This window comes from Nicotiana tabacum, chromosome 4 (genome assembly GCF_000715075.1).
Source record: "Nicotiana tabacum cultivar K326 chromosome 4, ASM71507v2, whole genome shotgun sequence".
Taxonomy (NCBI): Eukaryota; Viridiplantae; Streptophyta; class Magnoliopsida; order Solanales; family Solanaceae; genus Nicotiana; species Nicotiana tabacum.
In genome coordinates this window covers 88,465,728-88,537,816 of record NC_134083.1, presented here as the reverse complement: position 1 = coordinate 88,537,816, position 72,089 = coordinate 88,465,728, and the positions used below count along the sequence as shown (strand labels likewise).

Here is a 72,089-nt window from a genome sequence, read left to right as displayed (position 1 = left end):
TCCGGTGAAACTCAAAAAATCCGACAACCTATTCCATTACGAGTCCGACCATACCAGTTTCACTCAAATCCGACTTTGAATCGACACCGAAATCTCAAAAATTCATTTCTATGAGACTTCTAAAATTTTCCCAAAGTTCCATCCCAACACACTAATTAAACGGTGAAAACAATGATATATTCGTGTATATTGACCAAATCTGAGTTAGAATTACTTACCCAAATATTTTTCCTTGAAAATCTATCAAAAGTCGCCTCTCCTCAAGCTCCAATTCGTCAAAAATGGCACAGGGGATGAAGTCCCCTGTTTTATAATTCTGTCCAGGCAGCCCTCGGTCCTGCCTCGATCCTGGCCCTCGATCAAGGCTTTGATCATGGCCCTCGATCATGGGCCTCGATCCTGGGCATCGATCATGGCCCTCGATCCTGGCCTTCGATCATGGCCCTCGATCCTGGCCTTCGATCATGGCCCTCGATTCTGGCCTTCGATCATGGCCCTTGATCCTGAGCCTCGACCCTGGCTTCGATCCTGGCCCTTGAACCTGGACCTCGACCCTGGCCTTCGACCCTGGGCTCGATTTCTGGGCTTCGATCCTAGGCTCGATTTTCTGGGCTCGATTTCTGCATTTCCTGCAGAAGAAATTGCAACAGATTTTGCAGCACCTGTTTAAGTCCAACTTTTGATCTGTTAACCATCTGAAACTCTCCCGAGGCCCTCGGGACCTCAACTAAATACACCAACAAGTCCTAAAACATCATACGAACTTATTTGAACCCTCAAATCACATCAAACAATGCTAAAATCACAATTCACACCCCAATTCAAGCTTAATGAAACTTAATAATTTTCAACATCTACATTCGATGTCGAAACCTATCAAATCAAGTCCGATTGACCTCAAATTTTGCACACAAGTCATAAATGAAATAACGGAGTTAAGAAAATTTTCAGAATTGGATTCCGACCCCGATATCAAAAAGTCAACTCCCAGGTCAAACTTCCAAATTTAAATTTCTATTTTAGCCATTTCAAGCCTATTTTAACTACTGACTTCCAAATAAAATTTTGAACACGCCCCTAAGTCCAAAATCATCATACGAAACTGTTGGAATTATTAAAATTCTATTCCGGGGTCGTTTGCACAAAAGTCGACATCCGGTCACTATTTGAACTTAAGCTTTAAACTTTGGAACTAAGTGTTTCAATTCATCCCAAAATCTCACCGGACCCGAATTGACTACCCCGACAAGTTACATAATAGTTATAAAGCACAGAATGAGCAGTAAATAGGGGAGTGGGGCTACAACTTTTAAAAATAATTGGTTGGGTCGTTACAATGCTCATTTCTACTATCTGAAGTCTTGAATACCTTCATACGATGTATTATAACTTGTATGAATTGTCGGTTTTGGTTTTAAGGTATTTCGAAGTTAGTTTGAAAGAATGAAATCCAAGGCTTTAAAGCGTAGGTTAAAATAGTGACATGATGTCGACTTATATGTAAACGACCCCGGAATAGAGTTTTGATGATTCCAATAGCTCTGTATGGTGATTTTAGACTTAGGAGCGTGTCCAGAAAATTATTGGGAATCCCGTAGCTAAATTAGGCTTGAAATGGCTAAATATAAATTTAAGTTTGGAAGTTTGACCGGGGAGTTAACTTTTTGATATCGGGGTCAGAATCCGATTCTGGAAATTGGAGTAGGTCCATTATGTTATTTATGACTTGTGTGCAAAATTTGAGGTCAATCGGACTTGATTCGATAGGTTTCGGCATCGAATGTAGAAGTTGGAATTTCTTAGTTTCATTAAGCTTGAATTAGAGCATGATTCGTGGTTTTAGAGTTGTTTGATGTGATTTGAGGCTTCGACTAAGTTCGTATGATATTTTAGGACTTGTTGGTATATTTGGTTGAGGTTTCGAGGGGCTCGGGTGAGTTTCGGGGTGGTTTCGGACCATTTCTAGGCCATTTTTAATTTCTGGTTTCTGTCTACAGAGGTATGCATTGCGATCGCGAACATTTGGTTGCGTTCGCGAAGAGCAAACAGTAGTTTGGGACCTTGTGAATCGCAATCGCGAAAGCTCTTTCGCGATCGCGTAGAACAAAATCTTTGCTGGACTGACCCGAATTTGGAAGCTTATATCTCGCAATCTATAAGAAATTTGGAGATGATCCAAAAATAAAATTGTAGCCCTTGATCTCTAGTTTTCAGAAAGTCAAACCATTTGTCATTTGGAGTTTAGTACAAAAAGTTATGACCATTATACTAGAGGCTATCTGGAAGAGTTGGAGAGTTTGTTCTTCGCGATCGCGAAGGGAAAATTTTGGGCTGGAATTTTTTATGCTTCGTGATCGCGAAGCATTTTCCACGATCGAGTGAGTAAATGCCTGGACAGAAGCTATATTTTGAGGTTTATGCCATTTTAACACATTTGGAGCAATGGAGCTTGGATTGAAGCGATATTTGAGACAATTTTCACCATATGGATTGGGGTAAATGATTCTAACTCAGTTTTAGTTAAATTATACGAATCTATTGTTATTTTTATCAACATATTAGTGTTTTGGGTTAAAATAGTAGAAAATTTCATAGACTTTAATTTGAAGATTTGAGGGTCGAGTTGACGTCGTAATTTGATAAAATTGGTATGGTTGGACTCGTGGTTGAATGGGCATTTATATTTTGTAACTTTTGTCGCATTCCAAGATGTGGCCCCCACATGTGATTTTTGAGTTAATTTCTGATTTTTATTGGACAATTAGTATTTCCTTATCGAATTGATTACAATAATTGGTATTGACTGAATCAAATTAATTGTGGCTAGATTCGAGCCGTTCAGAAGTTGATACATGCAAAATGGGATTTCTATAGCATTGTTTAGCTTGCTTGACATTGGATTCGTCTTATTCGAGGTAAGTAACTCTTCTAATCTTGGAGTTGAGGGTATAAATCCTAAATATACGTATTATGTGAATTGTTAGGAGGTGACGCACATGCTAGGTGACGGGCGTGTAGGCGTGCACTTTAGAAATTGTGACGTATTTGGTTCCGTGAAATTTTGTAGTCAAATAATCTTGGCATTTTCTATGTAGTTTTATATGTTAAAGAAATTGAGCTGAGAATCATCTTAAAAATCATGATAAGGCTATGTGTAAGTATTATTGAGACCCACAGAGGTCATATTGCTGTTGAATTATTTGTTTAAAATAAAATTTCATACTCAGTCATGTTCATTCATTTCATATCATCTCTCAGTCTCTGTTGCTATTTATTGATTCATCATATCATCATTTTGGGCTAGTTTCATGACATTGTGAGCCCGAGAGACTGGAGAGATTGATGACTGAGTGAGGCCGAGGGCCTGATTATGAGAATAATTATGGGATCGAGTTGCACGCCGCAGCAGGCCATATTGGCTTTATATACTTTATTATTATGTGGATCGGGTCTGTACGCCTGCAGCAATCCTTATAGGCTTTATTATAGCACGTGAGTTGTCAGTGCGGATACAAATATTGATACTATAGCACGTGAGTTGTCCATGCAGCACGTGAGTTATCCGTGCAGATTGTAGCGCTTGGGCTGAAGGAGCCCCTCTGGAGTTTGTACACACCCCCAGTGAGCGCAGGTACCTACTGTGTGCAAGTTCCGAGTGTCGAGCGATTGGGAGGATTGAGTGACTGTGAGGACAGTGTGACTGTGAGGACTGAGTGATGGGGAGGACTAAATGAATTGATACTCTGAGAAGTATGCATATAGTTTTATCATTGAGATGCATTGCATTGACATGCACCCATGATATACAGACATAGAGATATATTTTTCTCACGTTATACGGTATCACATCATTCATAACTTCTCACACATATTGGCCTACAGGTAGAGTGATGCATTTTTCCACTGGCTATCCGGAAAGAAAATAAAATATTTTATCATTGTTGAAAGGATTTTTGGGAAAAATTACTGTTTTCAAACGTATTCGTATTTTTGGTAACTTTGGTAAATGACGTGGGACTTTCACTGATACACTTGAAAGGCATAACTATTTTTTTGAAAATCATGATTTAGCTGAGCATTTATTCCTTGGGTTACTTCTTTCATTACTTGCTTTATATGGTTATGAACTGTTGTTGGTTATTGGAGTTAAACTCTGACCTTGGTAAAAGCTTGTCGCTACTTTCAACCTAAGGTTATGTTTGTTACTTATTGAGTACATGGAGTCGGTTGTACTCGTACTATACTTCTGCACCTTGCGTACACATGTTGGCTGTTGATGTTGCTGCGTTCGTCGGGAGCTGGATCTGAATGTGTACCTGCATTCCGATTGTAGCTTCCTCTTGTTCATGGTAGCCTTAGATTTATAAAAATTTGTTTATGTATATTACGAACAGATGATGTATTTATTTCATACCAGCTTTATAATTTCTAATTTTAGAAGCTTATGATTTGTACTACCAGTCCTTGGGGAGTAAATTAGAGTCAGTTAAATATTAATTGAATCGGATTATTGTTATTGGGCTTACCTAGCGGGTGAGGTTAGGTGCTATCACAGCTAGTCGAATTTTGGATCGTGACAATGTGGTATTAGAGCTCTAGGTTCATAGGTTCTACGAGTCATGAGCAAGTGTCTAGTAGAGTCTTGCGAATCAGTATGATGACGTCCATACTTATCTTCGGGAGGCTACAGGGCATTTAGGATAATTTCCCATCTTTCTTTCCTTATCGTGCAGAATTTATTCAACTTAAAATATAACTCTTTGAATCCCTTCCACCCATTTGTGTGCGCATGTGAGCGCTCGTTATCAGCTGTGTATCGTCGGCTAGTAATTTCAGGGATGATGTGCGGGATGTGTTAAGATGGATTGAATGTGACGGGAAGTGTTTCCTTGGAATGTAAAGAGGGCTATTGGGTGCTTGATTTTTGTTTGATGTGACGTATTGTCTCGAATTGTGAGTGTGTTGAAGGATCTGTCATGTAATTTAATTGTGGAGAGAATTAAATTTTCATGTCTTGTTAATGAGTTTAGACTCAGGAAGATTAAGTGATTGCGTAATAATTGTGGATGCGAAAGGGTATAACAAGATGCCAATTTGAGGCTAAGTAGGCGTGCTTCTTATAATGTTGACTGGAGAGTTTCTTTTCTACCAGCGGATTATATATGTTGAGATTTGAATTTGAATCTAGTTGAGAAAGTTGACTTGACTGACAAGAGAATGAATGCGAGATTAGCGGATGATTGAGGTATTTTATGGTTGGTGTTGCATGGGCCTGAGAAGAATTTTCGTTGAACAGACTGCGGTATTAAGGCAGTAATAGAGTATGGGTATTGTGAGTTATCAAGTGTTTAAATCTATGGATTTGAGCCAAGTAGGGGAGCCTGCTATTGACAATTTAATTTCATGGTTATATGTAAAGGTTTAGTTTTGGGTTGAGGCATACTTGTGGGTTAGTTATGACTTGCAGAGGTTGAGATCGAGGATGACTCGAATAAGGAAATTCCTGGATACGGGTTATATTGCACTTATGAATATATGAAAATCATGGAATGAGTGAGTTGTTATTTTTGAAGGATGTAGTGCGCACGAAGTATGAATTTGATTGGTGGTGTTAAGGCATGGGTACTTCTTTGGGTGTTGTTGTGCTAATGGGGCATGTGTCTTTCGGCCCATTTGGGCGGTGCAATTAATATTTGAGCAGAGTGGATGACTCTCGAGAAAGTTCTAATGGATTCAAGATTAATATGTAACAATTGAGAATTTTTGGAGGATTTATTTATGGCTAAAATCTAAGATTTAAGTTGGATGGTGTCGAGACTTGTGGCATTTTTGTATATCATTATGGATTTTATATTTCGGTATCAGGAAAGTGAATGAAATGGCCTTAGACTCAAATAAGGTATTTTCAGAGTGGGTGTTTCGGTTGTGGTACTTATAGGGATAATTATGATGTGGTGAGACGGTGTTTCGGTTGTGGTATTTATAGGGGTAATTATGATGTGGTGAGACTCTACAGATGTTTTGGTGGCAATATTCTTGGGTTTTGGTGACCTACGTGGTTTGGTCGAGTTAGAGGAATTTATTTCTAATAGCTTGGTTATGTGCAGATGGATTTCAAAGTGTTCTTGATGGTTTCTACCATGGTTTGAACCAGATATTTGCTACTGGTGTGGAAACGTGTTGTGTATTGTGATTTTCTCCTAGAAGGAAGCAAGAGGAAGGTTCCTAACGAACCGGGTATGTAATTTGTTGGTGACTCAGAGTTGATAATGGGATTCTAGTGCTTGTCACATGATGACATAATAGATGTGGTGTGTTGTGCGGGATTAGGATTTACATGTACAAGGTGACAGTTCAGTCTTGAAGAGAAGGTAACGAATGTTGGACAACATGGTCAGTTTCAGATATTTCGATGAATGTTATAACTACTCGGTAATTCCTGAGAAGGGTGCGTATTTCAGAAGGCGCGTTGTGTTTTGACTTACGGATGTTCATCGGTATTGCAGTACTCATCTGGTTGATAGACTGCTTGTCACGACCCAAAATCCAACTAGTCGTGATGGCACATAACACAACCCGTTAGGTAAGCCAATTACCAACTATCCAATTTCAACAATAATTATTAAAGCAATTTAAGTGAATAAAGGTCTAAATCGTGTACAATCCCCAAGAACTGGTAGTACAAATCATGAGCTTTTAAGAATAGAGTATACAAAGCGGAAATGAAATAAATACATAGATTGTTTGAATAATACATAAATAGAGTTTTTATAAATCTAAGGCTACCCTGAACAAGAGGCAGCTACAACAGAAACGCAGGTACATCTTCAAGTCCTGCAACCATCGAGCACAGCAACAACAACAGCCAATATCTGCACGCAATGTGCAGAAGTGTAGTATCAGTACAACTGACCCCATGTACTAAGTAAGTAACAAACCTAGCCGTAGGTTGAAAGTAGTGACGAGCTTCCACCAAGGTCGGGTCCAAAACCAATAGTCCACAACAATCCATAACAACATAAAGTAAATAATACCAGAAGTAACTCAGGGATAAAATACTCGGCCAAATAATGATTTCAAAAAAATATAGTAGTTCTTTCTTTCAAATACATCAGTGAAAACCCAAATCGTTTGCCGAAGTTGCCAATAATATGAATAGTTTGAAAACAATAAATTTATCCAAAAATCTTCTCAATAATAAATAATATGTTTCATTTTTCTTCCGGATAACCCGTGTAAAACAAATGCATCACTATGCCCATCTGTCAAAAATGTGTGAGAAATCATGAATGATGTGATGTTGTACAGCATGAGGAAAAATATATCTCTATGCCTGTATGTCATGTGTGCATGCTAATGCGATGTAACTCAGTGATAAAATCATAAACAGCCCCTCGGGCAGAACATCACTCATATACAGCCCCTCGGGCAAACCTCACAGTCACTCGTGCCACTCGGGCATACCTCACAATCACTCTTGCCACTCGGGAATACCTCACAATCAATCATGCCTCCCAGTCACTCGGCACTCGGCACTCGCACTCAGTAGGTACCTGCACTCACTGGGGGTATGTACAGACTCCGGAGGGGCTCCTTCAGCCTAAGCGCTATAATCTGTACGGACAATTCACGTGTTATAATAATAAAGTATGCTGCAGGCGGGCAGCCCCGATCCACACGCATCCTCAGAATTAGGCCCTCGACCGATATCAACATGTTGCGGCGTGCAACCCGATCCCATAAATATCCTCACAAATCAGGCCCACGGCCTCACCCAGTCATAAACCTCTCAAGTCACTCGGGCATTTCAGTAAAACAGGGCATTCGGCCCAAAACATTTATATGCATCAAAATAGAGTCATAAAACTGAGTTATGATATGCAATGAAATGAATATGACTGAGTATAAATTTTCAATTTAAAATAAATAATTTAAAATAATATGACCTCTGTGGGTCCTAATAATACTGGCACATAGCCTCAACGAGATTTTTAATATGCTTTTCAACTCAATTTCTTTAACACATAAAACCGCATGGAAAAATGCCAAGGTTATTTAACTATAAAATTCCACAGAAACAATTATGTCACAATTTCTATAGTGCACGCCCACACGCCCATCACCTAGCATGTGCGTCACCTCCCAACAATTCATAAAATACATATATTCAGGGTTCATACCCTCAACTCCAAGATTAGAAGAGTTACTTACCTCGAACAAGTCGAGCAAGCTAAGCAATGCTCCAACAATTCCATTCCGCATGTAACAACTTCCAAACGGCTCGAATTTAGTCACAATTAATTTGATTCAACCCACAAAATTTATAGGAATTAATTCCATATCAAAAATACTAATATATCCACAAAATCCGAAATTTACGCCCCAAAAATACTCGTGGGGTCCACATCTCGAAATCCGACGAAAGTTACAAAATATTAATGCCCATTCAACCATGAGTCCAACCATATAAATTTTGCTCAAATCCGACATCAACTCGATCCTTAAATCTCCAAATTAAACCAAGAGGGTTTTTCACAATTTTTCCAACTTAATTCACCAATTAAATGATAAAAACAACCATGGATTCGGGTAATTTAACCAATATTGAGTTAAGAACACTTACCCCATTGTTTTCTCTGAAAATCTCCCAAATATTGCCTCAATCCGAGCTCTAAATAGTTAAAAAGGAAAATGGGACGAAGTCCCATTTTCTAAACTTAAACTTTCTGTCCATACCTCTCTTCTTCGCGAACGCGACAGGTCCCTCGCGTTCGCGAAGCACAAAATGTGCTTTACAACATTTGCTCTTCGTGAACGCGAGACACAGTTCGCGAACGCGAGCTCCTCTTCGCGAACGCGAAGGCAAAAACCCATGCCCACTATGTTTCCCTTCACGAACGCGATACCCCATACACGAGCGCGATGCACAACCCAGCTTCTCTTTGTGAACGCGAGACCCCCTCGCGAATGTGAAGAGTAAATCCTGTCTGCCACAAATTCCTCTTCGCGAATGCAAGGGCCCACTCGTGAACGCGAAAGAGAAAATCCGAAAAATGCAGCAACAGATATCAGCATTCTCACCAAGGCCAAAAATGATCCGTTAACCATCCAAAACTCACCCGAGCCCCTTGCGACCTCAACCAAATATACCAACAAGTCCTAAAACATCATACGGACTTAGTCGAACCCTCAAATTACCTCAAACTACACTAAAACCATGAATTACACCCCGATTCAAGCCTAATGAACTTTGAAATTTCTAGTTTCTACAAACGACTCCGGAACCTATCAATTCATATCCGATTGACCTCAAATTTTGCACATAAGTCATAAACAACATGACGAAGCTATTCCAATTTCTAGAATTAGATTCCAACCTCGATATCAAAAAGTCAACCCTCCGGTCAAACTTCCCAAAAATTCAACTTTCTGCATTTCAAGCCCAATTCCACTACGGACCTCCAAAAACTTTTTCGGGCACACTCCTAAGTCCAAAATCACCATACGGAGCTATTGGAATCATCAGAATTAAATTCCGAGGTCGTTTACACAAAAGTCGACATCCGGTCACTATTTTAACTTAAGCTTTAAACCTTGGAACTAAGTGTTCCAATTCATTCCAAAACCTTACCGGACCCGAACCAATTGCCCCGGCAAGTCACACAACAACTGTAAAGCCCAATTTGAGCAGTAAATGGAGAAACGGGGTTGTAATACTCAAAACGACCGGTCGGGTCGTTACATTCTCCCCCACTTAAACATACGTTCGTTCTCGAACGTGCCAAGATTTGTTTCCAAGCCATCAAATCATTATTCCATCTTACCACACATGTAATCGGGGGTGAACCCACGTCACCCTATCCCACATAGGCTTGACTACACAATGCAACTGAAAATCATTAATTTAACCTTAGCCCATAAACCTTGGAGTTTAATTTCCAACCTTAAAAATTTCTTTCGAGACACAAATTTTACATTTACACCTTGTATGAGTTTGAACCAGCTGTATCAAGCCATAACCATAACTATAATCACTTAGTCTATCTGAGTCCAAACTCACTAACCAGACATGAGAATTTTATTTGTCCCAAAATTTAACAATCGTGAAAGATCCTTCAAAACATTCACACTCGGGACTGTACGCCACATAGAAATGAAAAATCAAGCACCTAATAACCTTTCCTTTACATATGAAGGAAACACTTCTCGTTATGTTCAAATCATCTTAACACATCCTGCGGTCATAGCATACACATCATGCCGTCATTTCACCACTCATCGAGCCATAAATTTCACTGTAGGGTCATCATCGGACATATGAGTCCAATTGTACAAGTTACAACTAAAACTACCGAGCTTAAGCTGCGGTCTAACCATGGCCTCAAATCCTCTAGACTGGTTCATCACCAAAACACAGAATACTCACCTCGAACCTCATCCATGGAATCACAAGCCGGCCATGCACAGTTGATACCGAGCGCTCATGTGCGCATACGAATACGTGGAAGGAATTCAAAAAGTTATATTTCAAGCTGAATCAATTTCGCACGATAAAGAAAGAAAGATAAGAAATTAACCTAAATGCCCTGTAGCCTCTCGAAGATAAGTATGGACGTCATCATACCGATCCGCAAGACTCTACTAGACACTTGTTCATGACTTGTAGAACCTATGAACCTAGAGCTCTAATACCACCTTGTTACGACCCAAAATCCAACTAGTCGTGATGGCACCTAACCCAACCCGTTAGGTAAGCCAATTACCAACTATCTAATTTCAACAATAATTATTAAAGTAATTTAAGTGAATAAAGGTCTTAGTCTTGTACAATCCCCAAGAACTGGTAGTACAAATCATGAGCTTCTAAGAATAGAGTATACAAAGCGGAAATGAAATAAATACATAGTCTGTTTGAATAATACATAAACAGAGTTTTTATAAATCTAAGGCTACCCTGAACAAGAGGCAGCTACAACAGGAACGCAGGTACATCTTCAAGTCCCGCAACCATCGAGCGCAGCAACCAACATCTGCACGCAATGTGCGAAAGTGTAGTATCAATACAACCGACCCCATATACTGAGTAAGTAACAAACCTAGTCGTAGGTTAAAAGTAGTGACGAGCTTCCACCAAGGTCGGGTCCAAAACCAATAGTCCACAATAATTCATAACAACATAAAGCAAATAATACCAGAAGTAACTCACGGATAAAATACTCAGCCAAATAATGATTTCAAAAAAATATAGTAGTTTTTTCTTTCAAATACATCAGTGAAAATCCAAATCGTTTTCCGAAGTTGCCAATAATATGAATAGTTTGAAAACAATAAATTTCTCCAAAAATCTTCTCAATAATAAATAATATGTTTCATTTTCCTTCCGGATAACCCGTGTAAAAAAATGCATCACTATGCCCATCTATCAAAAATGTGTGAGAAATCATGAATGATGTGATGTTGTACAGCATAAGGAAAAATACATCTCTATGCCTGTATTTCATGTGTGCATGCCAATGCGATGCAATTCAGTGATAAAATCATAAACAGCCCCTCAGGCAGAACATCACCCATATACAGCCCCTCGGGCAAACCTCACAGTCACTCGTGCCACTCGGGCATACCTCACAATCACTCTTGCCACTCGGGTATACCTCACAATCACTCTTGCCACTCGGGCATACCTTACAATCACCCATGCCTCCCAGTCACTCGGCACTCGCACTCAATAGGTACATGCGCTCACTGGGGGTGTGTACAGACTCCGGAGGGGCTCCTTCAGCCCAAGCGCTATAATGTGTACGGACAACTCACATGTTGCACGGACAACTCACGTGCTATAATAATAAAGTATGATACAGGCGGGTAGCCCCGATCCACACTCATCCTCACATAACGAAGCTATTCCAATTTCCAGAATCGGATTCCAACCTCGATATCAAAAAGTCAACCCCTCGGTCAAACTTCCCAAAAATTCAACTTTCGGCATTTCAAGCCCAATTCCACTACGGACCTCCAAAAAATTTTCTGGACATGCTCCTAAGTCCAAAATCACCATATGGAGCTATTGGAATCATCAGAATTAAATTTCGATATCATTTACACATAAGTCGACATCCGATCACTATTTTAACTTAAGCTTTAAACCTTGGAACTAAGTGTTCCAATTTATTCCAAAACCTCACCAGACCCGAACCAATTGCCCCGGCAATTCACACAACAACTGTAAAGCCTAATTTGAGTAGTAAATAGGAAAACTTGATTGTAATACTCAAAACGACCGGTCGGGTCGTTACACTGCTGATATTCAAATTATTGCTATGTGGCAAGGAAGAATTATGAAAGTATTCCTCATGGGATTATCGTGAATGTAAGATGTGTTAGTCATTCTAGTGATGGAGTTAGGATAAGTTACGATGATTCATGTGTTCGATGAATTTGGAGACTGGGAGTTCTTAGAAGTATATTGTTTCGGGTTGCGGTGAGTATTTTATTTTAACTCAGTGGAGGCACTAGTTGCGTTAATTATTTGTGATAGATACGCACTATAAGTGTGCATATATGTGAGGTTTGAGCCAATGTGCAGGCATTGGGGCAGGTATTTATACTCGAAAGAATGCTTAGGCTATGATATGCCTAGAGTTGACTGTTAAGCGTAAAGTTATAACGTTTCTCATGTTCTTACCTTTGTTGAGAACTATCTGGGCTACACTTGAGGTTACAAAGAGGCTAATTCCCTTAATAAATGGGTTAGTTACTATTTCTGCGTTAAATTGCCGATTTGAAGTGTGATAGCAGACTTTGCACATGCTTACACTATGACGTGTTATTTATACCAGTCCATGAGGATGATAATCTTATTTCATTATCATATACAAGTGTACATGTTTAATTGCTCCTGTATGATATGCTGGGACTGGAGGCCTGTGACCATGCCGGGCAATTCATATTATTGGCATATGAGTTGTCTGTGCCGTATGTGGGAATTTTATTTCTATGATAATTTATCTGATTCATTAATTTCCTTCCTCTACAATTGTTCACATGTGCCTATGGTTATCCTCTTCATGAAATTTGAGGAGTTGGTTGTAACATTGTGGTTGTGGTGGTGCTTGTTGAACTTGCAATATGGTTCTCTTCCTTGAGACATCTCCCATATTTGGGTACACAGATTGCGCAGTGGTGACTGGAGTTATATTGATGTGGCGTGTCTATGGGATAGTTGTGTATAATTATATAAGGTCATTGGACCTAGAATAGGTACTATCGGGTTTGATTACGGTATATTCGGGAGTATAATATTAAAAGTCGTCTTAGGAAGTGATTATGGTTATAGTTGGGGCGAGAGAGCTCCATGACTTGTTGATCTGATAAGGGGTCATGAGATTTCCGCATGTTTCTTTCATTATCAACAGTGTACGAAGGTTTTGGAACGAGGTTTTGTTTGATATGGGGTTTAATATCAGTACCGGGTTGGTTTTGGATTAGTTACTGTGATCGGGAATGGTGCTACGAGCATGAAAGTGGTGTAGTATGTTATGTGATTGTATTCGTGGTTATGGTTATGGCTCGATGCAGCTTGTTCAGACTTATATAGTGTGTAAATATGAGATTCGGGTCTTGTAAGAAATTCATAATGTTGGGAAATGAATTCCAAGGGTTTTACGGACTAAGGTTAAAGTAATAATCTTCAATTGTGTTGTATTGTCAGGCCTATATGGAATAGGGTTGGCGTGGGATCACCCCTCGGGCATATGCGTGGTAAGGTGGAATAGTGATTCGATGGCTTGAAAACAACTCTTGGCACGTTCGAGGACGAATGTATGTTTAAGTGGGGGAGAATATAACGACCCGACCGCTCGTTTTGGATATTTATGCTCCTTTCTACTATTTGAAGTCTTGAATACCTTTATACGATGTATTATGACTTGTATGAATTGTCAGTTTTGGTTTTTAGGTATTTCAGAGTTAGTTTGGAAGAATGAAATCTAATGCTTTAAAGCTTAGGTTAAAATAGTGACCGGATGTTGACTTATGTGTAAACGAACCCGGAATAGAGTTTTGATGATTCCAATAGCTCCGTATGGTGATTTTGAACTTAGGAGCGTGTCCGGAAAATTATTTGGAAGCTCGTAGCTAAATTAGGCTTGAAATGGCTAAAATAGAAATTTAAGTTTGGAAGTTTGATCGGGGGAGTTGACTTTTTGATATAGGGGTCGAAATCCTATTCTGGAAATTGGAATAGGTCTGTTATGTCATTTATGACTTGTGTGCAAAATTTGAGGTCAATCGGACTTGATTCGATAGGTTTCGGCATCGAATGTAGAAGTTGGAATTTCTTAGTTTCATTAAGCTTGAATCGGGGCATGATTCGTGATTTTAGCGTTGTTTGATGTGATTTGAGGCTTTGACTAAGTTCGTATGATGTTTTAGGAAGGGGCTCGGATGAGTTTCGGGTGGTTTTAGACCATTTCTAGGCCATTTTTAATTGCTGGTTTCTGTCTACAGAGATGTGCATCGCGAACATTTGGTTGCATTCGCGAAGAGCAAACATCAATTTGGGGCCTTGTGAATCGCGATCGCGGAAGCTCTTTTGCAATCGCGTAGAACAAAATCTCTGCTGCACTGACCCGATTTTGGAAGCTTATATCTCGCAATATATAAGGAATTTGGAGATGATCCACAAATGAAAGTTGTAGCTCTTGATGTCTAATTTTCATAAAGTCAAACCATTTGTCATTTGGAGTTTTGTACAAAAAGTTATGACCATTATACTAGAGGCTATCTGAAAGAGTTGGGGAGTTTGTTCTTTGCGATCGCGAGTGATTTTCCACGATCGCCAAGGGCAAATTTTGGGCTGGAAATTTTTGTGCTTTGCAATCGTGAAGCATTTTTTGCGATCGCGTAGAGTAAATTCCTAGATAGAAGATATATTGTGAGGTTTCGGCCATTTTAACACATTTGAAGCGATTTTTGAGGCGCTTTTCACCATATGGATTGGGGTAAGTGATTCTAACTCGGTTTTAGTTAAATTATACGAATCTATTGTTGTTTTTATCAACATATTAGTGTTTTGGGTTGAAAATAATAGAAAATTTCATAGACTTTAATTTGAAGATTTGAGGGTTGAGTTGATGTCGTAAATTGATAAAATTGGTATGGTTGGACTCGTGGTTGAATGTGCATTTCATATTTTGTAACTTTTGTCGCGTTTCGAGACGTGGGCCCCACGAGTGATTTTTGAGTTAATTCCGGATTTTTATTAGAATATTAGTATTTCCTTATGGAATTGATTACAATAATTGGTATTGACTGAATCGAATTAATTGTGGCTAGATTCGAGCCGTTCAGAAGTTGATACGTGCAAAATGGGATTTCTGGAGCATTGTTTAGCTTGCTCGACATTGGATTCGTCTTGTTCGAGGTAAGTAACTCTTCTAATCTTGGAGCTGAGAGTATAAAACCTGAATATACGTATTATGTGAATTGTTTGGAGTTGACGCACATGCTAGGTGACGGGCGTGTGGGCGTGCACTATAGAAATTGTGATGTAATTGGTTCCGTAAAATTTTGTAGTCAAATAATCTTGGCATTTTCTATGTAGTTTTATGTGTTAAAGAAATTGAGCTGAGAATCATATTAAAAGTCATGCTGAAGCTATGTGCCAGTATTATTGAGACCCACAGAGGTCATATTGCTGTTGAATTATTTGTTTAAAATGAAATTTCATACCCAGTCATGTTCATTCATTTCATATCATTTCTCAGTCTCTGTTGCTATTTATTGATTCATCATATCATCAGTTTGGGCTAGTTTTATGATATTGTGAGCCCGGGAGACTGGAGAGATTGATGACCGAGTGAGGCCGAGGGCTTGATTGTGAGGATAATTATGGGATCGGGCTACACGCCGCAGCAGGACATATTGGATTTATATACTTTATTATTATGTGGATCGGGGTTGCCCGCCTGCAGTAAGCCTTATAGGCTTTATTATAGCACATGAGTTGTCCGTGCGGATATAGATATTGATACTTGAGTTATCCGTGCAGATTATAGCGCTTGGGCTGAAGGAGCCCCTCCGGAGTCTGTACACAGCCCCAGTGAGCACATGTACCTACTGTGTGCGAGTGCCGAGCGATTGGGAGGATTGAGTGACTGTGAGGACTGAGTGACTGTGAGGACTGAGTGATGAGGAGGACTGAGTGAATTGATACTCTGAGAAGTATGCATATAGTTTTATCACTGTGATGCATTGCATTGACATGCACCCATGACATACAGACATAGAGATGTATTTTTTTCACGTTGTACGGTATCACGTCATTCATGACTTCTCACACATATTGGCCTACAGGCATAGTGATGCATTTTTCCACTGTCTATGTGGAAAAAAAATAAAACATCTTATCATTGTTGAAAGGATTTTTGTGAAAAATTATTGTTTTCAAACTTATTCGTATTTTTGGCAACTTTGGTAAACGACTTGGGACTTTCACTGATACACTTGAAAGGCAGAACTATTTTTTGAAAATCATGATTTAGTTGAGCATTTATTCCTTGGGTTACTTCTTTCATTACTTGCTTTATGTGGTTATGAACTGTTGTTAGCTATTGAAGTTGGACTCTGACCTTGGTACAAGCTCGTCACTACTTTCAACCTAAGGTTAGGTTTGTTACTTATTGAGTACATGTGGTCGGTTGTACTCATACAACACTTCTGCACCTCGCATGAAGATGTTGGCTATTGATGTTGCTGCGTTCGTCGGGAGCTGGATGTGAAGGTGTATCTACGTTCCGATTGTAGCTGCCTCTTGCTTATGGTAGCCTTAGATTTATAAAAAATTGTTTATGTACATTTCGAACAGATAATATGTTTATTTCATACCAGCTTTGTAATTTTTAATTTTAGAAACTCATGATTTGTACTACCAGTCCTTTGGGAGTGAATTAGAGTCAGTTAAATATTAATTGAATCGAATTATTATTATTGGGCTTACCTAGCGAGTGAGGTTAGGTGCCATCATGACTAGTTGGATTTTGGGTCGTGACATAGATAGAGAGTAGCTGTAATGACTCGATCGATCATTTTGAGTATCACAGCCCCGTTTCCCCCTTTACTACTCAATTTGGGCTTTACAATTGTTGTGTGACTTGCCGGGGTAATTGGTTCGGGTTCGGTGAGGTTTTGGAATGAATTGGAACACTTAGTTCCAAGGTTTAAAACTTAAGTTGAAAAGGTTGACCAGATGTTGACGTATGCATAGTGACCCGGAGAATTTTCGCTAAGGAAATTTTTGGCGGAAAAACACGTTTCTGCGGTCCTTTATGCGACCGCATAATCACTCTGTGGGCCGCATAATAGCCGCAGAAGTGAGGCAGAAGAGGGCTAGTTTGGATGAAATCTGCGGTCAACTATGTGACCGCATAACCGCAGAACAGGTATGCGGGCCGCATAATGACCGCATACACACACAGATGTTTGCCAGTATTAGACACCGATTATGCGACCGATATGCGGTCCGCATGCGGTTGCATATGCGACCGCAGAACCTGTTTCGGAGGTTCATTTTTCTGGTTTTATAAACCCGACCCCATTCTTATAAAACACTATTGGGGGTCATTTTGAAGGGTTTCATCTGATATTTTAGAGAGAGGTGAGAGAATTTTAGAGAGAGAAAGTGAAGACTTAGTCATTTATCCATCAATTTTTGTTCAAGGTTCGAAGATTTCACAATGATCTTGCTAGGGCTTCAAAAAGATAAGAATTTCATTCCTCAATTCTTCAATTTCGGGTTTGGAGTAAAAATAGGTGATTAATAGTGTGATTCTTGGGTGTAAGAGTATTATGTATACATACCAATAAGGTTGTGGAAAGATTGTTAAGTTCAAATGGGTAAGGATTGAGTTGAAAATGGTAGAAATCTTCATAAACTTTAATTGACGATTTGAGGGTCGAGTTGATGTCGGAATTTGGTGAAATTTGTATGGTTGGACTCATGGTTGGATGAGCGTTTATATTTTGTAACTTTTATCGGGTTCCGAGACATGGGTCCCACGAGCGATTTTTGAGTGTAATTTCGGATTTTGTGGAAAAAATAGTATTTTGATATGGAATAAATTCCTATAATTTGGGTTGACTGAATCAAATTAATTATGACTAGATTCGAGCCATTCGGAAGTTGTTACGCGCAGAATGGAATTTATGGAAGCATTGTTTAGCTTTCTCGACATTGGATTCGGCTTGTTCGAGGTAAGTAACTCTTCTAATCTTGGAGCTGAGGGTATGAACCCTGAATATACGTATTATGTGAATTGTTTGGAGGTAACGCACATGCTAGGTGACGGGCGTTTGGGCGTACGCCGTAGGAATTGTGACTTGGTCAAATTTCATGGGACTGTATAGTTGAATAATTTGTTGATATCCGTACATTCTCTACGTGTTAGAGAAAATTGAGCTGAGACTCGTATTAAAAATCATGCTTAGGCATATGTTGTTATTGATGGTACCTATTTGGGTCATTTTTGTGGTTGAATAATATATTCAAATTGTAATTGTTCACTCAGTCATATTTATTCATTTCATATCATACCTCAATCTCTCTTCTTTATTGTTGATGCATCATATCATTGTTGTTGGGCTATTTTTCATGACATTGTGAGCCCGAGAGACTGGAGAGATTGATGACTAAGTGAGGCCAATGGCCTTATTGTGAGGATGCGTGTGGATCAGGGTTGTCCGCCTGCAGCATACTTTATTATTATGGCACGTGAGTTGTCCGTGCAGATTCTGATATGATATTATAGCACGTGAGTTATCCGTGCAGCATGTGAGTTGTCCGTGCAGATTATAGCGCTTGGGCTGAAGGAGCCCCTCCGGAGTCTGTACACACCCCTAGTGAGCGCATGTACCTACTGAGTGCGAGTGCCGAGTGCTGAGTGACTGGGAGGCATGAGTGATTGTGAGGTATGCCCGAGTGGCACGAGTGACTGTGAGGTTTGCCCGAGGGGCTGTATATGAGTGATGTTCTGCCCGAGGGGCTGTTTATGATTTTATCACTGAGTTGCATCGCATTGGCATGCACACATGACATACAGGCATAGAGATGTATTTTTCTCATGCTGTACAACATCACATCATTCATGATTTCTCACACATTTTTGACAGATGGGCATAGTGATGCATTTGTTTTACACAGATTATCCGGAAGGAAAAATGAAACAACTTATTTATTATTGAAAGGATTTTGGAAAAATCATAGTTTTCAGACTTACTCATATTTTGGTGATTTTAGTGAAAAGAATTGAGTTATACTATTATATTTGAAAAGAAAAATATTTATTTTTTCGGAACTGTGAACAAACTGAGCATTTTATTATTGAGTTATTCATTGTGCTGCCTCATGTTTGTTGTTATGAGATTTGTTTTTCGGATATTGTTGTGGACTATTGGTTTTGGACCTGACCTTGGTAAAAGCTCGTTACTGCTTTCAACCTAAGATTAGGTTTGTTACTTACTCAGTACATGGGGTCGGTTGTACTGATACTATACTTCTGCACCTTGCGTGCAGATGTTGGCTGTTGATGTTGTTGTGTTCGATGGGAGTTAGATTTGAAGATGTATCTGCATTCCGGTTGTAGCTGCCTCTTGTTCATGGTAGCCTTAGATTCATAAAACTCTGTTTATGTACTTTTCAAACAGATGATGTATTTATTTCATACCCGATTTATAAACTCTATTATTTGAAGCTCATAATTTATACTACCAGTTCTTGGAGAAAAGTATTGATTTTAGATATTTTTTTTAATTAATTACTTCGTTAATTTTATTGAAATCAGATAGTTAGTAATTGACTTACCTAGCGGGTTGGGTTAAATGTCATTACAACTAATTGGGGTTTGGGCGGTTACAGTAGCAATATCTTGGAAGAAGTGCTTCTTAATTCACCCATTCATTAAAAACATCCCCATTTCCCCTCAAGCCCGATTTCAGATATAGACACACATTAATTCACCCCAAAAAGAAACACATACACGAGCGCACGAAATAGCTGGGAGTAGTGAATTCAATTTTGAAAATTCAAATTGAGATCTGAGATACAAAATTTGAAAACAAAAGGGGAATCGCAGAGCTGATGCAAAGTCTCTTCATCTGCTTTCATTTTCTGATTTTTTCAAAGTGTTTTCGTTTTTCAATTAGGTTGATTGAGCTCTAGAGTTTGCTGTTTACTGCTGGAGTTGTTTGCTGGGCCACACTTGAGTTGATTCCTGCCTTCATTTGGTTCGTTTCCGTGTTTTCGTTGTTCAATTAGGTCAGTTCTCAACTTCCTTGTGTTATGCTCTCATTAGATGATTGAAAACTGTTGAATTCCTATTTAGTTTTTTCTTATTTGTTCAAGTATGACATCTGCTGATTCTGTTGTGTACTGAACGTGTATTTGGCCTCTATTTGACTGAAACAGTGAAATAACTCGAAATGAGATGTTTATGTGAATTACTCGATTCATGCTCTCAATTAGGACACTGTTGTTAGTTAATTGAATTTGCTATAACATGTTGGTTTGAAGTTGAAACTCAATTTAATAAGAACTAGTATATGCTGTGTCCCTATTTAGATTATTCCTGTGTGGTTACGGAGTTAGTTTACTGTGTATATGGCCTAAATTCGCGGACCTAGCCTTTGATTGGTTAGATTTGTAATGTCAAAGCCAAAAGATGGGCTCCAAGAGTAGTTCATATGCTGCTGTTAAGCTATTGTATGCAGATTTGAGGTTAAGATACTGTCAACGAGTTCAAACATCATTTCTATTCTAGTTCAGTTATGTAATCAATTATTAAAATGTAATTGAAGAGGTTATTACTATAAATTTGAAGGTCATGATTGTGCTGTAACGAATTGGTGGTGTGAATTTGAATTTGGGCTTCGTCCGTAGGAACAGTTTCGCATTTTAGTCTTGTTAATATTCTGTCAAGTTTGAACTGATCCATGAGTTGTTCTTCAGTCCAGCACGTTAACGATCCAACAAAGTTCCATTCTAACACCAACAACACAACCCCCATAGTTGCTGCAAAATTAGCCCCAAAGCAGATGCGTTACTGTTGAAAATCAGCCACAAAAACTCCATTTTTCAGCCATGAAAGTCAGTTCTTAAACCACTCCAAAATCTAGCCATAACAAGCAGCAGAAACGCAGCCACTAGATGCGAGCAAAATAGTCCAAAACGCTGCCTCTTTTCCACCTGAAAACATCCCAAAACCAGCCCCCCAAAGCCATGAAAATCAGCCTTAAACCCACCTGAAAATCCATGAAAACTAGCTGGAAACTCCAGCTAAAAAACGCAACAAATCAGCCCCGAAATCTAGCCCGCAAAACACTACATAAGCTTATCTTGTTCTTGGTTAATACATGACATTTTGTTTTAGATGGTCATGATAGTCTTTATGCTTATATGAATATCATGTTTGTCCTGGTATATCGTGTTAAAAGTATGACGGTAGAATTTGGAAACTGTAGGAATAGAGTAAATATGGAATATAGACTTTTGAGGCAATAATCGGGCCACTGAAGTTGTTTGAGAACGTTTGAGTCAAATTAATTCGGACTGACATGCTCAAGATAAAGTCAATGAACTGGTCCATATTACTTTTCATGGTAAGAAGAACTGACAATGCAATAAGATTGGATTTAGTAATTCGTAAGTTATTTGTTTCCTTTAGTATACTGTAACTACTAAGTATTGTTTTAATTTGCCGACTTCATTAACTTAAGTGAGTTATAGTTAAATGAATATGAAAAATCAAGGGTGGCCACAGATAACTATTGAAACAATTCTAGTAATTCCAATGATTCTTCGGTAATTCAAAGTAACTTGTTAATAATTTAAAGGGCTATTGACTCCCCACAACTCTATATCCATAACTCTTGACCTCACAACAATCTTAAATTAGTTTAGGAAAATAACTTATGAACATCGCTAGTTGCTTTGGATGCGCTTTAATTAACAATTTGTCATGGTTATGGGTACGGTTCCCGTGGCATAACTTTGACACTTAATCCCAAATTCGAGTGTGCGCTCGCTTGCCTTGATCTCGTAACTTCAAAGTAACAATAAAATTAAAACATGTAGTAAATTGCGGTTGCGTTTCACGTGGCATGATTTGCGATGTGTATAAAACAACAAGTGTACGACATCGTAACTTGTTTTAAAGTAATTCCATAAACACTAAAATGGTTTAAATATACAATAAAAGCGGTAAAAGGGTAAAATGCACATAGGTTTAGAACACGTAATAATCGGATAATTAAGTCGAGTTTAATTGTAAAGAGACCGTGCTAAAACCATGGAATCCGGGAGTGCCTCACACCTTCTCCCGGGTTAACAAAATTCCTTACTCGATCTTCTGTGTTTTGTAGACTTTATCAGAGTCAAAATTTTTCTTGATCTGGGATTTAGAATAAATGGTGACTTGGGACACCGTAAATAAATATTCCAAGTGGCGACTCTTAAAATCAAAAATAAATTAATCCCATTTCAATAATGTCACTTAATTTGGAATAACTCCTTTTCCCGTAAAAAGGAGATGTGACAACTACAAAATGAGAAAACTAAACAAATATTACAATATGAAAGAATGTACGAAAAGAGGGGGATAAAGATAATTTAATGATATTTATATTTTAATAAATTAAAATAAAAGATAAATAAATAACACTCAAAAAAATTATCAATCAATTTAGACAATTGAAGAGTTTTGAACAGTATAACATAAGTTTAAAAAGAAAAATATTTCCAGAGTAAGAAAATATATATCTATGTTATATTAAAAGAGAAGTAGTATCAAAATATTAAGCCAATTGACAAGGTAATAAAAAATCACATTAGTAAATGTATAGTACTAAGTACTTGCTAATTTAATAATAAAAATAAATAAGGAACAAACAATTTATTTGATTACTATATGATGTGTATTCTTTGATTTGTATAGATTTTATTACATTTCTGCACACTATATTAAATAGCAAAATACAACTAATATTTATTAAAATAATATGATATATTAGATCATAATTTTATAAGATTAATATTCTGTCAAATTATCCGCGCGGGTTCTACACTAGTTAGGGAAAAAAAGAAAAAAAAAACTGAGTTAATCGCTAATTCCTACTCCAAATTAGAGTTTCAAAGCAACTTCAAAATCTGATGGTTCTGCGACCAGATTTGAAGCAGATACCAAGCAAATCGAAGCCCTAATCTACGAATTTGAAGCAATTGAAGGTGAAATTTGAAGCAAACCATGAGGAAACAAAAGCCCCAATTGTCAGCTGAAGAACATATCAACTCCAAGTCCAAGGTAATCAACTTTAAATCGGTTTATTTTGTTGCGTTAGCGTGATTTGATTCCCTAAAAGCCACGTTCCAGAAGTTAAAAAAAGCATTTCATAGAATTTCTCACGCAATTCAAAATTAAAATTTCTGAAGTAACTGTCAAATTGCATTCATCCAATTAGGATATGTATGTATTATCTTCTTATGGATGGTGCATTTGAAGCTGTTATTTTGTGCGTTCCATGTCTCCTCTTTTTTACTGCGGAAGTTTTCATTGAATGTGTATCTCTTTCTGCTTGTTTAGTTGGATCTGAAATTTGGGAGAAAGTGCTTTTTTGTTATTTTGTGTGGTTTGTATTATAGTTAAAACTTCTAGATTGCAACTTGGCTACTTGAATCAAGATGTAAATTAGTTGCCGTAGGTATTTGGTAAAGCAGCGTACTCTATTTTAAGTTGTAATTGCAGAATTTGTGGCTAATGAATGGTTATTTTGTCAATTATTAGAGCATTTTAAAATTTGACTGGTTATTCAAATAGTAGTTATTATGGTGAATGGCTATCAATGAATGGAGGGAGGAGAAAGGTTTGGGATATATGTAGCAATTCGTACAGTTACAATTTGGAGAAAAATAGACACATAAGAATTTTAGTATTATGTTGGAGGGGTTAGGCACCTATTGTTTAGCGGATAATGTTGTGCACCCAGAGCCTACTGAGCTGGAGGGTGAGTTGGACAAGGAAGATGCCAACCTAGATGTCCAGAAAGAGGCGTCAAGAAGGAGCATGTGTGTGAGGACTGTGCCAAAGAAGCTAACCGATTTTGTTGTGACTCTGGCAAATTACATGAAGGGCAAGGAAGGTGCTGGGAGTTAATATAAGTAACTAGAAACTGGAAGGAAAAAGTAGGCAAGAAGTTATAGAAATTTCTTTTATTCTCATCTCCTATGTTCACCTCCTTCTTCCCTGTTTGTTTAAGCTTTCAGTTGTTTGATTCCGATTGTAATCGTTTGGTTGATCATTTGCTCTATAATCTAAATGTGTTTTGATTGGTACTGTTTCAGAATATTATGCCTTTCTTGAACCTTTTAACCTTGACCAACACTATTTAAGTGAAATTTTGACAGCAAGTTATTACTTTCTTAGTATTTCTGCAAAGAAATTTCCCCATTATTCGTCTTAAGCAACCTTTTGATTCACACAAATTTTGGGTATGTTGGATCATGGCTTGTTTAAATGGCTAAACCTGTTTTGATTCCTAAAGTGTGATTTTCATAAGTACTGTGAGCCGACACAATTGTATGAGGTCGATTAGATTACTTCTAGTGGATTGAACTCTACAGACATCCAAATATACCAGACCCTTCCATTTGATATTACCCTTTTGAATTACTCAAAGATAGGAAACCCATTTTGGCTTATTGATGGCCTCATACATTTGAATCTTCTATTCCGTTCCTGTAAAGAATTTAGATTCCAAACAGACATAAGATATCCTTTGTTTATACTCCCTCCATTTCAATTTGTTTGAACCTATTTGACCGGACGCGTAGTTTAAGAAAAAAGAGAAGACTTTTGAAACCTGTGGTCCAAAACAATCCATAGATATTTCTGTGGCTTTAAATCAACTTATTAAGGGAAAATGAGAAGTTTAAAGCTACATTCTTTCCAAATTTAGAAAGAGGTCATTCTTTTTTAAACTAACTGAAAAGGAAATAGGTTCATTATTTTTGAAATGGAGGGAGTATTTGTTTTGTACTTATTCTAGAATTCAATCATGTAGTGAAATGTTCTTGATATATCCATGATTTGTTGGTGTATGTTTCTTTGCAGGTTTTGCATTTAGGTGCTTACCAGTTTTGAAGAGTTTTTTTTGTTTAATAGATAGTATCGGATGACTAGTCTAGTTATTAGAACGTGTTTGCAATTCCTCTGTTTGACCTGTTTTTTTATTTGATGAGTAGCAGGACTATTTTACGGCATCTCTCCTTCTCTCGCGCATAGCACAGTGGTAGAACGGAATTAGGAAGAAAAGATGCTCTCAGGTTCTTCAATAACTTCTCTGCTTATCCTTCTTCATACATAGTACTTACACCTTTCTTAAGAGGGCTGAGCACACGGGGTGTGTCACTGTGTATGAGACGCAATAGCCAGAACTCCAAACTATCAAGCTATATAAGTGTCATCTCATCCAGAGACTAATAGGTTTTAGATTAAAGAGATGTAGGGTGTTCCTCCGTGCAGTGTGCACCAGAAAATAAGTGTGCCAAAGAGCTTTGGATCTGCATATCATCACCCTAAAAGCTCTTCCTATATCTATACAAACAAGGAAACTAGAGTAAGCCCAGTAGACATGCCATTTATTTTTTCCTTGAGCTCTTATTCGGCAGCTAAAATTTGTTTAATGTCCTCAAAGATCTACTTCTTTCAATTCTAATGCCCTTTTTATTTAATAATTTGCATGAGTGTCATAAGAGTATATAGCATCGTGTCGGTTAATTTCACTATTTACTTAGTCTAAGCCATAGTTCTGTCTTTTTCAGTATTCAACGTGGGAACTCAGCTTCAACCAAGAGTAATAGGCATTCGCAGAAGCCAAGGTGAGTGAAAGTCTGGATCACATGGGCATTCTTTGCACTTATAGTATCCCGAAACAAGAAGAAAGAAAGTAACTCTTTTAAGAAATAATCCGTAGTTTAAGAAGATAATAAGTCAGGACTTGTGATCTCTAAAGAAACCACGTGATGTGAAAGCCAATGATTGATCACCACAGCTACTACTTATTCTATTTCTCCTTTAAGATTTTTCACAGAAGCAAAAGAGAGATGCCAACAAGTACTGGGGTAGGAAGCTTACACCATATATTATTCTGGAGTTAAAGCGTTGGTTTTGGATCTCTTGCTTTTCCACTGATTCATTTTTCTTGATTTTTTAATCTTACGTAGAAAAGTTTTCCTTTCTGACCTTTGCTTATTACCGGTACGTGGAAAGATGCAAATGTGCACTTGATAGGTGTTTTAAAAGTAACTTATTATGATATTTCCTTAAGATTCTTTTTAACTGGTTCAGAGTTATGGTTGAAGTATAAAATGATGTCATCATTCTTTTGCAAAATCTTCATTTTTACAGGTCTATTGAGTGTAGAAGTATATTCTGCAAATAGGACACGACTGAAGACTTCTGCTAGGAACAGATTGATGTGCACCTTAAATCAGTCAGCAGGGGTTTCGGCTCAAGCAGAGCAAATAAAAAGTAGGACTTTAGTCAAAATGTGTGGAATTACATCAGCTAGAGATGCTGCTCTTGCAGCAGAAGCTGGAGCCAATTTTATTGGTATGATCATATGGCCTAACTCAAAACGTTCTATTTCACTTTCTACTGCAAAAGAGATTTCCAAGGTTGCACGGGAATATGGAGCTGAGCCAGTTGGGGTGTTTGTAGACGATAATGCTGACACAATACTAAAAGCCTCTGATGCAGCAGACCTTGAATTTGTGCAGGTGGGGAACTGTCATTTTCACCATCTTTAATTTCTTGTTTCCAATTCCTCAAAATCCACATGTTGCAAATTGAGCAGCTTCATGGAAATGGTTCTCGAGATGCTTTTCCAGTTTTGGTCAGGGAAAAACGTGTAATATACGTACTTCATGCAAATGAAGAGGGAGGCCTTTTGAACTATATTTCTGATGAGGAGTCTTCTCTGGTTGATTGGGTTCTAGTGGATAGTGCAAAAGGTGGCAGGTATTGATTCTCCTTGCATAAACCTGTCATGGCTACGTATGAAATCATTCACTGTCTCTTTCCAACTATGTTTATTTTGCATGGATAATGTAAAGGACAGGTGATATCTAGCTAATCAACAAAGACATAATTCTATTTCTGTTGGTATTGCTAAACTTGCTTGAATTCTTTCAGACCAAATCAAACTTGTTTTGTAACTTTAGCATGACCAAGCAACTGAGTCTTCTGATGCAAAAGGAATCAACCAACTAAGAGTGACATTGTAGTTAGAAGAAGAATATGAATAGTAGCAATGAGGAGAATGATAATTTTTGAGAAGTTGAATTCTCAGCAAAGTCTTAGTAAGTGGTGGACTCTAAATTAAGAAATAAAGTTTGTTATCTACCTATCTATGTGCTTTCTATAGATGACAACTGATGAATGTTGCAATTGATATGAGTTAGGTCTAGGCAGCTGAATTTTACTTTTGCAAAATCACCAGTTACCAATTTTCACTTGCTCTCCATATACTAAGTAGTAGCTCACTTTTGCAGTGGCAAAGGATTCAACTGGGCTCAGTTTAAGCTGCCGCCAATTAGAAGCAAACATGGGTGGCTCTTGGCAGGAGGAATTAACCCGGAGAATGTTTGTGAAGCTCTTTCTGCTCTTAAACCCAATGGAGTGGATGTGAGTAGTGGCATATGCGGACAGGACGGCATCCAAAAGGATGAGTCACGGATACTATCGTTCATGAATGCAGTGAAATCTGTACGGCTGTAGTTAATATTGACTAGCTACCATTGAGGCAAATTCCCCAGTGCAGATTCTTAAATCAACTGCAATGTTGGTGCTGGTCCTCTTGTAATTTATTGCACTAATTATTGTAGGCCAAAACTAATATATCATGATACATAAAGTTTGTGTTACTAGAAAAACATCAATGTCTTTGTAGGAGAAAAAACTTCCCTTGTGTAGTTCAATTGATGGGCTATAAGCGTGATTTGTTTGACAGAAGATGGATTGACTACGTTGACGACAACTAATGAACTCATAAAGTAAAATTCTATTGCAGGTTTCATTCCTTTTTTCACCTAATTGGCTTGTCTTAATGAATTTAGTCCCGTTATTGTGGCAATGATGGCGTGATAAAATATGTGATACTTAAACTTTCTTGGGCAAACCGAAGAGGCATTTTAGCTACTTTGTTACTTCCTATCAATTATTACTACATTACATTGTGTAAGAAAAATATATCAATCATGTGGCAACAACTGAAACTGCTATTCCACAATTTATATGCCTTCCCCCATTCTTTAACAGGAACTTTCGATTAGCCGAAGCCAGAATGAGTCTTTCAATGGTCTGATTGTTGGTAGTATAAAGTATCTCCTGCCTAACAGCCCAATCTGTAACCGTGATCAAGTGTTGTAAGCTTGAATTCTCTTACGAGATAACTATATGTTTGATACTACTTAATTATCAACTCTCAATAATACCGCTTATCTTTATGAATATTTTAGTTATTCTGGACAAACCAATAGATCTGATATTGAAGAAGATATGATTAAATTAGTTACACATTGAGAACCTCTAAAGAACACTATTAACATATTCCCTAAACTTAGTTGACTTTATTTCTATAAAAGGAAATCCGACCTAGTAATAACTGCATCCCCAGTGTCACTCGCATAGTGAATTAACTATTTCCTGGAGTGGATTTCAACAGTTGCATATGTGCATGGAATGGCATCCAAAATAGTTAATAGTATAACTAGTCCACAAGTATATTCCTCGGTACAGATTGTTAAATCACTGCAATTTTGGCTCTTGTAATTCCTTTTCCTAATTTGACATAGCATACTGTCGGTCAATTGTTTTACATCTCAAACTTGTGTTATTATAAAGACGTCAACTTCTATATGGGGGTGAAACTTCTCTCATTTTTACATGACTTGGATGATAGGGAGTGGATATTGACTACCTTGACAACAACCAATTAACAACTACAGCTAAAATTAACATGCTACTGGTGCTTAAGGGTTTTAATATGACATGTAAAATGATTATAACGTTTTTATTGAAAGTGACATTCCTTTGTTGTTTCCTTCTTCTTTCCCCAACTTAATCACCCTTCATTTTCTTTTGGCTAGTCTAATAGCCCGTTTGGCCGAGCTGCAAAAATTAACTTATTTTGAGAAGCGTTTTTTTTCAAAAGTGTTTTTCTCAAAAATACTTTTGGCAAGAAACAATTTGTGTTTGGCTAATTAATTTAAAAAACACTTCTGAGCAGCAATTAGTATTTGGCCAAGCTTTAAAAAACTGCTTCTAAGTGTATTTTTCTCAAAAGTGCTTTTAAAAAAAGTGTTTTTAGATCTCCTCAAAAGCACTTTTTCTTTCAAAAGCTTGGGTAAACACCTTAATTTTAGAAAAAAAAATACTTTTGACAAAAAAAAGAAAAAAAAGAAAAGGATTTTGCCTCAAAAGAAACTTGGCCAAACATACTATAAATCAATTTCGTTTTTCTCTTTCACTTTCTTGGGGCAAAAATATCTGTTAACCTTCAAATGTGATGTTAATGGATCCACGTACAGCAAAAGAATGGTGGGACAGAGTATCTTTCTATAATCATTTCATAATCAAGAATACAAATAACATACTTTCTTGGCCAACCCCACAAAAGGCTTATAAGGTTCCTGAAGACAATTTCTATCTCCACTCAATTATTACAATATGGCAACAATTGAAACTGTGCTCTTCTACAGACTTTATATGCCTTCTCCATTCTTTAATGGGAGCTACTATAGTTGTGGTTTACAAACTTGAATAGGTCTTCCAATGGCCATAGTGTTAGTGAAAAAGAATCACCTTCTTTTAAATTGTACTATAGGATTCTATTTCTGAGACCCAGAGAGTTGGGGATCAGTTTGGTAATATACTATATCACCAGTGTCACTCACATAGTGATCCTGCTTCATACTCTTTATGAGAACTCCCAACAAGTAAAATGGTAGAGGCCCTGACTTCTTTGGCTCCTTATAATACTTCCCTAGCACTGGCTTAGCTGCTTCAGTCTGAAAATTCAAAAAGTAATCAATACATGTTAATACCATTACTTTCTTTATATTGTCGATGTATATAAGTTAAAACTCATTTTAATATATATTGTGATACTTACTGCTTCCACTAAATGATAGTGTGGGATTTGAGGGAAGAGATGATGTATCACATGTGTTCCTATGTCATGGTGGATGTTGTTAATCCATCCATAATCGCGATCAAGCGTTGTAAGCCCTCCTCTAAGATAACTCCATTCCTGTTTGAAACATCTTAATTGTCAACTCCCAACTTTTTGTTAATAAAACAACAATTACTACGCCTCAATGCCAACCAAGTAGGAGTCGGCTTCTTTATAAAATAATAAAGAAGCTAATATTTCTCAAAAGACATGATTAGACAAGTTATGCATCAAGAATCTCAAAAGACAGAACATATGTTATTAACATAGATATAATATTTTTAACTCTAATTAAACTTATATACCTCTCCTCTGTACCAAGGAAGTTTATCATCATGACCATGGTGATGCAAGTAGGTAACTAAGTCAAGCCACATGACAAAGCCCTACATTCAAAATATTGAATTCCAAATAATAAGTCTCCAATAAGAACAAACAAAAAGTTAGGCAAAAAGGGGGAAAAAATGAGTGTCAACAAAGGAAGGTTGAAAAATGGACTAACCCAATAGGGGATGCCATAGAGCTTAAGCACTTGGAAAGGACCCATTACAAAGGACAATCCCACTAGCAATGCAGCCATTGCTGTCCAACACAAAGTTGAAGTCATCACATCTTTCTTCTCACTTGGAACAAACAAATCACTGTTTGGATCAAAGTGAGACCCTTTCTTTCCAGGGCTTCTACTCCACTGTAATTACCAATTCAAGAAACTGTCAAAATTTTCTTGCCAATTCAAACTTAATAACTCAAAATTATTATGGATATAAAAGATACTATGAAGTACTCACCAGATAGAAAGGGTATGCCAACAAGGGAAAGGGTAGAGTGAACCTTAATTTCTTTGTGGCAAGATCCAAACTATTGTAAATCTTCTCGGGTATCTGAGAAAGCAAAGAATCAGAGGATGAAACAAGCAAATAAAATAGTGTTTAGAAAATGCTGAAACTTACAGGATGCCATGACTCATCATTCTCAACGTGTCCATGGTTCTGGTGATGTGTCCTATGGCTTATTCTCCTGAAAACAATCCACCACAAAATACACCATACATTAGACAATAATCTTCTTAAAAATCTCAATAATTTTCAAGAAAAGAGACAAACCATCCATGGTAAGGAACAAGAATTGAAGAATGAAGTATATGTCCAACAACACTATTCAACTTGTGGTTATTTGAAAAACTTCCATGTCCACTGCATACACAATTCACAAAGAAAACCAAAATGGGGTCACCAAATTAAGCTCCAAATAACAATAAAAATCAAAACTTTGATGAAATATCAAGAAGATGCATTACCAATCATGACCAAGAACAAAGAGAGCCCAAAACATAGTACTCTGAGCAAACCAATACAAAGGCCAAACAACCCAATTGTTGAAATAAGCAGCCGCAGCTGCCAATCCAAATACAATAGCAACATCCCTCACAACATAACTCATAGATTTCCACGGATTCTTGACCCAACAATGCTTAGGAATAGCTGCCCTAATATCAGACAACTTAAATGGTGGGGGTGTCCCTGGGTCAAAAAACTCACCACCATTATTATTATCTGTTGTTCTCTCACTTCCCTCTTCTCCGACAGTTTGGATCCTAAGTGGTGCACTTACCCTTAATGCCCAATTCCTCTCTTTATTAATATTGGACAAAGAAATTGAAGAACCACTCAGATCTGTACGTGAAATTCTCAACTTTATGTGAGAGGCAAAAGTGGTTGTCCCTGTTCTAGGCTTTGGGTAGATTCTTGGGAGTGGTCTAAGACCACATTCTGATAAAACCCAACTTGCCATTGAAGGATAAAAAGGAGAGAGATTTTCTTGAACTCTGAATCTGGGAAAAATAATGCTAATACGAGAAAATATAAAAAGGGTGTTTAGGACAAATCTCAAAAATGTGTGTTTGTACTTTGTTATAAATTATTTGTTTTTTGTATTGGTTGGTTTTTAGGCTATAGGTAGGGTGGAGAGAGAATTAGATATGTGAAGATAACTCAAGGGGAAATCTAAGCTTCAACTAGAGCTACAAAAACCTCAACTTGTGTTGCTTGTTGATTGTCTTGTTTTTCCTTATCTTTTCATGGTCCAACTGGTTGTGTTTGGGACCTTCTTCTTTCTTAATTATTATATATAGTTGAGCAGGCCTATATTTCTTACGCCTTTCCTATTCAGATAATCTGTAAAAAGAACGTGAATTTTATGCAAGTATAGTTGAAGGGTCGACCATATTTTATTCATTTATTTAATTATATTTGCACACTAATTATTAAGCGTGTGGGATTGTTTGGTATTTTGAGTTCTTCATTGACTGACAAAAAGGTTTCTCCTCGAGAATTTTTTTTCTTCCTTTTCTTCAAACAAATCAAACTAGTTGACCAGTTGTTACAATTGTGTATTAGTACTAGTACTAGTATTTTCCTCCGCACAGTAGATTTTTATATCCCACGAGGAGGCTGTAAGAGGTAGGCGCCTTAGCTTTTTAGTATAAGCATATATATGATTCTCATAACCTAAGGGCTGGTCCGGAAGGCCACTTCATAATTAGATTTGTGACCCAACTTAGTTATACAGGTTGGCATATTTGTAAGTTCAAGTAATATTTATTTGACCATAAAATTTAGTATAATTAAATAAGTAATTACACTCTTCAATTTCAAGGAAAAATAAAAAAAAATTCATAGTAATGACGTAATGTAGTTATTATATGACTTTTAAAATTCTTTTTTCATTTCTAATGTTTATTATATTTGCACACATTAAAAATTATTTATTTGTTGATCTACAAAAATTATTTATTTATTTATTTTCTTAAAACTAGCTGTAAATTAAATTAAAATAATTAATACGCTTATGGAACTAAATATAAATTGAAAATTACGTTGTAATTACATTATGATGAACAAATATGTCATTGTAATTAATAGTTATACTCTCTGTGTGACCTACAACTCACATGTTCGAGCTGTGAAAACAACTGCCTACATACACCCCCTTTGGGATGTGGACATTTCCCGAATCTTGCGTGAATACGGAATGCTTCGTGCATTGGGTTGCCCTTTTGAAGGAAAATCTTGAAGCAACAGTAAAATTAATTTCATGTGACCTATACGTTACCGATTCAAGCCGCAAAATTAGTCATTAACGCTAGCATTAAAATAGATTGTTTAGGGTACAATGTGCTTGAATGCTAACATACTTCACCACCATGCAACCCTAGTACCGTCCCATAATTACGGAGTTATGGAGCCCCTAAATGGGATTTTGTGCCAATTGTGGGCACCAGATTTCCAAAAAGAAAAGAGGGGTCACCTGTAAAAAACGTGTGGAGGTGAAAAGAAGGGTTGACGTGGTCAGACTTGGCTCTCATAGTATTCCGTTGGAAAACAAACAGTAGATTTTTAGCTTCATTCACATTATCACATACTAGTAATTAAAAGGGCGGGTTTTACTGGCCGCAATGGTTAAAATCGGCCAAATTCTTAGACAATTCAGGGTCATTTTGATCACATAGTTATTATATATAAAATAATAGTGTAACAATTTGGCTAAATAATAATAAGAAAACGTTATATAAAATTTAATTACTATATGGACTATTTTGTATCTGAGTATTTTTATTTACGTATTGACGATACATGTAATTATTTTGCATTTTATCTTGCATAAAATAATGCTATTCAGATTCTCCTGTAAATTAATATAAGTATTCTCTAATATAGTCAAACGCCAACAAATAGTTGCATTAATTACAAAAAATATGTTTTCTTGTATGGCTAATCAAACGCAACATAAGTTATACAAATATCGTGATTCCTAATTTATTCAATAAAACATTATACTGCTATTTCATGCAGAATTTTATATTAAAATTATCTTTCTTAGTCCCTCCAACTAAATGAATTTTCGACCGCCCCTTGTTAATCCAAAGCAAGTTTCTTTCTCCATACAAAAATCCAGTTTAAGGAAGAAATTTCTACTCTTCGTAAATAATTGACATTTGCGAAAAAAGGTCATATGACTCGTCAATTACTAATAAATTACTCATATACTGAGTACCTTCTTTTAGTTTTCTCTTACTGGTGGTCTAAATAAAATTCTTTTACTAACACCAGATACTAATTAAAAAAACATTGGTAAGTTTTTTCAAGTGGGAATACAATACAGATTGATGAATGTTGTCCGATGATGCAACAATATATATAGGTTGACTGTTTATATACTATTGCTCATATAACGCTTGGAATTGACCCAAAATATGATATTTTTGTACTAATAAAAGAATTTTTTCTTACACCATACAGTTTTTAAAGTCGTACCTCTGAACATCTAGTCCTAGAGTAAAGTGGTCGGTTTAAACTGTTTCGTAATTACTTTTAGTCTCACAATTATCTCTGCTTCTAGCGTTATTGTGGTCGGTTATTATTTTTTGTTTTTACCTAAGTTCGCACTTCACCATTACAAGGTTTACAGTAATTAAACTCTCCTTTGAGCTTACACATGACTTTTAAAAACCGTCTTCTATACGGGTAAAATCGAAGCTAATGAGTACCTCGATTTTCCGGTGAAGCAAACGAAGCAAGGACGTAACTACAAGGAATCAAAATCGAAGCCAGGAACCTTTCGTATCAAGGTCCGAACAAAATACATGCCCTCGGAGCCATTGAGACCACGCCCCCCGGATCGGGTTCGAGTTCCAAGACCTCGAAAAACATTACCAAACGACCGCGCACGATTAATGAAGGGCCGTGATATCCGTGTTCAACCGGATATCACATCGTGAATCTCGCCCCGTATCGGCAACAGATCAGTGATTACCGAAAAGGAAGATTCTTACCATTCTTAGAATTGTACTTAGGGTAAAACTCCCCTACTATATAAAGGGGAAGCTGATTATTCAATAGACACACTGTAACACGCATATCAAGGCAATATACATTTGTTTTCTCTGCTTCTAAAGGTTATTCAAAGTTCTTAATTTTGTTCATAGTTCTTCATAAGTGTTTGGTTCCGAACCGAAGGCAGGCTAATTGTTAGGCTCACAACCGAGCCCGGACTCAATATTACTACTAGTTTGGCCATTTATTCTATCTTTAACTTGCTCATCTAACGTTATTAATCATTTGTATTGAATTAGTTCACATGTCCTTAAAATCGCGTATAAATTCAATTGTTATCCATTTTTAGGGGTAAACAATTTGGCGCCCACCGTGGGGCTAAGGATAATAGTGGTAATTTGATATAAATTTTCATAACACACTCTGTTTTACTCTTGTTCTTTGAGATTTTAATTTCAGGTCAACCTAAAAATGTCAAACTCTCAGTTTGCTCACTTGAATGTTGACGTTGAATCTGGCCATCACGGCGAAAACAACAATATGGTGCCTAGCAACGAGGTGCCCCTGCTGATCCCAACGAAATCCCGGTTGCAGATCGAGTTGACGCCAACTCGCATGTGGCCATCGATGCTAACCTACTGATCGACCCCGAGAACAGCGTTCGCGGAGGAGCCCGACCTACGACTCTAGGTACGCCCGAAGGTGAAGGCGAAGAGATCAATCTGCGGGTGATCTTCGAAATGTTACAGGCCCAACATGCGGCGATAACACAACTACAGAATCAAAGTCGCGCCCTTAGCAGAGTTGAGCCCGAACCATCTCGGGAAAGCACCCGAAGGAGTGAGCACGCCGCAGAAAGGTCGGGTGAAGTTGAGCTCGGGACCAACCCTGAAATAATAAAAATGCTTGAGGAACTGACAAAGCGGGTGGAATCGGGAGAGAAGAAAATTGAGGCCAACGACAAAAAAATGGAGACCTATAACTCTAGAGTTAATCAAATCCCAGGAGCGCCCCCAATATTGAAAGGCCTAGATTCCAAGAAATTTGTCCAAAAGCCTTTCCCTCCGAGTGCAGCACCAAAGCCAGTCCTGAAGAAGTTCCGCAATGCCCGAAATTATGAAGTATAATGGAACTACAGACCCAAATGAGCATGTGACCTCCTACACATGTGCTATTAAGGGAAATGACCTAGACGATGACGAAATCGAGTCGGTTTTACTAAAAATATTCGGAGAAACCCTGTCCAAAAGAGCAATGATATGGTATCACAACTTACCCCCAAATTCTATTGATTCATTTGCTATGCTTGCATATGACTTTGTGAAAGCGCATGACGGGGCCATCAAGGTCGAGACCAGAAAATCGGACCTTTTCAAGGTAAAACAAAGAGATAACGAAATGCTCAGGGAATTCGTATTGAAGTTTCAAATGGAACGGATGGATTTGCCCTCGGTTGCGGATGATTGGGCCGTTCAGGCGTTCATTCAAGGACTCAACCACCGAAGCTCCTTAGCTTCACATCAGTTGAAATAAAATTTGATAGAGTACCCGGCTGTACCTTGGGTCGACGTCCATAACAGGTCCCGGTCAAAAATCAGAGTTGAGGACGATCAGCTCGGGGGCCCTTTCAGGTCAGTATATCCCATCAGAACTAATGACAGGCCTAAGAGAATCGTCGATCATGAACCAAGACGGAACAGAGACCGGTATCAACCGTATATCGGGGATCAAAAGGGCAACGAATTTGGGCATAACTCCGCGAGAAACAAAAAGAGTAATGATCGAGGCCACAATAGCCGAGGATTCATGAGCAAAAACGGTTTCGACAGGCCACTCGGGGCCAGGGAGGCACCAAGGTTATCGGAATATAACTTCAATGTCAATGTTACCATCATCATATCTAAAATCGGGCGCATCAAAGATACCAAGTTGCCTCGACCATTGCAGTCTGACCCTACCCAGAGAGACCCTAACTTAATGTGTAAGTATCATGGCACTCATGGATATAGAACTGAGGACTGTCGACAGTTAAGAGAAGAAGTGGCCTGGTTATTCAATAACGGGCATCTCCGGGAATTTCTGAGTGATCGAGCCAAAAATCACTTCAGGAATAAGGACTCCAACAAACAGACCAAACTGGAGGAACCCCAACACATCATCAACATGATCATTGGTGGAGTCGACGTCCCCCAGGGACCAATGCGAAAGCACACTAAGGTGTCCATCACAAGGGAAAATCGAACCCGAGATTATATCATCAGATCGAGGGTCGTAGAGCAGTTGGGTCTACAAGACCAAACAGTACCAGGAGTCCAAGTTTTAAACGGATTCAACATGGCATGTACAACTACTGAAGGGGAGATAATCCTACTGGTGAACATCGTCGGGACCATTTAGGAAACAAAATTCTATGTGATCGAAAGGGATATGAGATACAATGCTCTATTCGGAAGACCATGGATTCACAATATGAGGGCAGTACCCTCGATACTACACCAGATACTGAAGTTCCCCACACCGGGAGAAATCAAGACAGTTTATGGAGAGCAGCCGATCTCAAAAGAAATGTTCGTGGTCGACGAGGTGATCCCGATGTCCGCACTCTCGACATCAAAGAACACAGAGCCGGTTAGGAAGGAAGAAACTAAATAGCAATCACCGATACTGTCCCTGACCGAGCCGGAGAATCAAGAAGCAGGCAAGGATAATGATTATAGAGTCCCTAGGTCGTCCATCACCCTGATGATTCCGATGCCACAAAATCAACGGTCGAGGAGCTAGAGCAAGTCATATTGATCGAACACTGGCCCGATTAGAAGGTATACCTGGGAATGGGGTTAACTCCCGAGCTCAGGAAAAAACTCATTAAATTTCTTATAGCTAACATAGATTGTTTTTCTTGGTCCCATCTTGATATGACAGGGATCCCGCCAGAAATAACCACTCATAAGCTGAGCTTGGATCTGAAGTTCCACTCGGTTAAACAGAAGATGAGGCCTCAGTCCGAAGTCAAGCATGCATTCATCAAGATGAGGTATCCAAATTCCTTAAAATAGGTTCCATTCGGGAAGTTAAGTACTCAGATTGGTTAGCTAACATAGTGGTAGTACATAAAAAGGGAAATAAATTAAGAATGTGTGTAGATTACAAAGACTTGAACAAGGCGTGCCCTAAGGACTCTTTTCCTTTTCCTAACATTGATCGCATAATCATTGCGATGGTCGGGCACGAGATACTCAGCTTTATCGACGCCTATTCCGAGTACAACCAAATACGGATGGACCCGTGCGATCAAGAAAAAACTTCCTTTATCACTAAATTTGGCACTTGTTGTTATAACATAATGCCGTTCAAACTAAAGAATGTCGATGCCACTTATCAACGCCTAGTAAACCGGATGTTCGAAGAACAAATAGGAAAATCATGGAATTTTATATTGGCGACATGTTAGTTAAGTCCCTGCGAGCAGAGGACCATTTGAAACATTTGTAGGAAATTTTTAACATACTGAAGAGATACAATATGAAGATGGACCCGGAGAAATGCGCATTCAGGGTCGGATCCGAGAAATTTCTTGGATTCATGGTGTCCAACCGAGGGATTGAGATCAATCCCGATAAAATCAAAGAAGACACCACCATGGTGGACAATGTCAAGGGCGTTCAGAGGCTAACCAGGCGCATAGCCACCTTGGGCCGGTTCATATCGAGGTCTTCCAATAAGAGTCATCGATACTTCTCATTATTGAAGAAGAAGAAGAATAACTTTTCTTAGACCCCAGAATGCCAACAAGCTTTGGAAGAACTCAAACAGTACCTTTCGAGTCTGCCCTTGCTCCATACTCCGAAGGCGGATGAGCAACTGTACTTGTACTTGGCGGTATCCAAGGTAGCGGTAAGTGCATTCCTAGTCCGAAAAGAGGAAGGTACGCAATTTCCTATTTATTAGGTTAGTAGAACTCTAGGCGAGGCCAAACAAGTTATTCTCACCTGGAAAAATCAGCGCTCGCTTTGTTAAGCGCCTCCAGAAAGTTATAGCCGTATTTTCAATGCCACCCCATATGTTTCGTAACTTCTTACCCACTAAGGAACATAATACACAAACCCGAGCTTTCGGGCCGGTTGGCCAAATGAGCCGTAGAAATTAGCGGGTATGATATCGAATATCGACCCTGAACCGCCATCAAATCATAAATTTTGGTAGACTTCGTAGCCGATTTTACGCCGGGCTTAATACCCGAAGTCGAAAAGGGATTGTTGTTAACCTCGGGGACTTTCTCGGGAATCTGGACCTTTTTAACGGATGGTGCCCCGAATGCAAAGGGGCCCGGATTCAGCATCGTGTTGAAGCCACCTACGGGTAATGTAGTTAGGCAGTCTATTAGAACTGTGAAATTGACTAACAATGAGGCCGAGTATGAAGCCATGATTGCAGGTCTCTAATTGGCTAAAAGCCTTGGGGCCGAGGTGGTCGAAGCCAAGTGCGACTCACTCTTTGTGGTAAATCAAGTCAATGGGACGTTCGAAGTAAATGAGGAACAAATGCGAAGGTATTTAAACAAATTACAGGTAACACTGCATCAATTCAGGAGTGGATCCTATATCACGCACCCCGAGATTAAAATAGCGAGGCTGATGCTCTGGTTAACTTGGGGTCATCGGTTGATGACGATGAATTCAGCTTAGGAACGATCGTACAACTCATGAAATCGGTAGTGGAAGAAGGCCATGCCGAAATAAACTCAACAAGTTTAACTTGGGATTGGAGAAACAAATACATAGACTATTTGAAGAAAGGGAAGTTACCCTCAGATCCTAAAGAATCGAGAGTTCTACGTATGAAGGCGGTCAGGTTCAGCCTATCCAAAGGGACTCTGTTCAGAAGAACATTCGACGGCCCGCTCGCCATATGCTTGGGGATGGGAGATACCGAATATATCTTGAGAGAAGTTCACGAAGGCACCTACGGAAACCATTCGGAGGCAGAATATTTGGTTCGAAAGATAATCAGGGCCGGCTATAATTGGATTGACATAGAGAAAGATGCAAAGGACTTTGTACGAAGATGCGACGGCTGTCAAAGACTTGCATCGATGATCCATCAACCCGGAGAGCTACTCTATTCGGTCTTATCCCCTTGGTCGTTCATGAAATAGGGAATGGACATCGTCGGTCCCCTGCCGTGGACACCTGGTAAAGCTCAATTCATACTGTTTATGACCGATTATTTCTCTAAATGGGTCGAAGCTCAAGTGTTCGAGAAAGTTTGGGAAAAAGAAGTCATTGACTTCATTTGGGACCACATAATATGGCGGTTCGGGATACCGGCCGAGATCGTGTGTGATAATGGGAAGCAATTCATCGGCAGCAAATAAACAAGCTTTTCGAAGACCACAAGATTAAATAGATACTCTCCACACCCTATCACCCTAGTAGGAACAGACAAGTAGAATATACAAATAAGACCATACTCAAAAACTTGAAAAAGAGGTTGACTGATGCCAAAGGGAAGTGGAAGAAAATTCTGCCTGAACTCTTGTGGGCGTACCATACAACTTCAAAATCTAGTACCGGGGCCACCCTATTTTCATTGGTCTACGGTGACGAAGCATTAATACCGATAGAAATGGGAGAGCCGAGCCTCAGGTTCCGATATATGATCGAAGAATCAAATGGTGAGGCAATGAGTACGAACCTGGAACTATTAGATGAAAGATGAGAGGCCGCCCTAGTCCGGTTGGCCGCCCAAAAATAGCAGATAGAAAGATATTACAATAGAATAGCCAACCTCCGACACTTAGATTGGGGACTTGGTGTTAAGAAAGGTAACATAGCATACCCAAAACCCGAATGAGGGAAAGTTGGGACCAAATTGGGAAGTACCATATCGATTCGTTGGAATTACCGGCAAGGGCTCGTATAAACTTGAAGTAGGAAACGGTGCACCGCTTCCAAACCACTGGAATGTGACACACTTAAAGCGGTACTACTGCTAAGGTACGATCTCATTTACTTTTTTTAAATAATATTATGAATTTGGTTAACACTTGAAGGCAACAGCCAAAGGAGAATGTGACTATTAGGTCTGAAAGCACGCGTTGCACTCTTTTTCTCTTGAACCGGTTTTATCCCAAATGGATTTTTCGGCAAGGTTTTTAACGAGACAAGAGTAAATCGTGCTACCTTAGATTCAAAAACCGGATTTAAATCAGAGTCAATGGGCGCATCAACAGTATTCGAGCCCTCCCAAGATTGACCTCGAATATTTGGGGCCATCACCCTTGGGTTAAGGTCCTTAACAAGGAAAGAAGAAAGCTTTGTACTTGAACAACTTAGGCTCGGTGGTTATGACTTATTGTAAGGGACAAACGGTCAAATGAACAGTGCCTGCGTAGGCCACCTTTGCCATAATACAAGTTTTTACACGCTTTTGATCATGCACTTTACACACAGAAATAAAAGAAAGTTTTCACCTTGCTATTACGCATTTTGGCTCTTCAAGCATAGAGCCTAAGGGCTACCCCTATTCGGGGACTATCGAGCCTAAGGGCTACCCCTACTCAGGAACTGTCATACGAAATAAGTTCGGACAAATCGAGCTACCAAATCCCGGAAGCATAAAACTTATTAGGTAGTGCCTAAATACGAAAGGCTACGACTATCCTAAAAAATGACTCGGAGACGTCCGAACCTCGTAATCAGAACATTAGGCCTTTATAAAAATTCAAAACCCGCTAAAAGGTTACCCTCGGCAAAAGCATCGTCTAAAATCACTTAAGCATCTTGGGAAAAGTTCCGGTCATTCTGAGTTTTCAAAGCCTAGAGCAAATAAAGTTGCATCGAAGTCGAGGTATGTTCGGACCTCCAAAAAATAAATGACTTATTACTACATTTGATTCTATGCTAAGGCATTAGAAATATTTGCAATAGTAGAAATTATGAAAAGATGCTAAAAAAAAGTAGAGACTTGAAATTGACAAAAAAAAAGGAAATTATAAATATTTCGGAATGTATTTACAAAGGCCCAACAAAAATGACCTCAAAATAATCAAAAAATATACAAAATACAAAACTAAAAAAGTTTTAAGGCATTTATGCCTGATCTTCGTCGGGACTCGATTCGTCGCCAGAACCGTCGGAGACTTCGGATCCTTCGGAACCCTCAGAGCCCTCTGGACCTTTGGGCTCGGAAAGTTTTTTTGCCTCGGCCTCAAGCTTTATTGCTTCCTCGATCTTGTCCTACAAGTCGAAGCCTCGGGCGTGAATTTCTTCGAGGGTCTCCCTTAGAGATAGTCACCTCATATATTCGGCATTGGTCTTCAGGCGGGCCTCGGCTGCTTCGACATCGGCATTGTATTGGGACACCATCTCCTCGTCATCGACAAAGGTTGTCTCCATCTTTAACCTCGTTGCTTCGAGCTCTTTACCGAGGGCGTCCCATTCTGCGACAACCGAGCTCAGCTGTGCTCGGAGATCTTCATTCAGCTGAGCCCGCTTGTCAGCTTTCTCCTTCGCCACCCGAAGTTGAACCTCTACCAAAGACAACTTTGCTTGGGCGGTTTCCTTCTCCGAAGCTAATGTATCCATCTTGCTCTTCCACCCATCGACCATGGCTTGGATCTCGTTCATCTCCTTTCGGAGTTGGTCGACCTGGTCTATCTTCTGTTGGACCTGCGAGGTTTTGTCGTTAGCCACTACGACTAGTTTCTCGTTTCTAACTTCAAAGACCTTTACCTTTTCGACCAAGTCGGTATATTCCCACCTCAGAACCGATGCTTCCTTATAAGCCCTATCCAGCTCGGCCTGAAGTTCCTTAATGACCCCGTCTTGTTGCTCGCTGGGGAGCTTGTACGTATCCCTTTTTTGAGCCTGCTCCTTGAGCTCAAGCTCGAGCTGGTTAACCTCGACACGAAATCAGAGGAAGCTTTCATGATGAAGTACCGAGGCCTGCAAAATAATGAAAGTCGTGAAAAATATCCAAACCAAAGTAAAATTCAAAAAGACGTAATGATGCCTTACCCGGTTCAGCGCCTGTTGCGCCTCATTGAAAAGACATGGCATATCCATCTTGTTTATTATTTCCTGGTCCTCCTCGGTCACTAGGTATCAGAGGTAGCTGGCTACTCCCACGGGAGCAGATAGAACCCGGGCATCCTTCAAGATAATAAGGATAATCGATCTCTTGCGAACGGGCTCCACACTCAGAGCGAGAAACTGATTAATTAGTTTTGGGCTCGAAATCGGCCCACCAGCTTCTGAAGATGTATCCTTATTCAGGACTTCCAGGTCGCCCATCTCGAAAAAATCTTCCAAAGTAGACGAGTCCATGCCATCAAAGAAAGAATGAAGGGGTTTGTCCACGCCATGAAATCCATCATTGGACTTCTCTTTCCCTGCTTGGGCCTCCTAAAGCATGGACTCAGTGTAGGAAGGCGTCCCCATAATTTCTATTACACCGGGTGCTTCCTTCGGAGCGGAGTCAGCATCCTCGGGGGTCCCACCCCGGTCTCCATATTGACCTCTCGAGTCTAAGGGAGGTCGGCCTCACGAGTCTCCCCCTCGGCTGCCTCCTACTCCCTGGGATGGGTCGATGCATGGGCGATAAAAATGTTGTCTTCTTTCGGCTCATCCCTGAGCCAGAGAAGTGAATCGGAGTCTAGCACCCGGGAGCTGGTGGTCTTCCTCGGCCTGCGAGCCACCCTCTTCTTTGGTTTCACCTCAGTACCCGTGGAGCTCAAAGGTTTTCTTTTCCTTTTCTTCTTTTCCCTTATGGCAGCCCAGGTTGTCCCGTAACGAAGGGATCAACGGACAACGATACGTCCCTATCCCCTTCCAAAGGCCTAAGCTCGGTAGGTTTTGGCAAACTTATAAAAAAAAGATGAAAGGATAGTATGATGTGAGCTAAGGACACGGTAATAGCTATTTGAAGGAGAACTTTATCATGAGAACGGGCCTCCCATCGGCCCTTCGAAAGCTTGCGCTAGGAGGGCTCGCAGTATGACGTATGTTTGCAGATGCCTTTGATCTACTCTTTAAGCCGGGGGACCGTATTTGGAACTCGGTCAACAGCTGCTCGACCACAAACACGAATGATGAGAAAGAGACAACAACAACAACATACCTAGTATTATCTCACACCTTGGGGTTTGGGGAGGGTAGTGTGTACGCAGACCTTACCCCTACCTTGTGAGGATAAAGAGGTTATTTTCAATAGACCCTCGAATCAGGAAACCATAAGCACCACATTAATGAAAATAATGATGAGAAAGAGAATGAGGAAAAATTAACATTTAAGGAAGGGCTGCACTTACTAGATGCATTCTACTTTTCGGGGAATGTCATGAACTCGGGAGGGATCAGATCTTCGGTCTTCACCCGAACGAAGCGCCCCAGCCAACCTCGGTCTCGGTGTTCGTTAATACTCGAAAATAGGGCCTTGCTGGCCCGATGAGTAAGCTTGATTAGTCCCCCTCGGAAAATTCAGGGGACTATAGAGGCGGAGCAGGTGGTCAATAGTGAACCGACGAGACTCGGTGTTATTTACAAAGTAACGGAGGAGGATCACGATCCTCCATAGAGACGGGTGGATTTGCCCAAGGTACGCCTCATATCTCTTACAAAAATCTAAAATAACTGGATCTACCAGGCCTAGTATGAAGGGTAAGTGTAAATACTTAAATACCCCTCCACGTGGGTAGTAATAGCATCCTCGGGCCCGGGCACTACTACGTCATTTCTTTCCCATTTATAGTCCTCTCGGACCATGGGAAGGACGTCTTCGGTGATAGAGCATATATACCTCGATGCTCCTTCACCTCGGTCCTGTTTGGATGAGGGTTTCTCGACCTTGAAGTCGTCCACAATTGAACAGCCCCCGGGAATAAACATTTTTAAGGGGGCTCGGGAGTTGGTTCGGTGGCAGCCACTTCGGGAGCAGCCGTCTCGAGAATAACTATTTCCGGAGCGACCGCCTCAGTACCAGCGGCCGGTGATGAAGAGGCAGCTTACTGAGGGACTGACTTGGAAGTTTTTGCCATTACTATCTGAGTAAGTTTGAAGATTTAAAGGAAAAATATAGAACTTTGAAGGAACAAGTTTGAAGGCTGAAGAATAGAGTAAGAAGATTCGAAGAAAATCTGGATAAAAATCTAAGAACAACTATGAGGATTTGAAGATGAAAGATTCAGATATGAAGGTTTGGAGGAAGTTGGTGATAGCTAGAGAATTTGAAGGTAGAAGCTTGATTGGAAAGTGGAGAAAAAACAGGGGTAGAAGCTTTTATCGGGGAAGTAGGCGACGCTTCGCATGATTGACATGTGTTCGAAAGTTAGAATAACGTGACTGATGGGACATTTCGACTTCTTCGTCGTAACGTATGGAGGAAGGAACCAGAGAACATCTATCATTTCTCATCGTTTCGGAAAACCTACTCTCTAAGAAACGAGGGGACTATTTGTATACAGGTAAAATCAAGGGTAATGAGTACCCTGATTTCCCGGTGAGGCAAACGAAGTAAAGATGTAACTACAAGGAATCAGAATCTAAGTCAGGAGCCTTTCGTATCAAAGTCCGAACAAAACACCTGCCATCGGAGCCATCGAGACCACGCCTCCCGGATCCGTTCGAGTTCCAAGACCTCAAAAAATATTACCAAACGACCGCGCACGGTTAACGAAGGGTCGTGATATCAGTGTCCAACCGGATATCACGGCGTGAATCTCAGCCCGTATCGACAACATATCAGTGATTAGATAAAAGGAAGATTTTTACCTTTCATAGAATTGTATTTAGGGTTAAACTCCTCTACTATATAAAGGGGAAGCTGATTATTGAATAGACGCAATATAACACGCATATCAAGGCAATATACATTTATTTTCTCTGCTTCTAAAGGTTATTCAAAGTTCTTAATTTTGTTCATAGTTCTTCATAAGTGTTTGGTTCTGAACCGAAGGCAGGCTAATTGTTAGACTCACAACTGAGCCTAGACTCAATACTACTACTGGTTTGGCTATTTATTCTATCTTTAACCTGTTCATCTAATATTATTAATCACTTGTATTGAATTAGTTCACGTATACTTAAAACCGCGTATAAATTCAATTGTTATCCATTTTTAAAGATAAACATGTCTAAATTAGGCTTTTGTTTGTCCTGTTCAAATGAATTTTTTCAGGTTTTAGCGGAAGAATATGTACTTTTCTAGAATAATAGCTTTTGATATACTTATGTGGCAAAATGCCAAAATAGTCTCTCTCTCTATATATATAAAGAAGGTCAAACCCTAACATGGCACCTCTTATGGACTAGGAATTGCATTTATTTAATTTCTCAGTTTTTTGTCATTTTCCCCTCCAAACTTCTCTTCAACTATCAAAATACCCGAAAGACCTGACTCTTCATTAAACATTATCCTTTCATATCGGTTACAAACCTTATTATTTTATATCAGTTGCAAAACTTTATGTGCTATATTAAAAAACTGAAAAGACATATCTCTTGATTAAACATTATAAATTACATTTCAGTTACAAACCTTTTCATCTCCTCTAACTGTTCTTCTTCCGATCCTATAAATTCACCTTTGTTGGTGACTATTTTTGCGGATGGCCGATGTTCAACTATGTAGGATACAGTAATTTCTTCTGTTTCATTAAGCTTTGATTTGCTGATTGAATTTGTCATCAACGTGATTTCTTTTTCTTTTCATTTACATAGTTCATTTGCTTTTTAGATTGGCACGAAGTTACATTGTAAAGTTTAACAATCTTTTTAGAAGAAAAGAGGTTGTATTTTTGTTATTTGTATTTCTCTGGTTTCAGGAATGATTCAAATCTTTAGAGTTCCATTAGCACCATTGGTGTCGACTTTGTAAGTGAATCCTCCCATTATCACTAAATGTCTCATTTAGTAGGTTCAGGAGTATATGAATAACAATTGTCTTCTTTATATCTTGATAATTCGAACAATTAAACATAATAGGAAAACCATTAACTTTCATATTGTAGGAAAATCATTAGTTAGAAAAATTCAGGTTTTATTGTAGGAGACTTTGTTTTTCAGATTTATATAAATCTACTTGGTAATAAAAAAATTTATTTACAGAAAAAGGGGTTAGGTTGCGTGAGGTTGTAGACTAGCAACTAGCACTAGCAACCTTTGTTTTCTCTTTTTAAGCTTTCTCATTTCTCTCTTGCCTTCTCGTTTTTTATAAATAAAAGAAGACTTTGAATTGTGGTTTAAAATAAATCATAAATAATTATATGACTATAAAAGTTTTTTATTAAAATAAAAATAAAAAGTTTAAGTTAATTATTTTTCAAATTTAAAAAGATATCCTTATTTTTGGAACGAACTTACCAAATATAACTTGGAACAAGGAGAGTATTAGATATCTTATACACAAGCGTACCAACGCATTATTAGAGTCCTTTGGGTTAAGGAAATTGAGAATAGCTCATAAATATGAAGGGTGAAGAGCACTTTTATGTGTTAATATTGATTTTATTGAGGAACGATCATGTATTTGGATAAAAGTGATACTCCAATAAGTAATTAATGTATATGGAAAAATGTGTTGATAGATATATTCTTTTTATTAAAATGCCTTAAAATGTTTATAATAAAAATGAGTTAAATATCGGCAGATTTTTTATTGCAAATTTATTCAAAATAGTGTATTCTTAGTCAATTCAAATGTGTTCATAAATTGAAGCCATAAGCAATTATAAGTGTGACTAACTTATAAACCAAAAAGTGTGCTACCCAAACTCCTTTGTAATCATCGGTGATGTTAGTAATTTTTGGCTGCTACACCAAAAAATTATAATCAGGATTCCCACAGTAGAATTTATTCTTTAAAATTACCTTCGGCCATCTACTCTACATATCTTAAATGTTAAATTGACACCAAATAGTAGCATCCTCAAATATTCTTAAATTTTGCTTGAAGCTCCTTCAAATATGTAATGCATGATTTGATAATCTTTGCCAACTAAATCGGCCGGTACAACTTAGGAAATGATTTTTAGATAGTCCCAATTTCAATTTCTTCAATAGGAACCACATGAAAAATGCTTGGCAATAGAATTGATAGTGGGTTATTGACAATTGTTTTGGTGCGTCAGGTCAATATCCATGATTGTACAGTACTAATTTTCTGTGCTCCACAATTCTCTCGATATTCACATTTCTCTGTAACTTTTCGAATATTGTCGTGGACACAATCATTTACCTCGCCGAAACTATTTCTTCCACTTCATTATTGTATAAATAAATAAATCTAAAATCACACCCAGAAAATCAAGTAATGGCATTGGAAATTATGAAAAATAGAAAATTGATATGAAATATAGCTCAAATTAACAATATAGAACAAGAAAAAATAAGCAAAGAGATATAAAGAGAAAGAGATGAGAGATTCTTATTTTTTTTCTCAATTGTGTATCTTTTTCTATCTATTACAAGGCCTTTAAATAGATATGAAAAGTGAAGAGTCACTATTATAAATATGTCATTGAACATGTCATTAAACATTTGAGAGAAAGATCATGAAGTAGGTTACGGAGATAATGGAGAAGAGTAAACATCCACCATTTTAAATTTTTCTTATAACACTCCTCATTGAATGTCTATAGATAATGTGCATCGTAAAAACCTTATTAAGAAAAAACCCTATGGGAAAAAAAATCTAGTGAAGGAAAAAGAGTACACATGTTTGAAAATACGCCTTTTGGTTGCCTCGTTAAAAACCTTGCAAAGAAAATCCAGTGGGACAAAACCTTGTAAGGGAAAAAAAGTACAACGCGTATTAACTCCCCCGATGAGAGCATTGTCACACCGCCTTTTCCCCAGGGATAGGGAACTTTTTTTAATTAAAGTGACATTAATCGATATGAGATTATTTATTTATTCAAAGTCGCCACTTGGAATAATTGTTATGGTATCCCAAGTCACCGGTTTATTTAAAATCCCAAATCGAGAAAATTAACTTTTATTTATAGTCCGCGAATACAGAAGACCGGGAGAGGAATTCTGTTAACCCGGGAGAAGGTGTGAGGTACTCCCGAGTTCCATGGTTTTAGCACGGTCGCTCAACTATTAAAAATCGGCCTAATTATCTGATTTATTATATGTTCAATATCTATTGTGCATTTTTACTTTCTAGCTGCTTTTAATATTATGGAACTTTATATGAACAAGTCGCGATGTCGCACACTCGTTTATTTTTGTACATATTGCTAATTGCGTCACGTGAAACGCACCCGCGATTTACAACATGTTTATTTTTATTATTATTTTAAGTTGTGGTCGAGTCGCGCGAAACGCGCACTCGAATTGGGGTTATGTATCATGACTATGCCACGGGAACCGTACCCATAGTCACGATGATTTATTTAAACGTGCCTAAAGCAAACTACGAATGTTCGTAAGTTATTTTTCTAAACTAGTTTGAGATTATTTGTGAAGCTATTGAATTATGGAGGTTATTGTGAATGTCGTAGGTATTATGGAAGTCATTTGAAGTTATATTAATTTATAAAGGAGAGCTAGCTTACATGTTTATTGGGAACATGCCAACAATTTAATTATTCTTCTTGTCTTGGGCCCAAAACGTGGGTCATTTAACATTACTGACTAATGATGTCTAAAATTAATTTGCAAATAAATCATATGACCCACTTAGCAATTAATTATAAACTAACCAAACTAAATTAAGACAGAATACTACTTAATAAACCTCAAACAACTAATCAGAGATACTATGTAAATAATCAAACTTATGAGCATTTATATCAATGTAATTTAGTAGACTCTATTCTAACAAATAAACATCCAACATGATAAATTCAAAGAGAAGTTTAAAGAGAGGATGAACCTTTATTGCTAAAATTTCAAGCAGATACAGTGAAAGAGAAGCTCCAAAATAGCAAAAATCCAAAACCAACGCTTAACCAGGACCTTAAACGACGAAACTCTAACGCGACTTCACTTCGGCGTTGGCTTTTGGCGATATTTTCTGGGGCTGATTTTGGGTGTTTTGAAGCTGGATTTTGGGGTACTTTGTTGGATTTTTCGAAAGAAAGACGAAGAAATAATGACACGAGTACAAATTCTTTTATCCTAGAAGAAGAAAATAAATTTCTCTCAATTCCCTCCTCTCTTTTTTTATTCCTTCTTCTCCTCTTTTTTTCCTCCTCGCATTTCTCTTCTATTTATACAAAAAATTTCGGTTTTTTTTAAAATTTTATTATTTAATTATTTTTTAATTAAAAAGAATTCCCACTTCCCATTTTTCTTCTTTTAAAAAAAATTATTTCCCACTTTCCTTTATTTTTATTTTTTTAATTTCTCACTTTTTTACTTTTATTATATTTAAATTCCCACTTTTTTTTTTACTTTTCTTTTTTTCATTTTCCACTTATTTTACTTTTCTTTTTTTTAATTTCCACTCTCTTTGATTTTTTTTTAAAAAAAATTTCAGCTACCTTTACTTTTATTTTTTAAATTCCAACTTTCTTTTACTTTTTATTTTTAAAATTTCAACATTCTTTTATTTTTGTTTTTTTTTAATTTTCCACTTTCTTTTACTTTTTATTAAATATTTTTCACCTACTTTTACTTTTACTTTTTAATTCCATACTTCTACTTTTCTTATCTTTTATTCAAATCCGAAAATTTAAAAAAAAAAAATTTAATTTTTTTCGGGTTTTGAATTTATTTTATTTTAAAATAAAGATAAAAATAAAAATAACAATAATATTAATAGTAATAATTGACCTTTTAAATTATTTTTAATTTTTAACCTATATATAAAAAATGTCACAAAGCTAAAAAATTATATATTAAGTTTTTAAAAATATTTACACAGTAGAAGGTGATAAAATTCAAATATAGTCATAAATTAGGTGCTCACAACTGCCCCTCTTTGCGTGGAAACATGAAGAGTTTTCATGCAAAGACTAGGTGAGCCATTTGACTAATTTTTGACCAAACCGTTATTCAAAAGGAAAAGAAATAAAAGATAGGGTACAACCGAGTTCTTATTTTGGACAGCCTACATATCCCGGGTTATAGGGGAATCAAGTCGCGTGTAGTTCAAGGAGAATGGTAGAATGATGAGTTGAGGATTCGAGTGAGGTTTCGTCGAGGATCTGGTCTGCGGTCCTGCTATTATATCAAAATAAAAAAGAAACTAAACAAGCCTATCAATTATGAGTTACAAGATTCCTATCTATGAGTCTTCTGAAACTTGATCTTGAGTCTTGACTGGTTCTTCATGCAGACTCTGATCTAAACCTTGATGCTCGCTAGCTGTAGGTGCTAGTTCATTGTTCTATAGTTTCTTCTAATCAAAACGGTACTCCAATGCTCGTGGCTTCAGTCATGTCTTGAGCATTCCATAACTTTCCAACTGCTTTTGCATTTTGGATTCACTTATTTTTTTCTTTTCTTTTATTCTGAATTGAGACTTCTTCTTTTGGTCATCTCGAACCCAGTGCCTCGAGGTAAAACCTACTCAGACGCCAAAACAAACAAACGAACGAAATTTTTCTGCCGTAGTTTGCACTAGAAAACTTTCGTGAGTTATTGTAACAAAATTCTTAACTACTTCTTTATTGAAAGCAATAAAAGGTCGGGGGTGATGTACCCCGAAAAGATCATGCTGATTTGTTTTTGGATGGTGTTCATTTATTGTCAAAAGGATGTATCAACTAAGGATTGGTGTATCTTATGTTGGGAAAATGTGGCCAAGGAATGGTATACCCTATATTGGCAATGATATCAGGGAATAGTGTACCGTGCATTTAAGATCAAATCACTAGGGAGTGGAGACCCTATGTCTAAAATAAAATCAACTAGAGAGTGGAGACGCTATGTTGGACAGGGCGACTAGGGAGTGGAGACCCTATGTCTAAAATAAAATAAACTAGGGAGTGGAGACCCTATGTGTAAAATAACATCAACTAGGGAGTTGAGACCCTATGTCTAAAAAATAAAAATCAACTATGGAGTGGAGACCCTATGTTGGAAAAGGCGACTAGGGAGTGGAGACCCTATGTCTAAAAAATAAAAATCAACTAGGGAGTGGAGACCCTATGTTGGAAAAGGCGACTAGGGAGTGGAGACCCTATGTCTAAAATAACATCAAATAGAGAGTGTAGACCCTATGTCTAAAATAACATCAACTAGAGAGTGGAGACCCTATGTCTAAAATAATATCAACTAGAGAGTGGAGACCCTATGTTGGAAAAGAGACTAGGGAGTGGAGACCCTATGTCTAAAATAACATCAACTAGGGAGTGAAGGCTCTATGTTGGAAAAGAGACTAGGGAGTGGAGACCCTATGTCTAAAATAACATCAACTAGGGAGTGGAGACCCTATGTTGGAAAAGAGACTAGGGAGTGGAGACCTTATGTCTAAAATAACATCAACTAGAGAGTGGAGACCCTATGTTGGAAAAGAGACTAGGGAGTGGAGACCCTATGTCCAAAATAACATCAACTAGGGAGTGAAGACCCTATGTTGAAAAAGAGACTAGGGAGTGGAGACCCTATGTCCAAAATAACATCAACTAGGGATTGGAGACCTATGTTAGAAAAGAGACTAGGGAGTGGAGACACTATGTCTAAAATAACTTCAACTAAGGAGTGGAGACCCTATGTTGGAAAAAAGACTTGGGAGTGGAGACCCTATATCTAAAATAAAATCAACTAGGGAGTGGAAACCCTATGTTGGAAAAGCAAACTAGGGAGTGGAGACCTCATGTCTAAAATAAAATCAGGGAGTGGAGACCCTATGTCTAAAATAAAATCAACTAGAGAGTGGAGACCCTATGTTGGAAAAGGCGACTAGGGAGTGGAGACCTTATGTCTAAAATAAAATCAACTAGGGAGTGGAGACCCTATGTTGGAAAAATGACTAGGGAGTGGAGACCCTATAATAAAATCAAATAAGGAGTAGAGACCCTATGTTGGAAAAGAGACTAGGGAGTGGAGACCCTATGTCTAAAATAAAATCAACTAGGAAGTGGAGACCCTATGTCTAAAATAATTTCAAATAGGGAGTGGAAACCCTATGTTGAAAAATGCAGGTAGGGATTGGAGACCCTATACTACCATGATTTGGAGGTTTTTTTTTTTTCTTTTTTTTTTCTTTCTTTTTTTCATTTCAATTATTTTTTTTAAAAAAAATTATTTTTTAGAGAATGAGTAAAATGCGAGAAAGAATTTGAAGAAAACTTCCCTTTTGGGGTTATTGTTGCTGCAGAGCTATTTTAGTCTCCGTGCGGTTTCTTTTGGTTGCACCTGCTTCTTGCAAGGTTGCTTTGGATTGCACCTGTTTCCTATGGTTCAAACAAAAAATAATTTGTCAGTTTGAAACGGTGGTTGGTTTTGCGGCCTTGAGTGTTTCAGTCATTTGATCTTAGCCGGCTTCTTTGACGATAATTTCAACTGTGACTGGTTGTTTCCTGGATGCCGATTGCATTTCTGGCCCCGGAGAACCTTTGGCTTTTCCAAAATTTTACCATGACGGTTGGTCGCGTAGGACTTAACCTTTTTCAACTTTATTTTGACTTTGTGGGCATTTGACTTCTTTCTTCCAATTTTTTAACTTCAAAGCATTGGGGAACCTTTGACTCTTCAAACTTTGCCTAGACGGTTAGCCACTTGGGACTTAACCTTTTCAACTTTATTTTGCCTTTGTAGGCATTTCAATTTTATTCCCTTCTTCCAAGAGTTTTTTATTTTGAAGCATCGGTCGCCATGGCTAGTCGTGGTCGACTTGCTGCCCTTGCCGAGGCTGGGTGCATTTTTTGTATATTAGCTTGTATCAAATGAGAGACTTGTGTATCAATCTTGCTATCTCTTCTTTTCCTTAGTCTTTGGAACAAAGTTAGGCCGAAAGGGATTAAAAGAAAACGAACAATGGAATAGAGAATGAGTTTAAACAAGAGGCGTCCCTTTCGGGAAAGGAAAGAAGGACTTATCTGGAGTACATGAGGACTTCAATGAACATGACATGCCTTTTGGACTGGATGCCTGACCCGTGTAAACCACCCGACTCTCAGAAATTCATCATAACTTTTGCCTCGCAACCGAGAAACCTTGCCTAGGACTGTGTCGATGCCGATGGCGTGAGGATCCTCTTTTCGATCAGTGGTGCCCTTTGCGGGTTTTCACCAGCTGGCCTTTCTCATTTCTCTTCTCACCATCATCTTATAGTGCTCTTTGCGAGTTTTCACTAACAAGACTCTCTCATTTTCAATTTCTCGACTTACTATCGCCTTATGGTGCTCGTGAGGGTTTTCACCAATAAGACTCTCTTATTTCATTTCTCTCATTTGTTTGTATCAGATTCGAGTGAGTATATCCTCCAATTCTTGAACATTCCTACCAATTGATCGGAAGGACTTGGAAAGGATTTGGGTGAAAAGAATTCGGATTGAAATACAACTTTGGAGCCTTTCAGGCAAAACTATCGCCGAATCATCTACCCCAGTTTCAACTTTTTGGGAAATGTGGATTTTTATTTTGGTATGACTGAACCTCGGAGAGAGGCTGCCTACATATCCTTTCGGAATCAAGTCGAACGTAGTTCAAGGAACTTTATTTTTGATTTTATTTCATTTTTCATTTCTTTTCATTTTTCATCATTTTTTTTCATCTTCTTTTTTTTTTCTTTTCAATAACAAATTCCATGTTCCAAAGAGGGTAGTCAAAGAAAAAGGGAACCGACTCAAAAGGGGTTGCAAGGATTGGTAGTGTTTGGGTAGCGAGAATGAAAGCCTTCGTCATCCCAATCATAGCATATTAAAGATGGGACAAAGAGGTCAAACGTAATACCTCTTAACCGCATCTGCATTGATAGCTGTCTTGGGGTCATTTCCTTCAATGTCTTCCAAATACAGTGCTCCCTTTGGCAACACCCTTCTCATAATGTACGGACCTTTCCAGTTTGGAGCAAATTTTCCTTTTGCTTCTTCATGATGCAGGAGAATACATCTTAGAACGAGTTGACCCACTTCGAATTTCATGGGCTGCACTTTTTTGTTGTAGGCATGGGCCATTCTTTGTTGGTACAACTGCCCGTGGCAAATTGCGACCATCCGCTTTTCATCAATCATAGTCAACTGTTCCAACCGGGTTTTGACCCATTCCTCGTCCTCGATCTTGGCTTCAACAATGATCCGTATAGAGGGAATCTCAACTTCTGCAGGTATTGCAGCTTCAGTGCCATAGACCAATAAGTAAGGAGTAGCCAACTGATGTTCGCACAGTTGTGCGATATCCCAATAACGCAAAAGGCAGCTTTTCATGCTATTGTCTGGAGCTCTGAATCATCTTCCTTAGAATCTTCTTGATGTTCTTGTTTGCAGCTTTAATGACGGAATTAGCTTTAGGCCGATAAGGGGTAGAATTGCGATGCGTAATTTTAAACTGTTCGTATACCTCCCTCATCAAGTGACTGTTCAGATTTGCAGCATTGTCGGTAATGATAGTTTTAGGAATACCAAAACGACAAATAATGTTGGAATGCACGAAGTCTACCACTACTTTCTTAGTGACGACTTTGAAAGTGACCGCTTCGACCCACTTTGTGAAATAATCAATGGCAACCAGAATGTATCTGTGTCCATTTGAAGCTTTCGGCTCGATTGGCCCAATAACATCCATGCCTCAAGCAATGAATAGCCACAGCGCTGACATAGGATGTAACTCTAAAGGTGGTGCATGAATCAGGTCATCGTGTATCTGACATTGATGGCACTTCTAGACGAAACTGAAACAATCATTTTCCATGGTCATCCAGTAATAACCTACCTAGAGAATTTTCTTTGCAAAGACATATCCATTCATGTGAGGCCCACATACTCCAGAATGCACTTCGTTCATGATCTTTTCAGCTTCTCGGGCATCTACACACCTTAAAAGATTCAGATCTGGAGTTCTTTTGTACAAGACCTCTCAACTCAAAAATAAACTATTGTCAAGCCTTCTGATAGTTCTCTTTTGATCTCTACTAGCTTGCTCGGGATATTCCTTTGTTTTCAAAAAACCTTTTGATATCATGATACCATGGTTGAACATCTGGTTCTATTTCAATTACATTACAATAACCATGCCTTTCTCGAATTTGGATTTCTAGCGGGTCAATATGGACATTTCTCGGGTACGGCGACATTGAGGCCAAGGCAGTTAGTGCATCAGTTAACTCATTGTGGAATCGAGGAATATACCTGAATTCGACAGACTTGAACCATTTGCTAAGGTCTTCCACATGTTGCTTGTATGTGATGAGTTTGATATCTCAAGTTTCCCACTCACCTTGGACTTGTCGGATAATCAAGTCAGAATCCCCCATGATTAACAATTTCTCTACATCCAGATCAACTACCATATTCCATGCCCATAATGCAGGCTTCATACTTAGCGGTGTTGTTTGTACAGAAGAAACGACGGCGGGTTGTGGCCGGATAATGCTGACCTGTTGGCGAAATTAGAATTGCTCCAATCCCGACACCTTTTGCATTTACAGCTCCATCAAAGAACATTTTCCAAGCATTAATGTCCTTTGGAATTACTTCAACTGAGTTTACTTCCTCGTCCGGAAAGTAAGTGCTTAGGGGTTGGTATTCATCATCAACCAGGTTCTCATCTAGATGATCCGCCAAGGCTTGAGCTTTCATCGTCGTGCGGGTGACATAAACAATATCGAACTCAGTGAGCAGGATTTGCCATTTTGCTAACCTTCCCATGGGCATTAATTTTTGGAATATTTACTTCAAAGAATCCATTCTGGTTATGAGATAGGTGGTGTAGGCCAAAAGGTAATGTGTGAGCTTTTGGGCGACGCAAGTCAAAGTGCAGCAGGTTCTTTCTAACAGGGTATATTTGGCTTCATAACTGGTGAATTTCTTGCTCAGGTAGTATATAGCTTGCTCTCTCTTCCCGGTCACATCATGTTGCCCGAGGACACAGCCGGAAAAATTTTCTAGGACTGTCAGGTACAAGAACAAAGGTCTTTCGGGCTCAGGCGGAACCAACACTGGCGGATTTGATATATATTCTTTGATTTTATCAAAAGCTTCTCGACACTCATCTGTCCATTTGTTCGACGCGTCTTTCTTCAGAAACTTAAATATGGGCTCACACGTGGTAGTAAGCTGAGCGATGAATCTACTGATGTAATTCAACCTCCCTAGCAAACTCATGACCTCTTTCTTGGTTTTCGGAGGTGGTAAATCTCGAATAGACTTTATCTTTGTCGGATCTAACTCAATACCCCTCCGACTGACTATAAACCCCAGAAGTTTCCCAGATGGAACTCCGAATGCACATTTAGTTGGGTTCAGTTTTAAATCATACCTGCACAGACGCTCAAAGAACTTCCTCAGATCTCGCACATGGTCTTATTGCGTTCTAGATTTAATGATCACATCATCCACATACACCTCAATTTTCTAGTGCATCATGTCATGGAAGATGGCAATCATAGCTCTCATGTAGGTTACCCCAGTATTTTTCAGACCGAATGGCATGGCCCTGTAACAGTAAGTTCCCCACGGTATGGTGAAAGCCATTTTTTCTTCATCTTCTTCATCTATCAGAACCTGATGATACCCAGCGTAACAATCCACAAAAGACTGTATCTCATGTTTGGCACAGTTGTCAATAATAATATGGATGTTTGGCAATGGAAAGTTGTCCTTGGGGCTTGCTTTGTTCAGATCCCGATAGTCAACAAACACTTGGGTTTTCCCATCTTTCTTCGGCGCTGGAACCACATTATCCAGCCACGTGGTGTATCGGACCACTTGGATCACACCAACTTTCAGTTGTTTGGTGACTTCTTCTTTGATCTTATCACTGATGTCTGTTTTGAACTTTCTCTGCTTCTGTTGGACAGGTGCATAGCCGGGATAGGTCAGAAATTTATGTACCACTAAATCGACGCTCAGTCTTGGCATATTATCATAGGACCATGCAAACACGTTCTTGAATTCAAACAAAAGTTGGATCAATGCATCTCTAGTTCTTTCATCAACGCGAATGCTTATCATGGTTTCTCTGATCTCTTATGAACTGCCCAAATTAACTGGCTTGGTTTTATTTAAGTTTGGCTTAGGGTTATTCTCAAATTGTTCCAATTCTCGATTTATTTTCCTAAAAGCTCATCTTTATCATATTCTGGTTCTTGATTCATTATTTCACAATTAGACAGCGTTTTAGGATCCGGGCATGAAGCCCGCAAGCATGTCATATTATTTAAGTCCGCATTATTAGAACTGAAAAGGAAAAGATAAGAAAATAGCAAAATCAAAATAAAAGAAAAGAGACATCTATAGACTGTGAAATATTGATTTCATTTCATTGGATTAAAGATATGAGGGTTTACATCGAAATTAAAATACAATAAAGTAAAAACATTCAAGTTACACCCTGAAATAACTCGTAATGTAGAAGAGATGGCAAGACTGGACTACCGAGATTCCCGTCTGACAGGGAATGGGGTAGCTTTTCAATTCTGAAGCTTGGCATCTGGCCCCATATACGGCACCTCGGCAGTTCTCGTGCCTTTCCCTGGCTGGACCATATGAGCCTCATACATCATTTGTTTCATGGCTTCACAAATATCATCAATCTCTTCGGCCATGAAGGCCTCTTCTTTTTCTTCCACATATTTGGGCTTGACAAATGATCGGCGAGATGTGGAATGGGCTGGGGTAGGACCCACCCTTCTTTTTTGCGCTTATCTGCCCATTTTCTGTCAGCTTTTGTAGCTTGGAAACCCACGCTGAAAAACTTCTCATTGGCGATCGAATTGACAAGATCTGTGATGCCTTATAGAGATACCCCGATCCCCTTTCCGGGCTTGTACCTATGTCTAATCATTTCAGTGGTGACCATGACTGAGACATTAGCTAAGCAAGGCTGAGGGCATGGGGCCCCTTCTTCACATTGATCGGCAACCACAATCTCGAAGGCCTGGTATACAATATGCTCATTGACTTCCCTGGCTTCAAGGCACAGGACTGAAGGATCCCTGTAGATGGACTGCTCGTCCTCCCCATGGACAACAATTTCTTGATTCTATACTCAAATTTGACCATCTGGTGGAGAGTGGAGGGAACAACTCTGGCAGCGTGAATCCATGGTCTTCCCAAAAAATTGTATGAGGCGTCCATGTCTAGAATCTGGAAAGTTACTTTGAAATCCACAGGGCCAATGGTCAAAATTAGATCGATTTCCCCTATGGTATCTCTCTTGATGCCATCAAAAGCCCGTACACAGACATTGTTAGGTCGGATTCTTTCCATTCCAATTTCCATTCTCTAGAGTGTTGAAAGAGGGTAGATATCGACCCCGGAGCCACCATCTAGCATGACTCTCTTCACATAGTAGCCCTCGCATTTGACAGTCAGGTGAATGGCTTTGTTGTGGGCGGCTCCCTCTAGGGGAAAATCGTCGCGGCTGAAAGAAATCCAGTTGACCTCAAAGAATCGTTCAACCATTCTTTCCAATTGCTCAACAGAAGTTTCAACTGGGATGTATGCCTCGTTCAATGTCTTCAAGAGTACTTTCTGATGTTCATTTTGAGCTCAACAGCAGAGATAGAAGCGAGACCTGGGAAGGAGTCTTTCGGAGTTGGTCAACTATTGCATATTCCAGAGTTTTCATTTTTCGGAAAAACTCTTCTGCCTCCTCAGCGCTCACATGCTTCTTAGGTGGAAACCATTTATCCTTATTTAGCTTTAACTCTTATGGGTTGTGGTACTTCCCAGGTTGACTCATTTCATTTACCTCTCCTATGACTTCTTTGCCCTTGTAAGTGACCACTGTTTTATTGTAATTTCAGGAAACTGCGGTGGGGTCTCTCATGGGGCCCTGTGGTATGCTGCTGATAACCACAGGCTCAGTCAGACTTGGTGAAATTATCGGCCCCCACGTCACATAAGTCCCCTTTGGTACATATAGTTTCGACACATTCAACGTGGCCTTTCTTGGCTCAAATTTCTTGGGAATATTCAAGGTGATGTGTTCTTTCCTTGGGTCTTTAGGAACATAGAGAATTGTGTTCTTAGCAGGTGTTGCCCCAGCTTTTGTTTCTACAACTTTTTCTACCACTTGAGGAATTGGAGTGATTTTCTTCTCAGTTTTGGCTTGTTTTACCACAACTTTGGGTCTCGTTTCTAAATCGGCGATGGAAATGATGGCTTTCAAAGCTGGATTAAATTCCTTATCCTCATAGATCATTCTAATGACTGGCCCATTGTTATGAGTCGGTAACGGATTGTTATTCACATTGGGGGCTTCCTCGTCCCTCAGCACAGCTTATTTTTGTTCTATCAAATTTTCCACCGCCTTTTTTAGGGTCCAATAATCCTCCGTATCATGACCCTCTACCCCCGAATGGTAAGCACACCTGGCACCTGCCCGGTATGATGGGGATTCTGGATTTTATCGATTAGGGGGCACAGTTTATAACAGACCCAGCTGGATCAACTTCTAGAGAAGCTAGAGTAGGATTCACCAATATGAGTGAAATTGCTTCTCCTAGGTGGCTCACCGGAGCGTGGATTATGTTGGTGGTTGTATTGTGGTGGACGTGGGTTATATGGAGCTTGGTAAGGATGGTTATGTTTTGGAGGTGGAGCTTGAGCTTGGTTGTAGTGCTGCGGTGGCCGTGTGTAGGGTTGGGCATTCATCACCGCATAATAAGGCGGTGCCACGGCATAGGCTGCATCTTGGTAGGGATAGTAGTGCTGTGGAGTTCTGGGAGTCATGTAAGGGTGATCACGTGATCGACGGGGCCCTCTTGAACCTGAAGTCATCATGGCTCCTTCCTCCCTCTTCTTTCGGTTAAGCAAACCTCCTGAGCCGTTCTGGATGGTTTGGGAGGTAGCTCTCAAAGCAGATTGGCTTAATATCTGGCCACTTTTCAAATCATTTTCTACCATTTCTCCTATTTTTATTGCCTCTGCGAACGGTTTGCCCATGGCAGACATCATATTCTGAATCTTGTAACCATTTCGGTCTCGCCCATGGGCGGCTTTACTCTGGCAGCCTGCTTGTGCCATTTAATAGCATATTCACGAAAGCTCTCAGTGGTTCTTTTCTTCAAGTTAGACAGGGAGTTCCTATCTGGAGCTATATCAACATTGTACTGAAACTGTCTGACGAAATCGCTGGCCAAATCATCCCATATGTGCCAGTGGAAGATTTCCTGGTCCATGTACCATTCTGAAGTGATTCCAGTCAGGCTTTCCCCAAAATAAGCCATCAATAACTCTTCTTTTCCACCAGCACCCCTCAAATGGTTGCAGTATCGTTTTAGATGAGCGATCGGATCTCTATGCCCATCATATTTTTCAAACTTTGGCGTTTTGAAGCCAACTGGCAGGTGAACATATGGAAACATGCACATATCGGAGTAGGAGGCACTCTTCTGGCCACTCAGGCTCTGCATGTTTTTTAGGCTTTGCTCTAGGCTTCTCATCTTTCGAGCCATTTCTTCCTGCTCTAGGTTTCTCATTGTTCTTTCTTATTCCATTAGAGACTCATATTGCGGATGCTGAGGGTATGAGTCGGGAGTAATATGAGTTGTATCTGGCTAAAATTGAGGGCCCCGAAAGGTGAATATTGAAGGCTCAAAGCATGGCCTGGGCGCGGTTAGCTGTGCCATGGTAAAGATTGGTGGTGCAGTGAGCAATGTTGCGGGTACCCCTGTAAACGGTGCCTGGGGGCGGACCTCAGAAGGCGTACCGGTAAAGTTGGCTGACATAGTGGGGTACCCAAGCGGGACAAATGGATTAGTCACGGGGATGGGGATATTGGTGGTTCCACCCATCCTGGGGATCAGTTCAGGAAACCCTGGGATTGAACTTGGTGGTTCTCTACCATTGGACCAGGCGTCCCACATCTCTAACATGCGGACACACAGTATTCGGTTCTCTTCGGCAGTTGCCGATTCAGGCTGGGTCATAACCGGTGTGGCATTATCCTTAGTATCGATGACGCGGAGACTGCTTTCTAAAGACATTGAGACACTTCCTTTTGATCTTATAAAGTAAGGGTGGGAAGCCGGGATACCATCAAAACCAACCACCTAAACAAGACATGTTTTTATAGCACACACAACAACCTTGTCAGTTTTAAGGCATTTAACATATAGGGAATCGCACATTGAGGATGCAATGCACCTGAACAGTTAAACGATTCTAAATGTATTTGCAACGCCTGTGTGTTTCATCCCGGCTTTGCTATCTCTTTCTCAAATTTCAACCTTTGATTTCTTTTCCTTCTTGTTTCTACTATTTTTCGCTCTTTTATTTCTCGCTCTTTTCTTCCCTTTTGTTTTTGCCCCTCTTTTCTTTCTTTTTCACTCATTTTCTTCTTCTTTTTTTAATTTTATGGCTATGATCGAATCCTATGGGGATTGCCTACATATCATGACGCCGCATGAATCATATCATTACGTAGTTCAGAAAATAAAGCGACATAAAAGAAAAGATTTTTTTTGGTTTTTTCAATATTTCATTAATAAAAGACATCTTTTTGGGTTTTTTTCTATTACAAGGACTCGAAAGTACTGGCGACTACAAAAGAAAACATATAGACACGAAACAAAACCACAAACAGACTCGAAAGGACAAAACAGACTCGAGAAAAAGAAAAAAATACAGACTCAAAAACCGAGAAATCAAGAATACATAAGAGCTTCCAATGTATTCCTGGGGCTCGCGGGACATCAGCCGGTCTCGGCGTGGGCCTACGTGCAATCTCTTCCTGAAAGTGGTCTAGATCAGCCATCACCTGGCGAACAAAGGTCATCACGAAAGCAAAAAACATAGATCTGGTCATATCTTCACATTCATGGCATTTCATTGCAACATAATCAGCTATTACTTTGATTCTCATTCTAATGACACCCTTTTCTTAAAGCAAGCGTCCAATTTGCTGTGCACGAGCTTCTAGCACCTGTGTGGCTGTGTTGTCTTTGTCTTGCAACTTCTGCACGCTCTCTTCTAATTGGTAAATCAAGGCATAGCAGTGTTCTCTTTCTGTTTTGAAGTCCTTTGTTTGCTGAACCATTTTATTTTCGAGGGTAGTCAGCTTTTCCCTTAAGATTGTGACTCCTTTATCATACTTTTGCTTTAACTAGTGAGCAAACCTTGTCCGTTCTTTTGCACCTTTTGCCAACTTTGCTCGAGCTTTTGCCAATTCTTCCTCGCCATTTGTCAGATCAGCCCTATAATCATGCACTTTTTGCCTCAGATTGCTTATGAGTTTTTCATCTTTTTTGCTTCTCACCGGGGTTTCGGCAGCTATTTTCATTTTTCAGATCTGAGCTCGGAGGGCTTCGTTTTCTTGAGCCAACTTCTTCTTTTCTCTTTCATCCTCAGCAAGCTGCAAACTACTATCAAATTTGATGTTTCTGATTTGATCTTCTAGTTTGCTTATGGTGGTCCGGTATTCATTCTCTTTGGCTAATCAAGCCCACTATTCCTGCGATGCGTCGGCAAATTTTTGGATATGGGGCCTTTTAGTTGGCCTTTCAGATTTATCATGCGTCGCGACTCTCTTTCCATACCAAGCAACATAACTAGGTAAGACCTCGCCCCTGGAAAATCACGTACTCGTGTGTTTTCCCCCAAATACTGGCATTCGTTCCAAATTTGGCGAACCACTTCTTCAGAAAATTGGGCATTGGAGCAGATTTTGATCACATGAGTACTAAGATCTTCATCTCTAGGAACTGTCTGGCATCTTCCAAGTTGTCTCAAAACCCGGTACATGGCATAAGAATGGATGCTTCAGAGACCCATTAGAAGGAAGTAGGGACCGATGGCGGGCATATAAACAATCTCATCAACGGGGAGTCAACCCAATGTCCACTCTATCTGATTTGCTGTTATAGAACGAAGGCGGGTAATCCAATCTTTGACCCACTCTGGCATTTCGAATCCTGTCACTCGTGTACCAAACTCTTCAATGTCATTTTTCCCCATAGACCCGTAATTCATGTATCGGGGACAATGACAAAGGTGCTCGATCATCCATATTTGCAACAGTAGATTACATCCCTTGAAAAACCTGACTCCGGCCTTACAGGATGTGAGGACTCAGAATATATCTGATACGATCATGGGTGCGAGAGTACTCTTGGCCTGAGTAGTCAAAACATGGACAACTCCGGTTATACGCAAATCAATGTGCCCGTCTTCCCTTGGAAACACCAAAAGGCCTAAAAATGCCACCATAAAGGCAAAACATCTATGCGTTTTCAACTTTGATCGGTTTTTATTTACTGCAGAGTCCATTTTCTGGGTCTTCAAATCCCCTTAAATGCCCGTATCGCTGGTATAGGAAGTGAAAAGTGAAAGCTCCACCTGCTAGACTTTCAGTCTTGATTTGTCTGTTTATTTTCAGTAAGTCTAGAAACTTTTGGGGAGTAACAGTCCTTGGAGATACCAGGTACTTGTATCTTAATCCTTCCGTACTCCCAGCATAACCCGCCATTTATTCCAAAGTAGGTGTAAGCTCAAAATCTGAGAAGTGCAAGACAGTGTGAGCAGGGTCCCATAATGACACTAATGCCTCTATCAGTTCACTTCTAGGTTGAATTTTCAATAGTCCAGTAAGCGCCCCCAGGTATTGGTTAACCCTGTCTCGTCCTTGTTTTCCCAAGTCCTCCCACCACATGTGGAGTGCTAGTGGAATCTGATCCATAGCCTTCACCGGTAAATTTCGAACATTGCTCATTCTGCATATTTTTAAATTAGGGTGACCAGGTTTTCTTTTTTGCAAATCCACTAGGCGATATACCTAGGGCTAGATTTTATATATATAACAAAATAAAATAAAGTAGCATGTTGTCTTACTGTGAGTAAGAACGTATAATTTGTCTACTACAAAGATCCTATTACTAATTTTGGGTTTATGATACCCAAGACTGATATTACAATGTAATCTAATATAAATATGAAAAAGATAGATCTAGAGCATGTATAAGAACTAGCCTATTACAGTTATAACCATTTTCTGCATTTGCTCGCATTTGAGTGCCATTGTGGTTCACCAAATTGTAATTATCTGCACTTGTGAATTCCAGAGTCACTACTTACTTATGCCTCAATTGTAGATAGAATCTGCATTCCATTGGTGTTGCAAAATGTAATGTCAAAATGTGGCTATTTGATGTTCCCAGCACTGCCCAAAAACAGATACGCGTGAATTTTTGCATCCAACTTTCAGGCTTGTTCCTTGTATGAAAACATGACATTCCTCCTAAATTTTGTTCCTTGTTCATCCTACTTGTTGGAGATGATAATCTGCTCCATTTGGTTTAAAGCAATTCTTCCGTATGACTAAAGAAAAGGCACTGCCTCGTCCTTACAAGACTGGGCAATAAGTCGAGTATGGCTGTTTTGATAAGAATCTTGTGTGAATGCCAGCCACATGTTAATTTTATTTATGTGTCAAATCATTACTGGGAGACTGATCTAGCACAATGTACTTGTGTTTCCCTCCCCAGTACATCCTTTGATCCCTTTTTTGTTAGCCAAAATCCTGTACCTATCCTCATTGTTCTGCATTTTCTGGGCAGATTGGCTCCTGTACCAGGTTAAAACATGTTACTTTTTTTTTGTGGCAAACTATACTACTAGGCTTGCCTAGTAGTTATTTTATTAATAATAAAACAGAAAGCCACAAAGGAAGAGTACATGTAAGGGGGGCAAAGACCTTACCTTGCAATTCCTATTGAGGCATGAAAAACCTCATCTTCTAGCAGGCATGTAAAAAATAGGAACTAGAAATAACTAAATACTCTATGATCATCATACAGTTTATAACACACTCTATGACGATATTACATGTGATGATGCTTTGAAACTGATAACATGAAACAGTGTAGAAATTAGAGTCTTGCCCCTCATTTGTCACACTTGTGAGTTCTTCAATTTAAAGTTCCTTAAATTCCTCTTCAACTATCTTCAATAAAACTTCAAAATTCTTCATTTATTCTCTGATCGATTGGACCTTGTAGATGTGGAAGGGGCAACCCCTTTTTGCTTTGCAGCTCTCATTGGGAGTTGCCTGAGTGCTATTCCTTGATTCGCCTTTTTTTTTTCCTCTATGCGTAGGAGATAAATCTCTACTTTTAGCCGCCTCTTCCGGACATTATTCAAGCTCACCTTTGTCGAAAATGGCAACACGTAAGTTTTCCTCTAGTTGTTGATTAGCTAGTTCTTGTACAACCGTCCATAATGGTTCATGCCTCTTCATGTCATTATACTTCATTGCAGAAGCTTTAAATTCAGCTTTTTTGGTGAGGTTCTTACCCGACTATACACTACCTGGTTCATGTCTCTTTGCCACTGAAACTTTCAACACATGTGAAGCCATTTTTGAGCCAGCTGAATATGCACATTTATGAGATTTTGGACTTTTTAAAGTATCCAAAAGTTCCCGGTCATAGTCTAAAATCAAAGACTTGTTTGAAATCTCACATGACTGTTTAAAACTCTTCAAGTCTACTGCTGCGATTGTCTGAAGTTGTAGTTGTCCAAACGGAACATACACTGCGGCATGGACCAGGTAGAATTAGAAACCTGTTTATCTTGTTTATCACTCAGCCCTGCTTTTTTCTCCTGCACAGCTGAAACCCTCTGCCCATTAGACTGCCCGTACTGCTAGGATGAGGCAGAATTATCTAATGCACATTATCATCTCCTAAGGTTAGTAAGTTAACTCTAACATCCTCCTCATACGTAAGTGCATCAAAAGAATTTTGAGTTATGATAACTCTGAAAAATGCAATGTGGGAGTATTGGAATTGTGTGCTTGCTTGCCCGTCAGACCTTCAAGAAAATTATTCTTAGAGACATTTCTTTGACCATCCTACTCCTTAGTCAAATTGTCACTGCCTTGTCCTCCTTTTTCACTGCTGGAGCACACAACTAATTAGTTGGCCAGAATATCATCATTCAGAGTTGTTGAATCAAGATCATCTGTAGGAACAATGTCCTTTGAGGCACGTAACCAAAGATCAGCATTCTTTGCATTTTGCTGCTCTTTTACACTGTCTGAAAAGCTGGTTTGTTGATCTTTTAAACCTGTTTCACCCTCCACCAGTTACAATATATTCGTAGAATCTTTCTCAGCATGGTCATGTGCATTGAGGAAAGCATTAAAAGAGGTAGAACACCTAAAAGTTTTTGCTCCAATCTCCAGTTTTTTATGATCTGAAGCCACCTTCTTGCTAGGTGATCGATGCACTACTGACCAAACCTTAGTCTCTGATTGTTGCCCATGTTGAGACTCTACTTCTAACATATTAGAAGCCATCTTGTTAGTAGATTTTCCACTAATTTTACTAGCATCTCCTTTTCTAAGAATTTCAGTCACGTCCTGTATTTTTTCTTTTATATCAGTAGCACCAACAGTAGCAGATTTTAAAGTCCCAGTTTCCTTCTCCTTCTCACATGGTAATTGCTGATCATTAGCTTGTTCCTGCCTTGTATTAATATGCTCAGCAACTGAAGGGAAATTATCAACAATCCTAACTTGAACACGATCAATACCAGGTCCCTTAACAGCCTGCTTTTCCCCCTCCAAAACCTGAAAAGCAGTCTTCACAGTTGTAGGTTTAGAACCTGCTGGTGTTTCTTCAGTAGCAATTGTTCTATCATGTGAATTCACTAAACCTCGATCACTAACAATCCCAGTAGTATTCAGTGCCATATTATGATTTTGTAGAGCAGAATCAACAGCCTGGTAAATCCTCGCTAAAGCAGTAGCAGCTGGAATGTCACGAGGGAGTTTAGAAACAGGTTTCTGTTGATCCCTACTCTGTTGCCCAATTTCTATAGCATCAGCCTTACCACTCCTACCTCCTTGATCAACCAGTGTAACCTCTTGTTGTTCATTACCATTAGTAGCTCGAAACAAACCAGTACCATGACTAACAACAATAGCTGGGACAATTTGCACATCAACAGCAGTCCCCATCATACTTCTAACAGTAGGATGTATCTCCACACCAGTATCATCTCCAATCCTAGTCGACCTATGATTAAGCACACCTATTGTATAGCCATTCCCAGGTTCTTTAGGAGTCAAAACCTCGACTAATACCGTAGCAGTAGTAACTTGTTTAATTCCCTCATCCTGCACCTTCAACAGCTGTTGTTGATCATCATGAGTCTCATCTGGAAGTTTCAGGCCCTTTGTAACACCTGTAACATTAAAATCATGCAAAGTTTCAACTGAAGTATTGCTTGGCACGATCTCTAAACTTTTAGAGCCACCATGGTCCTTCTCCTCACGATCAGTTATAGCTTTTGGAACACCAGCATCAACTTCTTTAGCAGGCTGTTGCACCTCTCTTCGACCCTCACCAGTCCCCTGCTTTTGCATTCCACTATTAACTGCTTCAATGATTTTACTAGCAGCCCGCTTAGCATTCAAAAGCTCCCTGGCATCACCTTGATATTGTTCTATTGTCCCCCCATCATTCATCAACTGTTGGTGTGGATCAAAATCATTCTTAGCCTTAAGTTGTCGACGTACTTTCTCCCCATGACCTTGATGTTTACAAACCTCACAATACAATGGAAGATCATCATAAACTATTTCCTGCAAGTGCTCAATAACTTCACCAGTTTTCTCATTCACAAATTGTAATCTTACGTTGTTAGGCAGCTTATCACGCAAATCCAGTTCAACTTTTACCCTAGCAGTATTAGGTCTTGACTTCACCATTATTTCTCTATCTAGAATTGGTTTACCAGCTGCAGAAGCTATAGATAAGAGCGACTGCCTAGCAAATAGATTAGGCGGCAAATTCGGCAAAAAAATCGAAACAAAAGCTCTAGATGTCTCTTCTTTAGGATTAAAAAAAAAAGACCTTGGAAAAACTCTAATTTGAAACTTTTCACCATTGCACTTCAAATAATACACAGATTTAGATGCGGCTAAAACAAAATCTTTATATTTGTCAAACCTCACCAAAATATGTCGTTGAGCCATTAATCCGATCAAACATCGATTTGTCATCCCAAAACGTTTGGGCAGCAACTTGCGTAATTCCAGAATTTCAAGTTGTCCATACGAGAATTTGAGCAGTAAAGCTTGATGATGACCGTCTTCCTTTGTGTTTTGATCAATTTCTTCCATGGTAAACTTGATAGTAGGAACTCCATAAGTAAAATCAATAGGTTTCATATTCGTTTTTTGTAATTTTTGGACTGTTTGGTTTGGAATTAGTTGAGTAGCATATCTTGTGTTAGAAAGAGAGTTTTTGGTCGTCTCTCCCATGGCTTGAAGCTGGGGAGAGGGTTGCACGTCCATGGCAGCCAATACTAGTCCATTGTATCGCCTAGAGAGAGGAGAGGTGACTTTTGTTTTAAAACTGACCATGATTTTTTTTTTAATTAATTTTGTTTTTTTTGCAAATTCCAACTGAAAGCAAGTCACGGCTGCTTTTGCAAATACGACCCTTCAGTACTCCGGGCGGGAAGATTTGACCCTTCAGCAAATACGGCGCCCCGTCGGGATATTTCTAGCTATTTGAACAAAAACGGAATCACTTAACTTTATTTATGACAAAATGACAACATTTTCATATTTTTGATTATTTTTGCAAAAAAGGGGCTGGACCCGATGAGGGTTGCCTACGTATCTCACATCCGATGAGAATCAAACCCGCGTAGTTCAGTAAGTTTTGACGTACGAAAAAATAAGACTTATTTTGAAATGACTTTTCTCTTCTTTTTTTTCAAAATTTCGGCAGAGTTTCAGGATATTTTGAATACCGGAATTTTCAGAACTGGGTGTTTTTCTCTCCTACCTCACTCTTGGTTTTTCTTGATTTTCTTTCCTTATTCTAGAAGTCGATCAACATGCAAGCCGAAATAAATAAATACACAAGTAGCACGTAAAATGCATCAGGATGGTCTTTTAAATTGGGTACACCTATCTTAGACGGGCCCAACCCCTGTGTTGAGTCCCCAAAGTCAAATGCACGTGATGCAAATAAACGTACCTACTAGGGATCCGGCATGAGACTATGTCATTCTAAGTTTAAAACCTGGGTGTATTGTTCTAGACCTGGCTTACCCGAGCGGACAACTCGAACCCGGGGGGGGGGGGAGGGAAGAAACGTACCGGTAACCAAAAGGCCATCCGACTTTATAACTGATCCGATCCTCATTCTAAATTAGGATATGACACTAACAGAAAAGAAGTCACGCCAGCATGCACTTCTTAGAAGATTTAGAAAACTCAGAGAGAAGGGTTTCACAACATTTTTATATACAGTGCAAACAATATCAAAGCGGTAAAAAGCGGCATTTAGCACATTAGGCTCAAACACGTAAAAAATCAGATAATAAACAAAAACCAAGTATAATAGTTATTCTAAGCTCGAATTCTGAACCCTGAACCAGAGATTCTGGGTTCGTATCCCCAGCAGAGTCGCCAGAGCTGTCATACCTCCTTTTCCCGAGGGATAGGGGAGTTTTTCCAATTAAAGTGACATTAATCGATATGGGATTATTTATTTATTCAGAGTCGCCACTTGGAATAATTGTTATGGTGTCCCAAATCATCGGTTTAATTGTAAATCCCAAATCGAGGAAAGTGACTCTTATTTATGGTCCGCGAACATAGAAGACCGGGTAAGGAATTCTGTTAACTCGGGAGAAGGTGTGAGGCACTCCCGAGTTCCGTGGTTTTAGCACAGTCATTCAACTATTAAAAATTGGCCTAATTATCTGATTTATTACAAGTTCAAAATCTATTGTGCAATTTTACTTTCTGACTGCTTTTAATATTTATGGAACTTTATTTGAACAAGTCGCGATGTCGCACACCCGTTTGTTTTTGTATATATTGCTAATCGTGTCACGTGAAACGCACCCACGATTTACATCATGTTTATTTTTATTATTATTTCAAGTTGTGGTCGAGTCGCGCGAAATGCGCACTCGAATTGGGGTTATGTATCATGACTATGCCACGGGAACCGTACCCATAGTCACGATGATTTATTTAAACGCGCCTAAAGCAAACTACGTATGTTCGTAAGTTATTTTCCTAAACTAGTTTGAGATTATTTGTGAAGCTATTGAATTATGGAGGTTATTGTGAATATCGTAGGTATTATAGAAGTCATTTGAAGTTATATTAATTTATAAAGGAGAGCTCATGTTTATTGGGAACATGCCAACAATTTAATTATTCTTCTTGGGCCTAAAACGTGGGTCATTTAACATTACTGACTAATGGTGCCTAAAATTAATTTGCAAACAATCATATGACCCACTTAGCAATTAATTATAATCTAACCAAACTAAATTAAGTCACAATACTACTTAATAAACCTCAAACAACTAATCAGAGATACTATGCAAATAATCAAACTTATGAGCATTTATATCAATGTAATCTAACAGACTCTATTCTAACAAATAAACATCCAACATGATAAATTTAAAGAGAAGTTTAAAGAGAGGATGAACCTTTATTGCTAAAATTTCTAGCAGATACAATGAAAGAGAAGCTCCAAAACAACAAAAATCCAAAATCAGCGATTAACCAAGACCTCAAACGACGGAACTCTAACGCGACTTCACTTCGGCGTTGGCTTTTGGCGATATTTTCTGGGGCTGATTTTGGGTGTTTTGAAGCTGGATTTTGGGGTACTTTGTTGGATTTTTCGAAAGAAAGACGAAGAAATAATGACACGAGTACAAATTCTTTTATCCTAGAAGAAGAAAATAAATTTCTCTTAATTCCCTCCTCTCTTTTTTTTTTCCTTCTTCTCCTCTTTTTTTTCTCCTCACATTTCTCTTATATTTATAGAAAAAAATTCAGATTTTTTTCAGATTTGTTTTATTTAATTTTATTATTTTATTATTTTTTAATTAAAAAGAATTCCCACTTCCCATTTTTCTTCTTTTAAAAAAAAATA

The 72,089-nt window shown here is 38.8% G+C and overlaps 2 protein-coding genes across 12 annotated transcripts; one reads left to right on the top strand and one right to left on the bottom strand.

The window, feature by feature from the left end:
- Positions 1–19,937: 19,937 nt before the first annotated feature.
- On the top strand, positions 19,938–28,055 carry LOC107807127 (N-(5'-phosphoribosyl)anthranilate isomerase 1, chloroplastic). Of its 11 annotated transcripts, none has more exons than XM_075252167.1 (7): positions 19,988–20,308; positions 23,214–23,348; positions 25,289–25,366; positions 25,865–25,921; positions 26,451–26,654; positions 26,822–27,062; positions 27,596–28,055. In XM_075252167.1, the coding sequence occupies exons 3-7, from the start codon at positions 25,357–25,359 to the stop codon at positions 27,819–27,821; spliced, it is 738 nt and encodes a 245-aa protein (XP_075108268.1). In that variant the 5' UTR covers positions 19,988–20,308; positions 23,214–23,348; positions 25,289–25,356; the 3' UTR covers positions 27,822–28,055. The 11 variants fall into 11 exon arrangements, with proteins under 11 accessions (XP_075108264.1, XP_075108265.1, XP_075108268.1 ...); XM_075252162.1 differs by having other exon boundaries at positions 26,451–26,821; positions 26,899–27,062; XM_075252161.1 differs by having other exon boundaries at positions 25,286–25,366; positions 26,451–26,821; positions 26,899–27,062.
- Positions 28,056–29,640: 1,585 nt separating this feature from the next.
- On the bottom strand, positions 29,641–32,392 carry LOC107807128 (omega-3 fatty acid desaturase, chloroplastic). The gene is made up of 8 exons (XM_016631446.2): positions 31,574–32,392; positions 31,380–31,469; positions 31,227–31,293; positions 31,065–31,157; positions 30,779–30,964; positions 30,582–30,662; positions 30,217–30,354; positions 29,641–30,112 (listed from the first exon to the last, which is right to left on the bottom strand). Exons 1-8 carry the CDS (start codon positions 32,065–32,067, stop codon positions 29,933–29,935), a joined length of 1,329 nt encoding a protein of 442 aa, XP_016486932.1. The 5' UTR covers positions 32,068–32,392; the 3' UTR covers positions 29,641–29,932.
- Between the last annotated feature and the right edge of the window lie 39,697 nt (positions 32,393–72,089).

Excerpts from the sequence above, each read along its gene's own strand:
- LOC107807128 (XM_016631446.2), bottom strand. The coding sequence starts at position 32,067 with ATGGCAAGTTGGGTTTTATCAGAATGTGGTCTTAGACCACTCCCAAGA. Across the intron at positions 31,294-31,379 it reads CTTGTTCCTTACCATGGATG|GAGAATAAGCCATAGGACAC; the intron begins GTTTGTCTCTTT and ends GATTGTTTTCAG. Across the intron at positions 30,355-30,581 it reads TTCCTTGGTACAGAGGAGAG|GAATGGAGTTATCTTAGAGG; the intron begins GTATATAAGTTT and ends TGTTTCAAACAG.
- LOC107807127 (XM_075252163.1), top strand. Across the intron at positions 26,822-26,898 it reads CAGACCTTGAATTTGTGCAG|CTTCATGGAAATGGTTCTCG; the intron begins GTGGGGAACTGT and ends CAAATTGAGCAG. Across the intron at positions 27,063-27,595 it reads GATAGTGCAAAAGGTGGCAG|TGGCAAAGGATTCAACTGGG; the intron begins GTATTGATTCTC and ends TCACTTTTGCAG.